The sequence below is a fragment of the Haemaphysalis longicornis genome, unplaced genomic scaffold, assembly GCF_048455015.1.
Source record: "Haemaphysalis longicornis isolate Haplotype H1 unplaced genomic scaffold, Haemaphysalis longicornis Haplotype H1 scaffold_1, whole genome shotgun sequence".
Taxonomy (NCBI): domain Eukaryota; kingdom Metazoa; phylum Arthropoda; class Arachnida; order Ixodida; family Ixodidae; genus Haemaphysalis; species Haemaphysalis longicornis.
In genome coordinates this window covers 257,775,514-257,847,341 of record NW_027526203.1, presented here as the reverse complement: position 1 = coordinate 257,847,341, position 71,828 = coordinate 257,775,514, and the positions used below count along the sequence as shown (strand labels likewise).

Genomic DNA, 71,828 nt, shown 5'->3' with positions numbered 1-71,828 from the left:
CTCCACAGTTAGGACACTTTGGGGAGAATCTCCCCAAGTGGGAAATTGGAAGAAGAAAAAAGCGTCGTTGGCGTGATGCTCGCGATGCTGGTTCGTTGAGCCTCGTGCAGTACTGTCCTGGCGACCACAGCGGAACAGCGGTCAGCACAGCCGCAGTTCCATCCGAGATGTCGTCGTCGGGCAGGGAAACGACGAACCCTACGTGGGAGCTCAGCTTGTACGAGCTCAACCGGACGCCTCAGGAGCTGATCACGGACAGCACCGAGATCGCCGTGTCGCCGAGCAGCCTGGAGGAACACTTCCGCTGTGGCATCTGCCTGGACCTCACCGAGAACACCATGGCGTCCATGAACTGCCTTCACCGGTTCTGCCAGGAGTGCATCGTCACCGCCCTGCGCCGCGGGAACAAGCAGTGCCCGATCTGCCGCACGAAGCTGGCGACGAAGCGGTCGCTGCGGCAGGACCCGAACTTCGACTCGCTCATCGAGAAGTTGTACCTCAGCGGCGGCGAGAACGAGGCCCACCAGGAGCAGCTGGTATCCAATGCCAACCGCCAGCCCTCCCAGGTCCTGGCACACAGCGTCGAGGAGGGCATGAGCCCGCAGGCCCTGAACCGAGGCCAGCACGTGCGGAAGAACGGTGGCGGCGAGGACGACGGGGGCAGCGGGCCGACCGCCTCGTCGTCCACTGCGGCCACGGCGTGCGTCCCCATGGTCGGCACTTCTTCGGCCGGAGGAGGACCCGCGGCCGTACACGGAGGGGGGGCCAGGGCCCCGAGCACACCTGGGGCCTTGTCGGCCCCGACAGCCAACAGCACGGCGGAGCGCGGCCACGCCCCCACGGCTGGTGGTAGGGGGCCCTTGGTCCCCCATGGCGGCAACCCACCCCCGCGGCCGACTGCGACGCCACGCAGCTGCAGCGACGCCGCCACGCAGAGCAGCAGCAGCTCGAGCAGCGTGGGCTCCTCGTCGCCTCCGCGCAAGCGCCCCAAGACCTTCGAGAATTCGCCTGTAGCCACGGAGTCCACGGGGGGCGAGACGGAGCAGACAGAAGGAACCGCGAACCGGGAAATCGAGCTGGTGTTGAAGCCGCAGCCGCAGATGATGCGGGAGGACTCGAGCGCCCAGGAGCGCTACATCAAAATCACGGCCAAGGCCAAGGTTGCCCACCTGTACAAGTATCTGGCCATGCGGCTGGCGCTGGAAAAGCTGGAGCGGGACGCGTCGGTGCCCCACAGAGTGGCCCCTTTCAGCCTCTCCATCGCCATCACGCCCGGCCAGTTCGCCCCGCTGCCGGGCAGCATGACCCTGGATAAGGTCAACAAGAAGTTCTGGAAGTTCAAGAAGCCCCTCGAGCTATACTACTGGCACCACCTCAGGCGCAACTAAAATTAAAATAGAAGGAGGAGGGGCTTCGTCTTCTCACTTTTGTCTTCCTTGTATTTTCAGCGAGGGCCATTGTGACAGCAACTCCCCCTCCTGTCACCACCTCCGTACAAGTAGTACTAGGGTACTTCCAAATGCAAGTAATACTGATCCCCAACGTTTGGCTTTTCGCGCTACATGTGTTCTCTTCGCGCTTCGTTGGGAACGTTGGTAGGAAATTAAAGAAAAGCATATAAAACTTTTATCTGTGCCCTTTTTAACGAACCTCAAGAATTGAATGCCAGTACAAAGGCGAGGTTACAAATACAAATCACACTGAACGTTTCCCCGCCGCGACAGCGAGATTTGTGCAGGAGTTTGTGGCCCGCCAATAACCCACAACCAGGTCCGTTTGTCATTCGCCTTCATACGGTGGAACGCCAGTGAATTTCTTTTTCACTATTCCTGCTGTGAAGGAGGTGAAAGAAATAGAATAAATTCTGGATATCGAGCCTCATAAATCGCTGTGCTCCAACAGTGCGCTCCAAAAGTTGTCCGCTTAACGTACTATGTATATATCCACCGAGCTGTGCGTGACAGTTCTCTAGAAAATGATGGCTGACGACGTTGCGACGTTACTGTAGCTGTAGAAGCCAGCTGGCTCTTGAGAAGCCAGCACACTCTTGGTGGCAGTAAGTAGCTTTAAGATTGCCGCGCTACTTGTTTTTCTTTGGGTGAGGATAACGCCCTTTATCTCGGTTAATACATCTTAATATCTCTCATTCCACCCTAAATACCCTACGACGCACCTTTCGCCATAGACCGACCCATCGCGAAGCCATGGTCTCCGCGATCGGCTGCCGTTGGCGCGCCGGCGGCAGCCGATCACAGAGGCCATGGCGGAGCTTACTGGTTTGCTTTGCCTCCTCATAGATGGCGCTGGAAATTTTCCAGGACTATAATGGTAACTTATGGTAACCTAGTAACCTTATGGTTGGCCTGACTGAGAAGCTCTCTCTCGAGATAGCTAACCTGCGAGGAGAATGTGAAGGTGATGTTACGTGGTGTGCTCGCAACAGTCGTAGCTGCATTGGCTATGCACTGATATCGTCCTCACTGGCAGCACACATCAGACAGGTCCACATCGACGAAGGCGGCCACTTCAGCCTGGGGAGTGACCACAATCGCATCAAGCTGTCACTCTCATCGCCCCACCAAAAACATGAGCGACAGCCTCGAAAACCTGCAAAGCGCTATCTGCCGGCACCTGCATACAAAACAGTTGCCAGCGAATTCGAGTGCAGCCCCATCCACGCAAGGAAGGCAACGTACTCGGAGTTTGTCGATGAGCTCAAGAGAATCATGCGCAAGCATGAAGTTCGCACATGCTCTCGTGGAGGCCCTCAGCGAAAGCGGTGGTGGAACAGGGAAATCAAAGAGGCCCTTGAAAAGCGGCGTGCGGCGAACCGGGCACACAGGCATGCAGTGAAAAATCTCACAGCCAGTGAATGCCTCCTAGCCTGGGAAGAGTATCTGCGCTGCAAACGAGCAGTGCAACAGCTGGTCCAATGCAAAATCGCAGAAAACGACCAAAGGCAACTGGAGGAGATCACTACAGCAGGCCGCAGCAGCACCCGGAAGTTTTGGACCTATGTTTCCTCACTAGACCGCAAATCGCCACTGCCAAAGCTCCGAGATGAAATGACGGGTGACACAGTGCTTGATATACGTCGGCACCTCACATAGCATCTTGAGGGAATCTTTGAACATACACCCAACCAAGGTGACGTCCAGCACAAAGCCAGCCCGGTAGGAGAGCCGCCAAGTGAACAGGACTCGTACATGGCTGACTGCCAATGGGAAGTGACACCGCTGGCTCTCAAACGTGATCTTGCTCGCATTGGGGCTCACACGGCAAGCGGACTCGATGGCATCCCTGCGGAACTGGTCAAGTGTCTGGGGGAAGTGGCGCAAGCACACCTTGCAGCAATCCTCACCGGCATAATCCACGGCGACCCCATCCCAGAGGCATGGTTACTGGGAAAAGTGTCATTAATACCAAAGAAAGGCGGTGACAGCAGCCTTCTCAGGGATCACAGGCCACTCACAGTCACCAGCGTACTGTATAGGCTTTTTGCCCAAGTGCTTAAGGCCTGGATGAGCGCGTGGGCGGAGCAAAGTGGTCACCTGACGGAGCTGCAAAATGGATTTAGACGGGGTCATCGGGTGGAGGACAACCTGTTTGTACTCTCCCAGTGCATAGACATTGCACGGAAAGAATCCCGCGGCCTGGTGACATGCTTTCTCGACGTCACTAAGGCATATGAAAATGTCCCACACGGCCGTATGCTGCAGCACATGAGCGAGCTGGTTATGCCATCCAAATGGATTGACCTTCTGCAGCGCTTATACACCAGCAACAAGGCAGTGGCATGCTTCGGAGAGGTCCACACGGAGCCAGTGGCAATACACCGGGGACTGAAGCAGGGGTGCCCGCTCTCCCCGCTGCTATACATGCTGTATGTAGCGGGGCTAGAGAAAGCCCTTATTGCGTCGGGACTTGGTTTCACGCTGCCCTATTCTGAAGATGGACTCCAGCAAATGTGGACACTACTGGGGCTGGTCTTCGCCGATGACCTTGTCCTGCTCGCTGGAAGTGTGGCTGAGCTACAGGGACTTGTCACCGCCTCGGCTGAGCATCTGTCAACACTGGGACTGGCCTTCAACACGCGCAAGTCAGCGGTCCTGTGCTTCTCCGACCCAGAAGACAAAGCTCGCATTGTGCTGCTGCCTGACGGTGAAGAGGTTCCATCGATGCACAGCTATTGTTACCTTGGCATCACTTTCAACACCACTGGCGACAAGTATGCTACACACGAGGCTTTACTGAAAGAGAAGTCGAGACGCGCCAGCTGTATCCTGCGCAGACGGTGCTTATGGGGGTGCAACCGATACCTGTTGGTCCGTGACCTGAGGAAGTCGCTGCACGTCCCATGTCTCACCTTCGCGAACGCTGTGGTGTGTGTGTCGGCGCCAACACGGGGGTGGCTCGAGCGTGGTCAGCGAGAGGTGGGCCGCCTTGCCTTGGGCTGCCATGGCCGAGTGGCTGTGGAGGCCATACAGGGTGACTTGGGATGGTCAACGTTTGAGGCTTGCGAGGCCACCAGCAAGATTGCATTCGAAGAGCGACTCCGAGTCATGAACGACGAACGCTGGGCGCGGCGATTGTTCCGCTACATGGCATTCAAGGGTGTACGCACACAGTGGTGCAACCGCCTCTACAACCTCCGTCGAAAATTCGGCTTCACTACCAACCCGATCGAGGTGGGCCCGCCGCACAAGATCACGGAGAAGGTGCGCTCCAGGGTGAAAGAAGAGGAACGCGCTCACTGGCAGACCGCAATGCACCAAAAGTCTACCCTGGAACTATACCGCAACCACAGGCAAGATATAGGCCGGATGCGTGTCTACGACAACAGCAGCGGCAGCACACTCCTCTTCGAGGCCCGTGCGGGGGCACTGCGCACGCTGCTGTACTGCCGGCACTACGACAGCACACCAGAGGTTCAAGCAGCAAAGTGCAGGGCATGCGGCGACCACGAGAAAAGCATGGAGCACCTGGTGCTGCACTGCCACAAGCTGCGCCCACCCGCCAGAGTCAACGCCACTATACAACAGGCGCTAGGGTTCGAGGACGGCGTCGACAATGCCATGGACGTACACACGACGAAAGAGCGACTGCAACTCTGGCAGCGATCGGTTCGGCTGGGTGCGGCTGTGGTGACGGTGCAGTGAACGCACGAGTGAACTGCAGTGAATGGTGACAGTGCAGTGGACGTACATACGCATGCAGTGTACCATATGCACAAGACTGCAGGAAAACTGCTCCCTTTAGTTTTCTCGCTGGTGGGAACGGTGCAATGACTTTAGGCATTCAGCCGTTCTTTTTTTCTTTTTATGTGTATTTTGTTAACTTTTTCACCTGGCTTGGACATTTTGGTGTCCGCCCGATACAAAGGGTTTCTGGCCACAATTATCATCATCATCATCACGGGTATAAAAACTCTATCAGAGAGTCGACAAATACAGCTTCGCTGTAACACGCGTGTGGTTTTTCCAGTGATTGAACACGTCTTTTGCGGTGTATGTTTGAAAAGGCGCAAAAAAGATGGGAGCCAGCCCTGTTTGTTTACCCCTCAAGCTTCGTACGTGCCTTTTTTCGCCTTTTCAAACTTAAACATAAACCAACTCTTAGAAGAAGTAGGAGTTGGGTGTGTTTCTAAAGGTTCATGCTGGGAGAAAAAAAAAACGCGAAAAATACTTGGACAAGGAAGAAGACAGAACAGAACCGTCCACTCTATCAACCAGACACTGACTTAGCTTTGTTGGAAAAGGGTTGATGGAGTGTGCGCAGTCGCTTCCTTCTATATTTGCACACGTGTGGTGTGATATATGCAGTGGTTTCTTGGTTACCCGCGATCTTGCCGCGTGGTAGATTCAATGTAAACTATGTGATGACGGTGGCTTTGTTTGTATTTATAATGTATGTGTGTTCACGATTAAACTTTTCAGTTGCTAGTAGCGCTCCGTCCTGTCTTCTTCCTTGTCCAAGTATTGTTCGCGCTTGTGCCAACATAAACCAACTCGCCCAGCTCTGTTTTTTTTTTTACGTTCTAACATATATTAACTGGCCAAACTACCCGACGAACAATTACCACGCATAACTAACACACGGAAATAGGCTCCAGCATGGCGGATAAATGACATAACATGTTATTTCTGGCGCTGTGCGACGAAGACGTGCAGCCGAAACGGACGAGCTAAGACAATGCCGCTTGGCGATCCCTTTGCACAAACATTTGTGTCAAACACTTTATGGGTGCCCGCCTGATCTTTTTACGCAAAACGAGGACGGGCTAAACTGCGAAAGGGGGGGGGGGGGGGGAGATTAATGCTAACTCATTATTGGCGCATTTATTGCCATTTCAAATTTTGTGAATTGTCGTGTGCCTTGTGCACCAGTGATAGCCGTGTTAACCATGTACGCGCAAGAAGTAAGCGCCACTATGCTTCCCCATGGAAAAGGACCTTTTGACGGAAGGTTATCTCACAAAACGATGGATGGAGGGGAGGTACAAGCTCCATTGAAAATATCTTCCCACTCCACACCGGTATCCCCCCCCCCCCCCCCCGTTAAACCAAGAATCCGTGTACACGGGAGTTTGTTCGGAACTTAATACACCAGGGGGCCTAAGTAACGCGAATAAGCATATAAAAGTTGTATAAGCAAGTCCGCAAAAGGGGGCACCGGGGTTTTAGTTAAACAGGTGCCAGGGTGCAAATGAATGCTTGTTTCGAAATGCCTAAATACTATACGGATTGTTTGTTCCTCCATGTTAAATTTTATAGTCTGTCCCCACCTGCTCCTATAACCCATGTGTGCGCGGATCCAGACAGACCTGAATCGAGGGCGCTTATGGTCACTAGATCCAATGGGTCATTAGATCCAACGAGTCAGGAGATCCACTAGGTCACGTGATGCCCGAGTCAGAAGATCCAATCAGTCAAGAGATCCAACCGAGTCACTAGATCGAACGCGTCAATTGATCCAACGAGTCAAGAAATCCATCCGAGTCCCTAGATCCAACGCGTCACTAGATCCAACGAGCCATTACATCCAAAGGGAGGAACCGCGCGTGCTTATATTTCTCGGGATTGGGTGGTCGTTGCGTTCATAGGCTTGTTGTTTACTAGCATTCACGAATAACCGGTTGATGAACTACTAGCACTCTCTAAATGTCTAAGTGTGAAATCAAGAACGAATTGACTGCAAGATTTTTTTCACCATTGAAGTGGTACTTATTTTGTACAGGCCCCAATTAGGTCTCAACCGAGAATTATGCATACATTTCGCAATTAAAAAATAAACATTGGGCATAACTAAGTCGTCACAAACTCGCAATTTCAATAATTCGTTTCAGTCGCTAGCGCTGCTATTCAAAGAACATTTACAGAAAAGGTAATTAAATAAAAGAGGATTGATCAACGATCCTTAATAAATAACTACAATTTAAATCGTTTAAAAATATGCGGATTCATAATTGTGCGTAAATATTACAATAAGAGAACAGACGCCGTTTTTAGAAAAATAAATCTTTGAGATACTGCCCAAAGAGAAATCAATACAACGCGATTGAGGAACCCTTTTTATACACAAGTTCTGAACAAAATCGTTTCGAAGAAATTGAGTGCTACGTTAAACCTCATAATCAATCCATCACATCACAAAGGAAGAAGAATAAACTTCACGGTAACCAAGATTTCTACTGACGAGGCCCATGACGGTAAGGGGACTTCTCAGGAAAGAAGTCCCTGGGCAGATGGCCGCCGCAGCCCGGATCGAACCGCGCCCATGGGCTCAGGCAGCACGACGCTTTAGCTGTCGGGCCATCGCGGAGCTTTTGGATATAATCATGAACGTTTTTCAGCAGGGCATTGCCTTAATGTCAGCAGCATAGTGCTTTGTACAAAACAAGCAGTAGGGTCACTTTGCTTACCTTTGGGTTTTGTGGGCGGACTCCATTTTTGTTTTCTGAATTTTTATGTTTTTGGATAGGAATTGCTCTATAAATGTTCGGTCAGACTTCCTACAGTGAATAGCCGGCACCGTGCCGATGCCGAAACAGCACGCTGAAAAACAGCTAGCGACTAAAGACCACGAAATAAGGGCACATTTAGTGACAAAACATAACGCCGTAAGAGGAGAGCAATGAAATACCGCGGCGGTAGTGGTGGTTTTGTCGTTGAGTGTTCGTTACCGTGTAATCATATCTGCGTGCGATCTGAACTACGGCTTAAATAACAAGAAATAATTTCAGCCTCCTGCATAGCACGCAGCCTTCTTTCAGTTATGAACATCGCGGAATCAGCACTGTTACGATTGAGCCCACCGCTGGGCTTCGTTTCAATACTCCTCGGCTGTGCGGCGAAGCCTCCACTACGTGCGCCTTTCAAACAAGCCCCACCGTGTCGGTGACTTATGTTTTCACGTCTCGACAAGCCCGGGTCAGACGCTTCGCTTTCGGCGCGTTTCAAACTTCGGCGGTTGCCGGAGAGGCGTGCCGAGACTTGCCCAAGGACACGTAAGCCCGCAGCAGAGTCCTCCTCTCTCCCCTCTCTCGGACTCAGCGTGCGCCGCTACTACCGGCCGCTCACGAATTCTGGAAAGAGTGTTGTGTGTGTCTGTTACGTTCGTGGCGTGTGCACAATCTAGAGGGAACGCTTGTTTTTACCGTTGGCGCTTTTGGGTATAAATAGACCACGCCCAAGCGCAGTAGTTCCATTCCTGTTTGAGCAGTGAATCAATGCTGTCACTCTGCTCGAGTCCTGTACTGTTACCTCGCCCGTAGGGGCGTTGTTCTTTGGCTTCGGCTCACTTCTCGCTATGAAGTAAACAGTTACGTTGGCCTACGGCTTCTGGACTTCTTCAGGGCTGCAACAGCGGCTGGCCGCTCGCTTCACACCACGCTACCAAACGTATGTCGGAGGCGACGGAGCTCAGCTCGGGTCGGCCTTCACGTACGCAACAGCACAAACCCAATAAAAAAAATACACTCCCGCCTTCTCCTTTAGTCATGTTTTCTCCGCTTGGCCAGTAGAACCTAAATAATAGTTTCAACTTTGGTTCGCAAAGCCAAGTCGGATGCATGTGATTTTATTAGATTTATATCCTGCCTTCAGGCTTTCTGTCCCACCTATAGAAAGGCGGCTTTTTGTAAACTATAGTTTGGAACGACCGCGTGACTTCCGTATCATCAACTTTTCTGCAAAGGCGCTCCATTGTGCAATGAAATTTCGCACATCATCGTGTGTACGCAATAGGTGTCCAGTAAAAAGTGCAAGGGCTCATGGGTACATTGTTTTCTCCCGCGGAGGCCACCACTTCCGGTTCGAGAGCTCTTCTGGCCTCCCGTACGCCGACGGCTTCCACGCGTGTGTGCTTCTTGTTTTTCCACCAAGGAAAAAAAAAAACGCTTATGCATCATGCCCATAGCCCTTCGACGAAACCTGCGTTATGACGCGAAAACAAGTTTTGGTGATGGTCTCAATTGAAGTATATAGAAGCGGAAAAAAATACCGGTTCGGCTCGGGTTCACGGGTTGCTTAATCGCGTCCTGGATCAGTTCCGATTCGACTAAATCACCTACCAAACCGGTTCGCGAATCGGTTTGCAAGCTTCGAACCGGTTCGCAAACCGGTTCGGTAAGTGTAAAAAAATACATATATATGAAAAATATTGCAAGTTTGATTCATTCGAACGACGGCATTGTCCTAATAGAATTATTGAAAATTTGAATGTGCCAACTTCAAACAATTAGGCTAGATAATAGGGAAAACAGATAAAAGTAGTTGCGGTTCACCAGCTACTTTCTCCAAGCTCCTACATAGTCACAAAGACGTATTTATGCGATTGGCGGCGGCTGACCAAAAAGCAGCCGCTACGAATAAGAAATGAGCGATTTACTGGTGCCTGCAGCGCTGTTTGAGCTTGCATGCTGACATGGAGTTAACAAACTGAACTTTGTTTTCCCCAATTACTTCACTGATGACGTTCGGTAGCGTGAAATTTGAGAAAGTTTTTTCAACATTTATTTATTTTTTGGCGAACACAGCGTCTTGCGAGGCCGGAATAGAGTTGAGCGAGTTACCAAAGGTTAGTTCTTTCCAACAAAAGAACGATGTATTTTGCCTTCGCGGCGCCTTTGTCGTCTCAAACACAGCGTGTAAGGAGATGCAGCAGAGGAATAGCGCCGACCACGCGCTTAGGCGTCTTCGGTATCGAGCAACTTTTGTAATAAAATGCTACCTGCATCCATAGATATCTAGCCATCACTTCTACAGAATTTCTGCAGAAATTCTAGGAGGTATCTACTCACGCGTAGACATATTCCAGCCGACGTGCACCGAGCCCCTGTAAAATGGGCTTCATTTGTACTAGCAAGCACAAATGCATTGCTGGAAAGACATGTCACCAGGGGAAATATGAGTGGTCTTACAGCGAAGTTGTACGGTGTACCCAGCCTGCTATGATATTGTAAATCAAGGTAGCAGTATGTACAAATAAATAAATAAATAAATAAATAAATAAATAAAAATAAATAAATAAATAAATAAATAAATAAATAAATAAATCCGTGTACATGCCTATGTATATCTATAAGTTATAAAATGCAACAAGTGAGCACTTTTAGGGAGTTGATCGCCGATGCACGGTACAGCCACCTTCGGCCTGCTTGCCCCTGCACACTTGATTAAACTGGGTAATCCAAAGAAACCCTTTCCGTGCCAACAAAATATAACGGGTTTTAATCAACGTAAAAGTAAACTATTTCAGAAGACAGATATGTAGAATGCATTCTGCTTTCCTTATTTTACCGCTCATTTTGCATTTACGTAAAATCCTTCTATATTTTGAATGAGACCTGTTCCTGCAGAAGCTCGTAGTCGCTGTTTCGTATTGCCTGTGGGCTGCGAGAGTGTGATGTTTCGTTAGCGCATCCTTTTCCTGTACGCACGACCAGCAGAAACATAACATTTGAGTGTTTCTGTGTATCCCTTTCCTAATGTGGTGACCACAAATCGGCCGTTCATAAGGTTATGATTTATCCTTAGGGGGGGGGGGGGGGGGGGGGGGGGAGGCGTAGAGTGCGGGGGCTATTACGAATCCGAAATTGATAGTACGGGTTGGAGAAAGGCCCCAAACTGCTTTGAGAGCGAAGTATCCACAACGGTAGTTGTACCGTTTCGTCTCGAGATCATAGCTTGAGGCCATAAACAGCTTTGTTACTATTAACAAAAGAATTAATAAAAAATCCGGGCGCACCTTACCTCTTCCTGTAGGGTGGGAACACAAAAGAACGCCGCTGAGTTGTCCTAGTTTGGGGCTGCGAGTTAATAATGTTTTCGAGTTCTGCGATTAAAATGTTCCACTGCCGCGAAGAGAGGCCTGGCCCACTGGTGACTGTTGCGCTTCTAGGTGCTGGCAGCACGACGCGTGCTGAACCACATCGCCAAACCACCGCCGCACTGTGCGCCTTCTACGTGGCTCTGCGCTTGCCCAGGCGTTGCCTATACTCGGTGACAACTTAAGAACGGCACCGATGATTGATGATTGATGATTCCTATTGGTTTCCCCTTTGAAGCGGGAAACCAATAGGAATTGGTTTCCCGCTGTGCCTTATCACCGTAGCCGGATGTTTCTCCGCGCGGCGCAAGTAGGGCGTTACTGGGAATATTTTGAACATGGCGTGAGCCGTTCCCGAGATTTTTTGGACTTAATATGCTTATAAACGACTCCAGTGACGACAAACAAACTGCGTGAGACAAGGCAGACGATATCACGCATTCATAGCAAACCCCTTTCAAAACGCGCGCGCACTGACGTCACGGGTCCGGCGCTTTGGCGGAGTGATACACTACATGAGGTGGTGCCGTTCTTGAGTTGTAACCGAGTATAGCAGCGCGGTTTCTTCTATTGTGTTTTATTGGTGCGAAGCACGAGCTATATGCAACGGTTCGCAGTCAAGTGGGTTTTGGAGCCGTCTCGATGCGGCCGACGCCGTTTTTTTTTTTTTTTCGCTCAATGGGCAATTTATTGCCTTCGCATTAAAAATAAATTCAGTAGCTTGGCCGTACAAATAAAGCCGTAGCTTGTGTGCGGAAAGGCAGAAAAAACAAGCAGGCATTGCTCGAAATGCATGAAGTCATTTTTTACAAAGAATGCGCTTAATGCCTTACGTTTTGCAAGTCCTAAAGGGTTCCGCAGTGGCGAATAATACGACATCTATAAATGACGACAAGTTTACGTCAGCGACTTAAATGCGTGATGGGGAGTTCCATCAATCGAGCGAGACGAAGAGTGGGGCAGGGAGTTCAACAAATAGGGCGCGCTTGGCCGAAGATTGCAATTTCGATAAAGAAGGTAATATTGGCGAGAGTCCATGAAAGACTCTCAGTTCAAGGTTTTTTATTTTGTCCATCCTCAACGCCTCCGCAGGCATGTGCTTCCGAAGATGTTCAGCGCTCCCTCTCGGGAGTGGTCCTTCGCGCACGCGTGGCTAATTGGAAGGACAGAATTGTAACTACAGTCAAACTCCGGTACAACGAACTCCGCCACAACGAAATTCCCGCTTCAACGAAGGTTTTTCGATTCCCCACCCGCATCCCATGGGCCCCAATGTATTAAAACTCCCTCCACAACAAACCACTTTTTTTATTGTTCTCCCGGTTCAACGAAATTTTCCCGGGACACAAGTCACTCGATCTGCAACGGACTGAACCACTCTAACTAATTTTGATAAGTTCTAACAATGTAAATTATATAGTAGCAACATTTTCTCCGAACATCCGGACATCGAGAAGCTGCCGCTTCTCGATGTCCGGATTACCGGCGCCGACGGCGCTCAAAAGCGGCGGCGGCGGCGGCGGCGGCGGCGGCGGAGGAGGAGGAAACCGCTTCTCGCCTTTTCTCGCGCTCCTTGGCGCCCATGACGATGATGTCGCCATGCAGCTCCTCGCAGACTGTGAGCAGCGCATTCTCCCGTTGCTCGTGCGAAAGCGCAAACAGACAAAAATCAGCGATTTTTTCAAGTTTTGGAAATAAAATGCTCCCAGAGTGTCGTGCATATCCTGTGCATATCCGTGACCGCAAAGTAAAATATAAACTCCGCGCTGTGATTTCACGACGCCTGCTTTTGCGCGGATCTCCACGAGTACGACGCGCATATTACAACGCTGGTCTAAGCGCCGCGAACGCGTTGTGACCGCAAATTACGATATAAACTCCGTGCTAAAAAAGGGTGCTATTTTTGGCGGAGCGAGCTCCAAGCAAGTTGGCAACATTGGGGCGAAAAGGTATGTGGGAGATTTCACGACGCCAGTTAGACGCCTGCCCTATTTTCTTTATTTACTGATTTTTCCGCGACAACGAAATTTTCGGTACAACGAAATTTTTCGCGATCCCCGTGAATTTCGTTGTAGCGGAGTTTGACTGTATATATAACGACAACGTATTTCAGGAACTACTTCGGTATGTATGCGAAAATTACAGGAGATGCTTACAGTTTTCTAAGAATGTGGAGGCTAAAGCCTAGTTTATCTCCTGTTTAACTTTTAGTTGAACTTTCATGTTGATCTCATCGGGCGGCTGACGCAACTTCATCCACAGCCGCTTCCTCCCGACAGCGTTTGCGAAGGGCGTCATCTCCCCGTGGCGCACTTTATCCCTGCCTGCGACGGGAGAGGTTTTTCGCACTTGACCCATAGAGATGACTTGATCTCATCCTCACTGCTCTCTGCGCATGCGCCCCGTTTGTATAGCAACGGAGGCGCGTCGTCTGCTTTGAGGCTGCACGATTATCGCGATCCGCGGCCCCGAAGTGAAACTGGAGGGCGCGGCACGCCGCTCGGCGAAATGCGTCGTCATCAACGAGAAGCTGTGCCGCCGCGTGTCCGACCGCGATTTAAACATTCGAACGTGCAGCGCCTGGCATTTGGCGCCTGTTGATCAGCCTATATAGACGAACAGTTGATCTGACGATTCGTTGCGACTTTCGATATGCGCAGGCTGTACAGCTAGGGTAGTCGGCGCTAGCATGAGCATTCATGGTGGTGGTCGCTTGATATCATTGACCTCCTTGGTACCATTTATGCCGTTGATACCACTGACGCCCTTGTAGCGCGCGCTTCAGAAACCGACTCAACTATGGAAGAACGCTATTGTTTATAATAATGATGTATTTAAACGTATTCTTGTATTTGATGTGCTTCCTGCTTTGTCGGAAACGATGCTAGTCTTCTGTCGCTTTTTTCTGTCTCACTTCCCCAGTTTTCATTCCGGTGAAGCCGATTTACTGGCAGTCTGGCGCCACTCCGGGGCTCCTCCTCGCCACCGCCGACCCCTGTTTCACAACGGTTATAAGTATAACAATGCTTATTCCACTCGCCACCACCGATGCCTCTTTCACAATTTGCGCAGTCGGCTGACCGCGGCCATAGCGCCGTCATCGGATGATTGCGAAGAATCAACAGCAGCGCGAATGGGTGTATTATTATCATTATAATTCTTTATTCGGAAGGAGAGACTCAAGGTTGAAAGCAACTTGCTCCGTTGTAACACCGGCGTGAGCACATAATTCTTCTTAGCTTGAAAGTGATTCCGAGCGACATTGTCGCGTCAGCGGCCCTCGTTGACCAGCTGGCCATAGTTCGTCTGGCGGAAGAATAATAACAGATCTAGTTTGGTCGCATATAGGGTGTATTCACAGGACTTTGGGCCGCGCGGTGGCGCTACCTGCGCGGCGGCGACGACGCCATATTTGAGGTTGCACTCCGCCGCGCGGGCAGCGCGCATGGAGGCAGCGCGTTTCCCGACGCGAAACGTGGTTTGCAGCGTGATGGAAGAGAAGGCGGCGAGGCGGTGGGCTGCGGGGGCCGAGCGCAAGCGCCGCAAGCGGGCCGACAACCGTGCATTCGCACTTTCACATTCTCCCCCTCGGGGAAATGCGGGGGAAATTTTTTTCTTTGTGATTCGCGGATTTGCGAATGCCTCGTCGTAACGAGTAGCTAGCATTGTTCTCGCTTCGAAAATCCGGTCTGATGGAGGCGAAAAGCAAAAACGCCCGTGTGTACGAGATTTCGGCGCACGTTAAAGATCCCCAGGTGGTCCAAATTAATCCGGAGCCCTCCACTACGGTGCGCCTCATCGCATGCGTTGCGTCGGCGCGTTAAACCCCACAATCAATCAATCAAAATCCGGTCTGAACTGTTCTACAACCGCAGATCCGAAGCAGGCCGCACGACAAAATCAACGCGCCGTGTTTTTTTGTTTTTCCTTTCGCTGTTTCGAAGCGACGGCTAGGGCAGTGCTTGAAGGCTGTCTGTCTTCATTCGACGAATTCCCAAAGAAGTTATCGATAATATGGCTAATCACTACCGAATCTGTTGGAGCCCGTTTCATTCAGGTGGGCCCCGGGACGATGGGTGTCGGAGCTTTCACCTCGCACCTCGTCACATGTTTGAAACATTCGCATGCTTAAAATGTTCACAAATTAAGGTAGCCGGCGTACTTTATGGATGTGACGAACCATACTGGGCTCCCAGCCTTAACATGGGCTACTTGGAGTGTTGAGGTAAACACACACGTACATGCAATATCGCTTCCCAGGTAATTGCGGGCATCCAAATTGATCCAGTTCTTCTTCGTCGCCTTCCACTGTTCTCTAATGACCAAGCGTGCGTTACGTGATCAGGCACTAAAGCTTGACGCTGGGTACACAGTCTGACTACTTGGCAGCGTAGAGACTAAAACGTTAATGTATGCAGGGACAAACTAGAGCAGCCTTTGTCGCTTGTCTCTGCGCTGATTTCGACGTAGCCAAAGCGTGTTCCATAATCTTGTTCTGCTTGTAATTTCCGCTTCGTCTTTACCGAAAGAAAAAAGACTTGAAAATCATCGGTTGGATCTTTGTCGTCGCCACCATACCTAATTTTATCACGTACTTACCCCGCGATGGTTTCCAATTGTTCCGCTTCATTAGGAGCTCAAATGGACGACCTTTGTGCTTTCAACGCACAGAAAACTGTCGCCAGAGAACCTCGCCGTCTCTCATATTCCCCAAGAAGCGCGCAACATGCCTGGGTGGCACAATAAAACCAGCTCCTCATCTCAGACGCCACCACCACATCAAATATCCTCGCAGCCTTGGGTGAAGAAATTTTCTGAACTCGCGCCACGGTCGCTTCAAGCAACGGGGGAAATAAGGAAATCGGCGCACGGGGATGACACCGATCGAGATAGCGCGAAATCGCCAAAACGGACAGGGTTATGCACGCCGCTGTCCGCGTTTGTCAAACCATCGGACAGTTTGCATTCGTCGCGCGAAATCATACCGTCTTCAAGCACTGCCCTGGCCTTCGCTTCGAAACAACAACAAAAAAAAAAAAAAAAAAGAAAACGGCGCGCTCAGGCGCGCTTGCTTTCGTCATTCGGCCTGCTTCGGGTCTGCGGTTGTAGGAAACGTGAACAGCGCATCCGTAATTTCGCAGCGAAAACAATGCTGGCTACTCGTTACGACCAGGCATTCTCAAACACACGAATCACGCAGAGAAAAAAAATCGATTTTGTAGAATTCAAATTTGGCGCCCTTCGAAGACCGCCTCATAGTCTCTACAGTGGCAGAAAGAGGGCGCCAGGAGTGCGCTAGAAGTAGGAGTTCCTGTATAAACATCCCCCTCGCGAGGGGCACGATCAAATGCAGAGCATTTCCGGGATGACACGACGTTAAGTAGTTTGCGTTACGTTAATGTTGTTGCACTTGTGGCAACTGCTGACGAGAGAGCGCTCGTCAGCAGTAATTTGAATGAGTCAACGATATAAGGCGCGTTCGGAGCGTCCCATTCTGTGTCGGCTTTGTGGCGCAGTGGGTAGAGCACCATGTACATTGCGTTCCGCCCGCAAAGTCGAGGGATCGAAACCTGGCGCCAGGGGGAGGGGTGCGGAGAACGACGGTGCGGACTACGACGGGACAACGCGGGTGACATCGTGAGTTACTGAAATGCTCTGCATTTAAAAACACCGTCCACACGAACGTTCTTGCCAGCACCACGCCGCAAACAACGTTTGCGGAACATGAACCCCGAACACAACAGAGAACGGCGACTGGCAAGAGCCAAGGCCCTGGTGGACCTGCACGCCAACGACAGCGGTGCCGCGTACGTGGACGCGGCGAAGCACCAAGACCAGAAAGAAGCCTACACGGCGGTGGTGATAGAGGCGACGACGGGCAACACGAAGACGGCGGCGAGCATCCGCGTTGGGAAGCCGCACCAGGCGGAGGAGGTGGTCGTGGCCCTGGCCATCGCCGATTCCGGCTGCACGACGGTGCTGCGCGACTCCAGGACGGCGGTGCGGAACTTTGCCAAGAACAGTGTGTGCAGTGAGGCCGCGCGCATCTTGCGCAAGGCCGAAGCCAACGTCAGCAGTGGTGGTGTGGTGATCAAGTGGTTCCCGGCCCACATGTGTAAAACCGTGGCGGGCCAGGGAGGGAACGCGAACCACAACGAGGCGGCCAACGCCATCGCGCGAGGACTTGCCAGCCGCGCGACGACGACTAGCCAGGTCGACTCCGACGACGTGGTCGCGGGCAACGACGACGACGGTACCAAGGATACCATGACCAGTTACAACGACGTTGTGAGGTGGTACAGACTTAATAGAAGGACGATGCCGCCCCCTCACCATCACTCGGGAAGAGGCAGTGCTATACAGACAGTTGCAGACGGACTCCATGATAACCCCGGTGCTCGAGCGAAACACATATGCCCAATGGTGTACGAAAGTGACGTGTGTAGACTGTGCGCGAAGGAGCGAGCCACGCTGGCTCACATACTGTGGGACTGCAGCGTTAACGCGAGAAAGGCAGCCAGGACGACGACGATCCCGCCGCAGCTAGAAGCAGCGACGTGGACATACGACTACAACATTCAACTCCAGGCCGTCCAGAAGGTCTCGGCGGCCCTACAGAAGCAGCGACCGAGCGACGGCGAGGGTGAGGAGGGCGGTGGCCCTTCCGCGCCCGTGAGGCGGAACTAGCGAGCAAACCTCGGGGGTCGGCCGGGACGACATTCAGGCCGCGTCGCGGCGAAGACAAACCCTCCAAGGTGAGGGACGTCTAAACCGATCTGCAGGCGATCTAAATAAAACTGCTCCCTCCCTCTCTCTCTCTCTCTAATCGATGCCCAGCCCTAAAAAGCGCAAGCTAGCGCCGATTAGCCCAGCCACAGCCAGCGCATATCGAAATTTGACAGATAAGCTGTTCGTCAAAGGCTGAGCTAAATGCCCCGAATTCCTCGCGCTTACGTTCGCATTTGAGTAGCATTTCGGCTGGCGTACCCGCAAATTTTCCCGCCATTTTTTCGCGGGGCTACCATGGTTGCCAGACCAGGACTGCCCTCTTTTGATTAGCTCGCATCATCCGTAAAGGCCGCGGATCTGTCAGCCCGCTCTGGTAACAAACCCCTGCGCGCTCGCCGCGCGGGCTCGGGCCCGAGCCCGGGTTTTTTTTTCGCTTCGTCCCCACAGGAGGTACTACAAACGTATGGGGCCCGTAAAGGCCGCGGATCTGTCAGCCCGCTCTGGTTACAAACCCCTGCTCGCTCGCGCCGTGGGCTTTGTCCCCATGGTTGCCAGACCAGGACTGCCCTACCCTTTACGGTAGGGCAGTCATAATTTCCCACTTCTTTGACCCGCATTTGTTTATCGCGATCGTATACACGGCGACGACGCTTCTCGCTGCCGACGGCGTGTTTCGTCGTGCGGAAAGCGACACCACCGGGCCCTCCCGTTTGAATTTGGCGCCGCGGTGTCCTGGAAGCAAACGACGCGCCTCTGTTGCTATTGGCCGTGAGCGCGAACACAGGCGGCGCTGCGAAGCGCGCCTCCGTGACGTCAGCTTAGGGATTCTCGCATTTGTCGTCTGCTTCACTCAGGATCACTCTCCCTGCTGTTTCTTTGCGCTCGGTCAACGTCTCATGCTTGTCCGCACCAAAATTGGCGTGTGGGTAACTTTTTATCATAATAATAGGCTTAAAATCGCATACACCAGCTCATGGTGTCAATTAAAGTATAGTTTTGGATACCGCTACGGGAGAAAGATTGCCGGCGCCACCCCATTACTTGCGAAGCCGGTCCTGTGCGGAGCACGAAGAGTCGGAGCTAGGCGTCAGCTTCTCAAGTAAGCATTCGAACAAAAGGAACAGTCAGCTGCTAATAAACGACAACAGCGAAAATGGAAGACCAAAACAAATTCTAGGCCTTCAGGGCTGTCGGCTTTGGCAGAAGGCATCACGATTCCCGGTAATCATATGTAAGGTAAAATAGTTTTTGCAACCTTGCCAAACGCTCGAACGCGTTTTGTCACATCACTTTACGTTGTCAAGGCATGAAAGTTTGCCGACATGCACTATAGACTGCAAAAACTGTAGGTTGAGTTCCATAACCCAGTGTGTATATACGCTCGTGCTGATTCTATACCAGGCATCTAAGGAGCATAGAGGTTTATTGAGCAAAACGAGTCACGTCTTCGTAAAATTTATAGTAACACATATATGTTTGTTAAGACCTGGAGGGATATTTCGAAACATTTTGCACAGCCATATCTTCCCGATATTCGGATATGCGTTATAGGACAACTGCACTCAAGAGGAGGAGGAGTAAGGGGAGGGGGGAAAACTTTGTTTAACAATTAAATCGATCTGGTTAGTGGGCGGGGTCCTCAGTCCAAGACAAGAGAGTAAAAGTAATTTTCTTCAAATCATGGAACGCCATCCCGAGTAGAATAGGATTTGTTCTTTGCGCCTGGAAGGGTTGAAAAGCAATAAAGAGCTACTTGGAATTCTTCTTCGGTTTCGAGTCTTGTAATATATGCAGGTACACTATTGATTACGTTAGTTAGCGAGTATATCATGCCTTGAACACCGTAATCATGTCATCATTGTTCGAGTTGAGAGTCAGTTCGTTATGATAACGATATAATTACGATAGAAATTCGGAGCACAAAAGCCACCTTCGAGTACCGTGGACCACGTTGTTTAGGGCGCGATCGCGGTGGCGTAGCACAAACCTTCTCATTGTATTTGCATGTGAATAAACAAAGCACGCTTCGGATATGCACCTTCTTGCACGCAGCCGTAATGAAAGCCAATTTGTGAAGAAGGGAATGTATGCCATACGAAATGAAGGAAATATCCACACGACATTTGTGAGGCTCCCAAACATCCAGAAACCTCCTAATAAGAAGTTGGTGACGTCGCAGAAACATTCGTGCGTTGGGCAGAAAAAAAAAGGAAGAAACATTATTCCGATACAAGACAACAAGAAAGAAACAGAAGAAAGCCGCTGTATTTCCTGCTGTGCGATGAGCGTGTAGAGGCCGCTGCTTGGTACGTAGTATTAGACTGTTGAGTCTTCATAGGAGCATCTCAAAAATACTGCAGGGAAGCCTACGCATTTTGAATACTTATCGAGAAGCTCTGATCGCTGATCCTCGCGAATAAGCAAGAAAGGACGAGTTACACACGATCTTCTGACCGATACTCTGAAGAAAGTTGTTCTCTATCTCCTCGTGTGTTGCAAACTTGTGGGGGATACAGCTTCAAATTATTCAGATGCGTCAGAAGCTGGCATAATAGCTGAGTCGCTAGAAATACGCTTTTTAACGCACTAAAGCACCGAAGCGGGCGATTTCTAGCCCACGCACTGTTGCCCCTCACAAGCGGAGTGTAGCAGACGACAGCGGCGCGCATCCCTAAGCCGACGTCAGAGCCAGGGGGCGCCACTCAAAGATCTCACCGCCAATAGCGACGGGGCATGCGCAGAGAGCAGTGGGGTGAGATCAAGTGCGAGAAACCGCGCCCGCCTGCGACTACAGCTGGTCTGGAATGAAGTTCTGAGCCCCATAGAGTTTCAGCTAGTGAGAAACTCTATGCTGAGCCCTCGCGGCGCGTCGAGAAAGTTATACAGGCGCCACCGCACTGGCATTTCCCTCCTCCTTCCCACTGCCCTTCACATTCCTACTGCGCCTCCATTGGCCTTTCCCTTAACTCTCAGACGGTGCTCCGTCGCCCTTCCTAATATAAGAACAATCCTTCGCCACTGCTGCTCCCCTTTCCGGGCGTGCGCTTCGATTTTCTGTGCCTCACAACTCAATGTTGGGCCGTCGTTGGAAACTATTGGAGCCCGCTCATAGGTAAACTTTCAGATTGCAACACACAGATGTGGGTTACTCGCGCTCTTGAAGTTTCTAGCATTATTTCCTTCCTTGTTTCGTGATAATAACGCTGCAAATGCAGATCTTAAAAATAAGTCCACATAATTGTATCTTTAGGTGTTCGTGTTACCAACGTTGCTTAAAATTTGGTTATTGAACACAGTTCTAAGCCCTGCATTAAAAGAAAACTGATAGGGCTCTCTTTGCTGCTTTAGGCTCATCTTTGCGTTCTCTTATTTTTATTCCCTCTATGTCCTTTTATTTCCTCATCCGCCCGTCATCCCCTCGCTCGACCCGCCACACCAGCTGGCGTTCCGGTGTCCACTCCCGAGTGTTAAAAATACGCCTGATGGTAGCCTTTGATTTCAAGTTTCAATACGATAAATTCCCTTATTCATTCTTTTTATTTAAAGGGAACCTGCAACACATCCTTCAACTTTTTTTGAAATCTTAAATGCTTGCAGAATGTAGTCACCCAACACACCCACATTTAGATTAGGGGGTCGGAAAGTACCCCTGCCAAAAACATCAGATAACTTGAAAACTCGCTCAAAAGATTTTTTACTCTTTCCCGGTCTTGACGTTCTTCGACGGCTCGAATTACATCATTAAGGCCACATAGCGGCTGTTGGCCTGTTTTCATTCAGTTGCAGCAATGAACGCTTTTCGATAGAAACTTTAAAAATAAAGCCACAAGAACAAAGCAGAAACGGAAGGCGTATCTGGCTCTGACGAGCAAATCACGCAGTGCTGCTCCGTGCTGGCGATAAATATAGCTTTCGCAGTGCTTCCAGACGCGAAGGAAAGAGTGAAAGCGTTTCTCAAAAGTGTTGCAGGGTTTCTTTAACTCCGTACAACACTTCGTACTAGTTAGCTCAGAATGCAGACTTGCCAGCCCGCCGAGGTTCTGCAGAGTTCGATGGGACAGCTTCACCTGCGAGGTGATTACCGCGATGCTGGATAAGGTCACGGTTAATACGAAGCAAAAATTAGCAGCCGCACGTTGGTCGATCAGCTTCGAATTGCACGCACTGCGCGCCTGCACTGCCCATTGCGCACCCGTATACTCTCGATTTCCTGTGTAAGCACGTATAGTGCAGGGCGCCAATTGAACAGGGTCCATCGTTCAAAAAGAGCAAACCCGTAAAATAAACGTCCAGTAGTAGACACCGAAAGACATTGGTGTAGTGCCTCGGCAAGCGTCATCTAGCCCAGCAAAAGCCACCCTGGCAGGCGTGAATCACCAAAATCTTGCACTGAACTCAATTTTCTTTGAACAAGTCTAGTTATATGTGTGCACGCACCTCAAGTCATGTTTAGTTTTCGATTTTTTGTCCACATACACTGGCGCAGCACCGCATGACTTAGGGGCGGTAATATACTTAAATTGGCCCTTCAGTTTTCGGTTCCTATTGTGTAGATCTGGATTTTAATGAAGTTCAATCGCGCCCGTAGAAGCGAAAGCAGGAACAACTTAATTTATTGAGGTAAATTGTGACAAAAGCAATGATTGCATAGCTGAAAAAGGCAACAATAGCAGTAACTACAACCAGAAACAGGCATGTAATTAGCTGCTGAATGAACCGCAATTCATGCTGCAAGCAACTTGAAAAAGAAGCAGGTCAAGCCGACAACTTAATGCGACAGGTTAGTAAAGGTTAGTAAAGTATCTGCACGTGCTGCAAAGGCAAACAATCAATTCAAAATTGCGTGGACACTACGCTTCACAAGCAAATAACATAGTTGGTATTAGGAGGATGTTTTTATTTCTTTCTCTTGTAACAATTTGAAACACAAGGTATATGAAAATTCAAGGCCATGATTTTTTACACACAGGAAGTTCGAAATGGCGCTGTTGCATGGTTATCTTGCAGTGGTACGGACCCAGTGACGACCATTTGAAAGACACGCTAGAACGAAAGAAAAAGAAATTCCTATCGATTGGCGTAAGTCACGAGCAGTCGCAGTCGTTCACGAGCAGTCGCAGTCCCAAGGGCATCTGTCTTGGGTGCTGGAAGGCAGACAGAATTCGTCCACTTTGCATGCAACAGTAACGTCGTGTCCATCGTGCCCATTCGTATATCAGAAATTGCGACCCGAAACGTAGAATATGAGGGAGAACCTAGGGGCAATTTTAAAGGGCAAGTAAACTACAACTGAGAGGAAGACAAGTTTTGGAGACTTCACAAATCCACGACATGCACACTGGCCTTAAAAAGGACGCGGACTATAACGAAGTTTAAAAACCGGAGCTACTGGTCTACTTTGGGCATTGCCTGACTCGCAGCACCCGTGGAAAAGAAAAAAACTAAACGCCTGAATTACAACATGAAGTACAAAATTATGCCGGATGACAAAAAGTAACATGAAAAACAAACTACAAGTTAAAGCAACAACGCTCATATCCAAGTTGTATTATTACTTGTATTATGAGGTTCCGCTAGTATTTATGGCTGTCTATTGCACTTATGGTTTGGCTGGAATTTTAGTTTTAATTTATCCTAAATTCACAGATCTGTTAGTTTAACTTTATTAATCTTACTTGTCCTAGTCTTTTTAGTACACAAGCTAAATTCTTCACAACGAGTTAGTAGCAAAGAGGCAAGTCAAAGCCCAAAAGATATGCGAAAGCATAACAAATGATAAATAAAAAAAAAAGACAAGTCAAAAGCTTAGACTAAGTAAAATCCTGAAATGTAAACTGACACGAAATTAATTAAATTCGAGAGAACCTAAAACTAAAATACCAGGTAAATGCCAAAATGCTACTAAGAGCCTGAAATACCAGTGGAAGCCCAAAATACAAGTTAAGGCCAAAAAGAGAAGTTGAAAAGTAAGCACAAGTACAGACCCAACAGACAAGATGAAATGGAAAATACACGTCCAAGGTGAAACTGAAGAGAGTAGTGCCAAGATGAAAGAAAAGCTTGAACATATCCCACAAGTGTTGAACAAAAGTGAAGACACAACATCGTCGGTCATCGCTAAGCCAACACCAACGACGCACAGCTGAGCGGGGTCTCCCTTTTGGGCACACTTCCACAGGCCATGACGAGAGACGCGTTGAGCTTGTAGGAAAGGCATGGCTTCCCTTTCATGCTGTAGCCTAGGCACAGTGGGGCAGTCGCCTTCCGAACACGACAGACGTATGGGCGACTTTCCCCTGGCAGTCGCAACCCACCACCAATCGTCCTCACACACAGCACTGCGGTTCCCCTGGCCCTTGCTCAGCGTGCGGACGTGAACGGCCACGATGAAACCTTCAAGAGAAGATGTGGTCGCGCCCCACTGACAGGGCTTGACAGCCACGGGCGGCTGCACATATTCATTGGGAAGCGCACGAGGGAAATAAGTGGCGATGGGCTGGGTTGCTGACGGGGTTGGCTGTATGACTTCTCGGGCAACGGGCACGCAGTGTTGCGGGCGTCTGGGAGGCGCACGTCTATGTGACTGCGCAAAAATGATGAAATACTGTACTTTTTTTCATTTCTTAGCAAGGCGCACAAACGCCGTCCTCTCAAATAATTCTGCGGAATTCAGCACACTCGTATGGTTGTCAGAATGAATGTTGGAAGCGAACAAATGACATTTTTAGTCAATGAGAGATTGGTTCTGGGCTAGCTGGTACATTACTTCTTGAAAAAACACTGCGCTAAATTGAAATTAACGAAGACGAAGGACGGCGGAACACAAGATGCACACTTATGAAAGTTGATAGTTGCGCTTTCATAATTGTGCATCTTGTGTTCCGCCATCCTTTGCCTTCATTAATTTCAATTTACCGCAGCGTTATTACAAGAAGACATTTTTAGGCACTACCCAAGTGCATTTACATTCAAACGGAATGCAAAGGAAATAATAAATTTCTTCAAATTATTTCACAGCAACTAATCAAAATATAACCAGCGGCATCCATGTACAGTGCATAAATTAACTAAAATGGTCGTTTTGATAGCAATTCACATGCAACCATTGGTGAATTTAATCAATGAATGGAAAGCTTATCTAAAGACCATAGTTTTGGAGTTGAGAATCGCTTTGCATACCATGCACTGAGCAGTTGCAAACGGTAGGACTTCATCAGATAAGAAGCTACGAATTTTGTTTTCATGCACAGCATAGTTGTGATCAAAAGCCGCCCCTCCTGACACTCAAGGTGAGTGCAAGGACCAATCACGGACGCCCAACCCACGAGCTGCGTTTGATCTCCAATGCACCAACGTGATTGTTTTTTTAAACCTTACGCTCATGTGGTTCCGGAAAAAAAAAAAAAAAAAAAAAAAACGAAATCACAGAACGTGCATGGCTGTCAAGGGTAGCTTGCGTTTTATTTATTCTCTGTCTATGTCGTCCACTCCACATGTACCAAGGATGTATGAATAGTAAGTTCAGTGTTACGTGTTATGATATTCGCTTGCGGGCCAATCACTGATACAAAGGCACATCCGACAGTTTATTGTTTTACCTCCGGCAGAACGAGCGCACCACCGTTTTCGAACAAACAAAAACAGCTAAAGTGATTCTTTTACAGTACTGGCGACATTCAGTTATCGGGTAGTAACAGAAAGTTTAATCTTACCGTTTGTTCCGTGGGTTCTGCATGTCCCGTTTGCATTTGGATCCAACTGGGAAAGTCCGGATTCGTTCCGGTACGGTGCACGGCCCAGTTCTTCTGAGGTGCGTTCAGCCCTCGCCGTGCCCACCCATTCGTTCTGCACTCTGGTCCTGGTACACACGAAACATGCAGAACCCGCAGAACACACGGTAAGCTAAAGCTCTCTAATAACAGCACATCGGTTAACAGGCTTTCGCAAATGATGGCGGCAGATCCCGAACTTCCCATCTCTAATAGCTGCTGTTATCTAGGGCAGCGACAAGCCGAAATGCACTCTCTGACCACTAGCGCTTATTATTCTGTGTGAAGGTCTGTTGAAGGACAAGGTGCTGTTTACAAAAAGAGCTCCGGCGTCAGCTAGATGCCCCAGCATCAACGCTGATGGTTTCCACGCTTCCCTCGGCTGTTTGCCTGCCACCACGCCCGTTGAAACATTATTATTGCGAGGACAAAAAAGTGGTCGCGGATATTAGTAGAAGAGCACGATGCGGAACAATTGCGACTATTGGACTATTGCGACTATTGGATGTGGTGCAAATATAGTTTCCTAAAAAAGGTGTTGTAGTCCGGACAACGCCTGTCGCATCAATATGTGCAAGATAATCAGAAACTTTTGAATATTCCGATCGAAATGAATGCCGAATGATGTTTTACTATATATCATCTAATTGAAAAAACAGCGAATACTTGCTATTCGAATATTCAAGGCAGGAGAAGCGTGACAAGCAAAATGCGTTAGCCTTGACCTTACCGCGGCATGTATACGTGAAAAGGGAGCAACAAACCTCAGTGCTCATCCCCTGGGCTGTGAACGGCTTATTAGCCCTGTGCCAACCTTTGGGACAGAACAAAAGCGAAGTCTAAACCCTGCGCCAATCACAATAACAACCACAGCAAGCTAAAAAGAGCAGCCCTGTGTTCCCAACAAGGGACGTGGGACCAGCGAGCTGCTCTAAGAATGCTTTGAATTGAAATGCTGGAGTGGTTAGGAAAAGATTTTCTCAGCGCTGTTCTGTATGTGGCCACAACACTGCACGGCTCAGACCACCCGCCAGGTAATATGCAAACTTCGTGCGAGTCCACCAGGGCTCTAGTTATGCAGAATGTACTGGTACATTCATGTGTTACAAGGTTACAGCGTGTATGCTGTTCTCTAAAAGTCTTCTTTAAACACTCGCCCACTTCCAGATCATCGCTACCGCGTTACCTTATCTCAGTGCACGTTAGGCGGGTAATAAGATGTCCCTCAGCCCCTTCCCCCTCCACCTTAAGTCTTCGATGAGCCTTCGGCTCTTTCGTCCTTTTTGATGCGCCTTAGTCAACAAGGGCGCCTGGTCTTCAATATTATCTCACACAGCCGGCGTTGGTATGGCTCTGCACTAATTGGTCGGTGGAAATTAACGTCTAGTTAAACAAGTCGCTCCGAGAATCACTTAGTTTTACGTAAAAAGTGATTGTAACCAAGTCTCAACTGCAGCCACAAACACATCTCAGCGCCGAATCCTGTTTGATATGGAGGACGCAATTCATTTGCTTGAGTCCACTCAATATCCTGCTGGAATTTCATTTCCCAAAATTGGCGTACTGACATGTGTGCTCGCCAAGTCGTCTATTATTAAGGTGCGCGATATGTCTGGTGTTTATGCAAAAACATTTGCTTATCCCAAATAGCGCTACAGTTGAACCCCTTTATAAGAGACACGTACCGGGGAGCAATTTCTGTCTCTTATATGAGATGTCTCTCATAAGCAGGGAACCATGTTTTCACTTACTAATCAGATCCTAGTTCAATGTTGGCATCGTATGACTAAAATAAGCTCAAAAGAACGCTACAGCATGTTTCAAAAGATTCATTCTAATTTATGTTTGGCCCCGAAAATTTATGAAACAGTTCTGAATCTTTATTTGCTTCATGACTGTATTTACACTGTTTTTTACAACCAATTCTACAAGCTGTTTTCCCTTTCCTTGTTTGTGGAAGATTAATCGTAGATGTTGAGTTCACAAGCCTGATGAATAGTCAGAGCACAGCTTCTTCCGCTGTGTGCTCAGGCTATTCATTACGCTTGCAAGACCCAACATCTGTGATGCTTCTTGATTGGGAGCTACACGAGTGGGAGAGCCTGCATGTGCGATCGCGCTCCATCCAATGGATGGCAGTGGGCTTCAATCACTTCTGTAAGTTGCATTTCCATTGGCAGGGCTTCTCATCGTCATTTCATAGTTGACTGAACCACTTTGTGTTTGCTGAAGTTATAATAAATAGCGACTGCAGGCGTCTGTCGTCCACCTGTGTTTCCAGTATGTAAGCAAATGTAATTAGTGACTGGTGGCACTGCATCTGAAGTTAAAATGTCTGTTACAAGCAAGATTATCGATTAAAGTTCAAGAATGACTTGTCCCTTATAACCAATCTTCTACATCCGATGTCTGTTATAAAAGAGGTAAATTTAATGGGAAAGATGGGGCAGCCAACCATGTGGGTGAATAGTGTCTCTTATACCCATTTGTCTCTTATAACGAGGTTCAACTGTACAGCCAAATAAAGTTCTTGTCATTGGAGGGGCTCCTGAATGATTAAATGAATGCGTTCGTTGCAAAATTACGTCTGGCTTGGTATTTGTTTACTTAAGCAAGCGTTGGCTGTAGTCTTGCTTATATGTAGTTTCAGGCCTCAAAAATAATCTGTGCAGCAATATAAAAACCGTCGTAGCCATCTATATGCACCTCTTTAGTGCCAATGGGAACGGTGAGTGCCTAATTACTCACACGTGCTGGTAAGTTATGGCAGGTTAAGTTAGCAGCGGGAGTCAACCTTCACTGTAGGTTAGCCTTGCTCACCTGGGAAGCGTCTTGTCTTTGTCGGCTGGTTTTGTACAACCATGCAAAAGCCCTTACAGCCCATTCACTCCTGTGGTACCCATGGACAAGTCGCACTACCCACAAAGGCTCTGGACTAATTTGCTAGCTTCACTATTGGTGTGAAAAAGAGACATTTTTCTCAGTTTTGCAATTCATGGCTAGGGGCTTAAAAAAAATCATTTTGCTAAACTAAGGGCTATTTCAATGATGCTCATTTTCTTTAAATCCAAAGGTAAATATTTTGTAGCTTTTTTTCTCCCCAGTGCTGCCAATGGTTTGATTGGTGGTGGTCTTAAATTTTTTGTGAGTGCCTTCAGAATGTACCAAACTATGAAGCATTCGTTAACTCTCGGCTCTTCTTTGTACGGACATGTTCATGATTACATTTTGGATGACCTAAGGAGAGCATAGCTACTTTGAGGGAAAGATGCGAGTCACATAGCAGCCAGGTTATGCCGACCTGACGACTCACAATTGTGAAGGAGGGCTCGAAAACTATCGAGAAAGTGCTCCTGCGCTAAAATAGCATTTTAGGTCCGTTGAATGTCGCTGGTCAGGGGTAAAAAGTGGACTGGCTGTATATGTGTTGGGGGGGGGGATGGTTAATACCGGATCACCGACGCTCACGCACAGTGCTAACAAAATTGCCCCACATGCCAGTGTTCATCCACAGTTCCCAGTATTCAGGAAAGTTTTCCTACTGTGGCATAGCCCCACAGGCCAGCAATAGATTACTGCAGGCAGTTCTTCCTTTACCCTCGAACGCGCCCGCCGCTGCGACCTATCGGAGATTTCAAATCGTCTTCACCAAAATCCAGCCATTTAGAGGAATACTATAAAAATATCCACCGAACTCAGTGTAAGATGCTCGGGCAGAATAAGAATGCAAAGAACTGCTAATAAAATGAACTCGAAACGTGGAAAACTGGTAAGGCAGGGCAGGTGCAGCCACCAGGGAAATTATGTTTCCAGCCGACAGCTGGGCACGAAGATGGAGCTTCGCTGTAGAGGAAACATCCCTGTCGAGTTGGCCACCCAGGCAAGGTCAGTTCTCACGGACAACTCAGGCCAATACAACGAACAGCGGACATAATAGACAAGGCCGTTTTCCCAAATCTCATTTCAATAAAAGTCCCCCGAAGGCCGGCCGCTTCCGACTCATTTGCCGTAAGCATTGAACGTGGTTAATAATGGTGAGCTGAACACCTTCAAAAGGAATATAACGAAGTGTACGTTGCCAAAATCTTTCAAATTAAAGCAGTACGTGAGGCAGTGGACAGGAGATGTAGTCAAGGCTGAAGAAAGCCCATTTTAGCATGTGTCGTCTCGCTCTCGCCGTATGCTTTTTTCCCCTTTAACGACCAAGGTGCACTATGACACATAGTTTGCTTCGCTGTACATAGGATGCGGGAGTGTTTGAGAACAGAACGCCGGATTCAGGCACAAAAGAATATCACCAGCAAAATCTGTTCACCAAACTTTGCGAAAAATCTCTCTTGTGGTTTATTTCCATAACTACTCAATGAATCTGCTATGGACAGCACTAAACAATTCGATTCGAATGAATCCGCTATGGACAGTACTAAGCGATTCGGTTCGCCTTCAGGAAGGGCTGCATGCACGAATCAGGTGCTGCTTAGACATGTTGGCCATTGAGTGAATAATGGCAGCCTTCAGCGAGTCTTTTGTATTATGCGTGGGGCGCTTTTTTGGCGGCCTCTCTCTCTCAACGACTCCTCAGATATAGTAGTCGAGGGGATTTAAATCTGGAGAACTAAGAGGCCACAAGTATGGAGTGACGTGTTCGTAGAGGCTGTCAGCAAGCCACTGTTTGGTCAGAACACCGCATGAGCTACGGAAAGGCGGCAATGGGCGTTGCAGCAGTCACAAAACTCAGGGCTCAGAGCGAAATCAATTACTTTCTAAGCTGCAAAGCAATGCCTACTTTCTTGGAGAATGCTATAATGAACTAATTAGGAAGTAATAAATTTATTCGACAATGATTGCACTCTGGCTGGTTTGGAAAGGAAGGGTAAATGGATGAAGGTTAAATAACATGCAATTCACCAGTTGGTTAGTTAGCTTTCTGTATACTTGTGCATAGCTCTTTAATTTTTATATATGTGATGCAGCACGCAGGTTTCATTGAAATTTTTAAAGCATAGCTTTCTATGACTAACTGATGGCGTTTGCCAACGCACTACTGCAAAGCCAACTTTTACACAATGGGTTCCACAAAATGGCAATGATAATGATAAGCAATGGCCCATCAAGCCCCTCAAGAAGAAAATGCTTCCTCTGGCTGGAATCGAACCTGGGTCTCTCACGTTATGAAGTCAACGTCTATCTGATGGCGTCATTCTGACACGATCGAAGCCGCTTCACATTTTAACCATATTATGTGCATGTCATTTCTGTGACTAGATTTTATGAGTGTAACCATGAGTAAAGATTTTGTTTCATTTTGGTTTATCAGTTGGAAATTTTTGTTTCAGGCTGTTTAGCCTGTGTTCATGTGAGACCAAAACAAATGCAAAAAATTGATTATAATTTAAACTTCAGCTGAATGTGCAGAGTCGATGCAATTCGTTTTCATTAACTGTATGTACCCACAAATGAAACGCAGCACTTGAATAACCTGTCAGCTATAACGAAAGTTTTTGACCTTCCATTAATAGGCATGTCCTGTACAAAACTCCTCATTTACTGCCAGGTATTAAAACTGCACCTCTACAAAACCCTAATTCTTTCTAAAATTGAATATGCCTCATCTGCACTGAATCCACATTTCGCTAAACATTTATGCATTTTTCATAAAATATCGCTCCCTTTTTAAGGTTCCCACATACACATCATCAAGCACTGATCATCCGCGCTAAAAGTTGGTGTGCCAAGCTGCCAAACTAACCTCTATCTTAATTCGCTTGTTCCGAAGACCAGCTTGCAGTGGAATCACCTTCCAGCCTCTTTCGTCTTCATCAGTGGTGCTGCACACTTTGTCCACAGTCCATGATCATCTTTTGCAACTGTCTTCTCTGTAAAGCCTCGCAGCCCTGAGAGTAAATAAACGAAATGAAAGAAAATAAGACAGTGGTTAAATGATAAGCATGATTTATTCTTGCTGATAAGTTACTAATGGCTCCATAGTGAATACTTTGTTGCCGTTGGGAAGCAATAATTATGATGAATTGAGCATTCCACAGCTCAAGTGAGAGGGTGTAAGGAAATGAGATGTTCCTAGTGTAGCCATTTCGTGGCCGCTGATGAAACCACGATTTGATGGAAAAAGTCAAGACATCCAAGGTACAGACAGAGAAAACATATTAGAAAAGCCTTCTGTTGCACTCTTCAACTGGCAACTCCCTGACACGACATCTCAATTATGGAACTGTACCCTGAACATCTCCCAACCTAGGCAACACTCAGCAGGCTGTTCGGATGGTGACAGGAAAGGAGAAAAAAAGAAAGAAATAAAGAAAGAAAAAGCTGTGACAGGGGTGCCTTATCAGGTGTTTAGGTATGCTACTCTTGTGCAGTGAACATGTTTTTACTTCCTTCACTCAACCACTCCACAGAATGGTAACTAGAAAAGATCTATCTGAAAGTAATTTATAAGGAAGGCACTAATTGTTGTAATAGGTGATAACACTTTATAGTTGCTTGGTGCTGTGGTCTGGTGCACTGCTGATAGTAGTTTTCTCACTTCGATAACATTACATTGATTAGTCACAGATCTAAATTCCATTGTTTTGCTTTAGCTTCAAGAATGTTTCATAAAAAATGACTAACTTTTTTGGCTTAGGCAACCATAGCAAAAAGGTTTCATTTGTTTCGTACCCTTCGAAAATCGCCCCTATTGTCAAAGCTTGTTTTTTTTTTTTTGGGGGGGGGGGGGGGAGAGGGGGAAGCTTTCCGAGAATTGCTTTTTCTTGCCTCAAGGTGTAAACCAATGACAACGTCAATGACTCGGTGAATGATTTCAATGAGGAATCTATCAAAATAGCCCACTGAGCAAAAAAGCCGGTGTTGGAATTGGAAGCCGGCTCTTTGAACTACCACTGACTGCACCGTATTCCGTAGTGCGTGCTATGGAATGAAACACAAAGAAAAACACTGTGGGCGCATGCACAGAGCCATGCGGAAAAATGTAAAGTGCGTCTGGTCCAACCAGTTCAATTTCGGCAGGCAGGCTAAGCTTTGCATAGAACAAAACACCCAGCAGCACTCCGTGGCATTCAACTGAACATTAACGCATTTGCATTCATGGCTCATAAGATTTGCATTGGTGCCCTCAGAGATTTTTCCCCCCTGTCTGTTTACAAAAAAAATTAATAGACACTGTGGCAGTTACACATAGGATTATGTCCTCATCTACAGCTTTTGGCATACCTCATATCGTATTACTGCCCCTATTGCGACAATGATCCTGTCAGCAGCACAAAGGCCTCTTCTATGTACTTCCAGCTAGTAGTCCTATTCTGCATAAAAAGGGTACATTCTTCACTCCACTAGATTTCTAATGCCACATTATTGAGTTTCCTACCCATTGCCCACCTTACCACCACATCATGTGGCCCAACCCAACTTTTTTTCTCTTAATTTAAGCTAGAACACCTTCAGCATCAGCTAGTTTCACATTCCATGGCGCCTGCTTCCTTCTCTTGTTACCTTTCTCATTGCTCTTTGAGCCAATCTGACCTTGATTCTTAGACTCTTTTTTTGCAAGAAACCAAATTTCTGCCTCAAGAGTTAGCACCGGAAGTATGCAATGGTTGCGCACTCTTCTTTTTGAGTTACAGACAGCCTGCTGCACATTACTTGAAAGTGCTCCAGAAAGCACAGCATCCCACACAAATTCTATACCTGATTTGCTTTCCTGTGGCTTGGTTTCAATCACAGCCAATGAATTGCATTGTACTGGCATGAACAAGACAGGTTAGTACAATTTAGAAATGCTCCAGTGAGGATGAGGCCATGCAGAGCCCTCATGGTGCAATTCTTTTTCTTTAGACATAAAGCAGCCTTCCCTCAATTTCTGAAAGCTCACGAGTCAGCATGTTAAACCTTTCAGCCGTGAATGCTTTTGAGACTACTACATTGTCCATTTTTGCCTAAATGCATAAGGCACTAAATGAGCAATCCCCCAAACCCCGAAGAAAAAAGCAGCCCATACAACAGGTCAAAACATTGTCGCAGACATTTGTGGGGCACTCGGGACATCAGCAGCTCCTCCCTCTACATAAGACCCAAGCGAGGCTGGCAAGGTCGTACCCCATAATCAGGTCCGTAGGGGGCATTCCTCAATTTCAGCGCGTGCATCCTGCAGACGAAATGAGAAACACTTGTGAGGCTGTGACCAAGAGTACAGCGACACCTGAGAGGCACAGGCCTCCATCCTCCATCCTCCAGCGGTGTCTCTGGGGACCCCACCAGGGCACCCTTCTTGCCTTCCTCCGAGAGACGGGTGCCCATCTCTACCTGTAAATAGGTTATTTTTATGCCAATAGGCATTCTACCGCAAATAAATAAATAATAATAAAAAAATCTCCTGGCTGCGTGGAAGGGGCTTTAATCTTCAATGCAAATTCAGAACTCAACACACTGAAATTACACCAGGGGCTCAAGGCAGGTTTTACTAAAGGCCTCCATTGGAAAAACTGTTGGTACAGCAGTTTTGAGCAGGCAATGTCAGGTAATGCTGGCAGTCTCAGCCAGCAGGAAATTGCAAGTTTTACTTGGCAGTTTCACGTGAAAGCTCAAATAACCTATATATTTAACATATAATGCAAGCAAGTTTTACTTGGCAGTTTCACGTGAAAGCTCAAACAACCTATATATTTAACATATAATGCAAGCATCACATAATCTGCCAGCCGGTGCTGGGCAGTTTTGTGCTGTGTAATTGTTTCTGCAGACATTTACTGCTTGTTGCGACACTGTTCAGGTTGAACCTTCCACTCACCATGGTTAACTGGCTTTTGAGTTCTTGTTTACACGGTTATGTTCTGCTTACTATGTGTTTTGTGTACTGATCACGAAATTCCGTGTTCCAAAATGTTTATCAAACTACATGCACGTTTGTCCATCATGCGCTAATTCAATGTTGCCTGGACAAGATGTCAGCATACCACCAAATCTCCAACATTCTCCCATCAAATCTCACTAGTGACCTTCTATCCGAAGGTCAAAATTCACTGTGCACTGTTGTTTCATTTACTCGTAGCAAGCAGCCAGATCAACATTGCTTCAATGGCACAAACTAAAACAGCAGCGTTTGGAGCTAGAGATTGAAAATTCATTTCAGATATTGCACGTAGTTAAACTGATTTTCATAACAGCGACTGGCCATGTTCACAGGTTAAAAAGACTATGCAACAATTTCAGGTGGCCTTTTGCAGGCGTATATACTTGATAGTGCGCTCATGCACTCACACATTCTACGGATGAATACAGAAACAAATGTACGCGATCACAACGCATTATAATTTACCGTATGAAACTAACTTGTTAGCTTAATCCTCGGTTATGTATGTTTCATTAGTACAGCTTGGAGACGTTGTTATTTGCGAGGACTTGGTTTAATCTTTTCCTCATGCAATGATTGCTCTCGCTCGTGTGATTACAAGCAAGGACGTGCACATGCCGTGCACAGTAACGATGGATCGGGAGAGAAAGATATGTTGGATTAAAAAAAAAAAAAAGCATGCCAAAGAGAAAGATGGAGTGGCACAATGAAACAGTGGTCGTTAGTGTGCCTCTGGTAATCGCCATTCTATTGGAAGATCATTCTTTTACCGCTGAACAGCGGCTGTGTATAGTGTTGTTACGAAAAGTCCCGAACACCTGTTATTAAGAAATGATAATACCTACTAGTAAGACCGCACCTGCTGCGTATCTTCGGCGAACTTTGGCATTCCTTTCCTTCCAACCCAGCGTTGAAACGAACTCGTACACGCCGCGTTCCCGAGATCGGTTGGCCTGGGTAGCAATAGGGAATATCCAAGTGCTATCCATTTTATACAGGGATGGCGTGGAACAAGGATGGGGACAGCGGAGATCCCCAGTACGGACGTATGGGTACGGAAACTGCGGTGCACGCGCTTCGCTTTCCCTGCCGCACACAGGCGCACAGTCACATATGGCTGCGACTGGCGCGTATCGTCCCAAACGACAATTAATAATTGCAAAAAGTTCACTAATACCCATCCGGATGGCATGCTTAATGATTCGTTGACACGATCGCACAGCTCCAGAGACGAGGACAGAAGCAAGCTTGACACGGGAACGCCGGTGACTTTTCGCTCTTGTCTTTTCCCCTTTTCTTCAGCCAGTCCCAGTAGAACGTCACGGGTTGAGAGCCGCGTAGCATGCGTGTAGCATCCACCGCGCTGGACAACGTGTACTTCGTAGTCTCCCGCCATGCTTGTACGCACCTCATCACTCGAATTCTGCTACATTGGTTCATAATAACAATACTAAAATAAAACAACGTTTTGCCTTTCGTTATTTTCGTGTGGGGTGTTGCCAATCTTTCGAGTGCACCATGGTGGCCCAACTTTCGGTAATTCATTTAAGAAATAGTTTGAAGTAATATACTAGCATTCACTTTTTTCAAATTATAACTTGTTACAAGCACGTTTTCTGGCTACAACAATGCAATAAAATGTTTATATATGAATTTAATTACTTGGTTGCCAGTGTTTAACAACTTAAAAACAATGTTGCCAAACTTTTGTTACTTTACAAAATTTCTATTTGCGTGTTAAGATGTTGCTTTATTTTTTTTTAGTAATCCGCAAAATTTAAGTGCTTATTCTTTGTTTTCAAATTCTGGGGTTTTAGATAGAAGTAGATCTTTGTTGCCAGATGTTCGCGTCGCTGCACGTTCGACGTCTACGTTCAGCTTTGTGAGTGGACTTGCTGAGATAATTAAATTCTGTGTGTGTTCGAAAGCCCTATGCTCCTACCGTGAATGTGATAACTAACTCCGCGATGTGTCAAGTTCCTCGCCGACATAGAATCGCTTTTGCGCCACCCAGGACGTCCATACCTAGAAAGGCACGTGACTCAGTGGCAAAGTCTGGCAAAGTGGGCCCCTAAAAAGTGCCACGGATCAACATAGCAAAACTTAAAGGAAAAAAAAAAATGCGGCACAAAAAATAGCTTCTTAGTCCTCAGAACACATCTGCAATGACTAACTACCTCATGGTTCGAATAGACAAAAGGACAAACGGAGCATTATGTTGCTGAGTTGAAGATGGCACTGGTTCAAAACAACACACATTTCCAGCTTTTTATTTTGGCAGCATACTACAATCCACAGAGGAACGGAAACAATACCCGCGAAAGCTATGATCGGCCAAGAACTTTTCCACACGTTGTACCTACTTAAACCTCCGATGGAAAATGAAATACAAAGAAAACCGACAGTGGAGTGGGTGAGGCACGATTCTTCTCGAAGGGAGACGTACAGCGCAGTATGCTCATCCACCGATTACGAAAAAAAAAAAAAGACTAAATTCCAGGCGAGCTTCCACGTCGCATCGGCCCGCTATCCTGGCTCGTCAAATGTTCCACCGGAAAGGTATTACGGGTCATATATGGATCACACACGCAGAACCACAATCCAGGCAGAACACCCTCGCAACAACCAATAAAGTGGGGACTTGCGGACGACCCTTCCGTTTCAAAAGAGGTACCGGTATAATCCTAAGATGCGCCCTATATATAGGGCGCATCTTGGGATTATACCGGTACCTCAAATTATACCGGTGTGACGGATGGACGAGCTATATATAGCTCGTCCATCCGTCGCACAGCTCGACGGCTGCGAGCTCCAGAGGTCAGACGCCGACCTGATCGTTACGAAGAGTTCGTCTATGGAGGGAGGAATGACACATCGGTGATGCCACTGCAACCGCATCAATCACGAAGCAAGGCCACACACAGGGGCGGGTTATCCATGGTTCAAACGGCCGGTTGAAATTAACCGGGCCCCCGCGGCTCAGGGGCCCCTTCAAGGGCTGGAAAAAATGGGAGACTTCATGGTTTGGTTCGAAAAAGTTTAAGCCTCCTGCTGATCTCCCCTGATTGAAACCAAGATCATCTGTTTCAACAATAAATGCTTCGAAAATGCTTTTCTATGCATGATGTGCATAATCCGGAAGTCAGTTCACATTCTTCAGTCTGAGGCAAAAACGTTGCCCTCGTTGCCCTCGCCCAAAACCATGCATCGCGTAGAGCGACAGAGCTTATCCAGCTCATGGACACGGGGAGCAGCCGGAATGGGATTTGTTAAAGGGTCAATATTTAATATCTTATCAACAAACTGTCCCAGCAAAAGTCAGAAAAGCGCTTGTAGAAACGTGCATACCATTCTACTCTAATAAAAAGAAAGCATGAAAATAAGCATACATATTCCATTTCAAAGTTGAATTTCTGCGAAACACATAACCCATTTTTTAGTAAAAAACTGTAATGAAGTAGAAAATCTTTTGTAAAAACGTAAATTTATTCCGTAATTAATAGCGGCTTGTGCAATATGAGTGCGTGAGTGAAACAACTTTATTGACGATCCGGGGTAAAGGGGGGAAGAGGGGTAGGGGAATTAAAGCGAGACACTAGCGTGCTCGGACGTCCCGGAGCAGCAACCTACTCGTGTCAAACCCGCGGGGGCGCCGCTTTCGGCCGCTGGCGTTCCAGGATGCTAAGCACGTGCTGGACCACGTCTCTTTGGTTGCCTAGCTCTCGGCTGATGATCTTGCTGCTGATGGCAGTTGGCATTGCTTCTTCTTGGTTACCCGGCGGTGGCGCACAGTCCCAGAGGAGGTGTCTCTGGGTGGCTCGCGCCTTCTTGCAGTGTTGGCATATATCCGTGGTGAACGTGCTTTGCCCAGACGGGGGTCCATATGGCTTGTACTTGCAACTGCCGTAGTGTGGTTGCTTCGCGCCGCGTTGTAGGTCTCGGTGAGGCGGTAGGTAGGGGCGTCTGCTCATGTGTGTGTGTGTGTGTGTGTGTGTGTGGAGGCGAGAAACGGAAATGCCCGTGTGTTCGGGATTTCGGTGCACGTTAATTAGATCCCCAGGTGGTCAAAATTAATCCGGAGCCCTCTACTGCGGCGCGCCTCATCGCCTGTGTAGCGTCGGCGCGTGAAACCTCATAATCAGTCAAATCAGATATTTTAGGGCGATTTTAACACATCATTAAACTTAAAGAGCAAAACACAGCTGCTGAGCACCGATAAAGCCGCGCAGCTTTCACCCTCAACTGTGCGTTGTCACGTGTGGCCAACTATCGGGCTATTTTCGTGAGTCTTTTACAAATGCCACTCGGGTGCATTTTTGTCCATGTGCATGCCGCATATATCCAGGAAACTGACCGCACAGCGCCTGCTAATTAACCCAACGCGCGCGTGAAACGGACGGCGCAGCATTTCGACGTCGTGAGGCACGAATGAGAACTTGGGTTTCATTGCCGTGTGTTATTTCGCAATCATTATTTGCTGAATAAATAAATAAACTGGAATTTCAACAAGAAAATAGCTTTTTATGCCATCGTCAAATGGTATCTACTCCGACTTGGCTTCCTTTACGTTCCGTAGCCGCTCACTTCACCATGACATCATACCGAAATTTAACGCGGCCTCTTTACAATGGAGATGTGTTCTTTTGGGAAACGTGTACCATATGGAAAGACAAAGTGGTCGGGTATACGCCGTGGTTTTCATTCGACGTGTTGGCCGTATCTTTAAAGGGACACTGAAGTGAATTTGTCAAGCTCCCGTTTTTGCTTGCACTGTGTAGACTGGCTCAAATTAACACACTATTCATTGTTTATCCGGTTGACAAATCGGTAATTATTTTACAAAGCGCGAAAGAAGAAAAACTACTATGCGCGGTTTGCGGCGGCCGCACCAACTAAAGGCTGTGACGTCAGGAGGGGGGGCACCGTGATTGGACGATGCCCAAGGTTAGCAATCAAAAGTTTCGGTTTCGGTTTCGGTTCTGTAAAACAACATGCTTGACATCTGATGGCGTTGTTGGATGAGCATTCTCGATTTCTCAATTATCGCCGTACCGCGCTTCTGCCAAGTTGTCGGCTGTCAAACAAACCTCCCAGGTCGGCTTGGAATCGTAGAAATCACTAGACGAGGCCTACGCAGTGGATGAACGCCCTCCGCGTCACCGCAGACTCTCAAATGCCATGCGCTTTTCCCGCATATTCGGGGCTTGCCTTACTCATGTCTGTTCGTAAAAAGCTAGTTCACACCAGGCCAAGGGTGCGCTGATTCAGGCCTGGGCCCACTGCCCGCAAGCAGTCGGTGCTTGTGGCAACAGCACGCCAACGAGAACTCGCTGGCGCGTCATTGTCAGTATGCGCGCGTTCTGCGATCTCGCTCGTGGAGCAGTGAACGTTACGGCCCAAAAATGGTGAACTCAGTTCAGAAAACATCGGCCGCACACGAAAAAATCAACTTATACACCCTCGGGGATTCGAACCTGCGACTTTCGAAACAAATTCCAGCGGCTCAGACCGCTAGGCCACGAGCCGGCGCTGGCCGGTTTGGATATATAAGGTTTATAATGTATGACCAGTTTACACTTTTATTTATTTCAAGCATTTTAAGTACTTTATGTGACTATTTGTTGTATATCACTCCTGCAGTAAGTGTCCCCCAAACTTCCACAATATCTCACGTCTAGCAATTGCATTTCTTTGACGGAAAAGCGTTCGCAGATGTGCGGTCGTGCTGCTGACCGCTGTGCTTGTTTACCCAGCGCAAAAAGTGCTTCCTGCTCCCTAGTTTTGCGCTGTACGGTAAAAGTTCCAGGTGATTTTATTTTCTTAGTACCTATATTGACTTCGCTGACTCTTCTCCCGCCTTCAATTGCCCTTAGAATTTCCTACTAGCGTAAAGTCAGCGAAGCGTCGCATGTGCTCTTGTGTGGAGCGACCCGGACTCTGAGTTTGACACAGTGTACAAACTAACAAAGTAAGGAAAGGCACATTCTGTCATTCACAAAGGTGTTGTGGCCAGTGGCGTAAATCCAGAAAAATCACAAGGGGGGACACACATCTTGCCAAGGCGGCCATTTTGTTTTGTGCTTTATTTTCATTTATATACAAATTACTATCGTGATTTGAATTAAAATAAGAAAAACGAGCATGCTAACGAGCCCGGTAACCGCAAGCAATTTCAAAACAAATTGGCGGAAATCATTTTAATTTATTTCGGCGAACCACAGCGGAAACAGGTTTTACCTGCTTTCAGTGATTCCGCTTGCACCTTGTGCACGTCGCCGATTGTGGAAAACGAACCTTCTTTTTATTTAGCGGGAACGGGATGGTTATTTCAGCTCGTGCAGTACTTATTAGTGACAAAAACAACAGTTGTTTTAGCTTTCAAAGGTAAATGAAAGATGAATCTCAAGGGGGGGACACTTGCAAGGGGTGTCCCCCCCAGCCCGAACACAAGGGGGGTCAGGACCCCCCTGACCCCCCCATGATTTACGCCACTGGTTGTGGCTTAGTTTCAATTGAGCGAGCGAATAGCGACGACCCGTCGGCGGCCGGCGGACGAAACGCTGGGCCGACTGACTCGATCGGTAGGTCGGCTGGTCGGCGAACCGTGCAGTAGCGCAGCCATTTTCCAGCTCATCTCCTGCTGACGTCACACGAAAACGCCACAGAAAATGGGCGAGCGTAAAGAGAGGAGGACAGCATTTTCGAATTGATTTTTCTACTAAATAAATTCGCGTAAACGCGGGCAGAGTGGTCGAAACAATGCCTACGGACTCCGAACTACAATTTGCGCTAGTAATCCCGCAATGTTTACAAATCACTTCAGTGTCCCTTTAAGAAGTTCGCGCACATTTCTTTCATAACTGCCTGAAAACAGCATCCAGAAATGACTTCCCAACTTTCCGTTCCTATTTTTAAAACATTGCGCGCCTTCCTTTGGTAGTAAACGGTTGCATTATAAAAGGGTAATCGTGCATCGACAAGGAAAATTTCCAGTTCCATTTTGTTAAGTTTTCACAAGCGACTCGCACTGTTAACTTTCTCTCTTAAAGGAGTACTGACACCAAATTTTTGCTTCATGTTTTTATTCGTTAGGTATAATAGGTGTAATATTTGGTAAATGTTGCCGTGAATGGGTATTCTAGCGATTGCGCGATTACAATGGCGACCTTCGGAAGCCTATTTATGGCCCCTTTAAAGCATGCATGACCGGGTTGTTTTATGTTGCCGCCTGTATATCCTTAAACAAAAATAATCTAGATAGAAGGCTCAAACATTGCCTTGTTGCTGGATCCTCATAATTGCTCGAAAAAATTAATTTGCTGCAGAAATTTTATATGCAAGCTATATAAATTTCTGTGCATCATATGGGTGTGCGAGCCGTATACATGTCGCCAGCTAATTACAATCGTGTGTTTTCCCTTCATATATACATTGCCGCAGTAATTACGGTTGATTTATGAAATGGATTCAAGCCCAAAGTTCATGTACTTTAAATTGCCCCCTTCTTGTGACATTTAGTCACTGTTATAGCCCCTCTGATCAGCGAACGTTCCAACTAGTCCACACCTTGCACCTTTGTTTGAAATAGACAACATGAAGTGGGCTGTTTTATATTTCAACTTCCCCATAGACATTCCACCTACCTCGAGCGCCAAAGTCAGAGCACCATGATATTGTAACATATATGAAACAATAAAACAAAACAAAGACCTAACCCTGGTGTGACACCCATTTTCCAGGAGATACTGCCTGTACGAAAGCTCATTGGCCTATTTCAAGGATCTTTTCTCATTATACAAACGAACCTTCCAAGTAACCTGAAAATTTTTGCTTTTGTTCCTTCCAATAGCATTGTACACACTATCTTCAGATTTTTCCTGGTGTAATTTTTATTCGTAAGAGGTTCCAATGCATCGAACACCTGTCGCGTTCTGCTTGGCGCGAAACGAAATACAGGGCGCCAGGCGTTCTCGGAAAAAGGCGGGGTGCTGGGAATCAGGCACGCTGTCTCGCGCATTCCTTTCTTCCTGCATGCCTTATTTTTTGTTTTCGTCGACGCTCCGTCCCTTCTGTGTGTCGCGAAGGAAGTTTCAGCAGCTGAGCGCGAAGTTGGGGATGGCCGAAAAAAAAAAAGACCAAAAGAAAAGGCTTTCGTCCTTGGCCAGCGTCCTACCCTCCTCTCACACGCGCACACGTGCGCGCCCCTCGCAGAGGGGTCCTCCCCTCCTGCTCCTTTGCGCCTGGCAGCCGGCGATGGGTTGGGAAGAGTGGACGAAATGCGCGCGCTTTTTTCAGAAAGGAGCAGCCATCCTGACAATCAAACGGAATGGAGAAGGAACCATGTCATACGAAATATTGTTGTGTGGCCGCATGTTACGGCGAATATTTGCGGGCCGGAAAGTTCATAGCAACCGACCAGTGAAGGTAAGCGCTCGATTTTCTGAGCTCGCCTCGTTCTTTCGAATGCAGTTTACTTCGTAAAAGAGCGGGAACAAGATTGCCCTCCCGTTTCTAACTTCTAATCATATCCTTGCTTTTGTGAATGAGTACGGTTGTAAAAGGGGAACACGTATTCCCTTAAATTTTATGGAAAGAGTATAATGAGAAATCAGGTGGGCGCTCAGTAGTAGATTTTTTGTTATGATGCTGAAATCGAGTGTATATATGTTCTGCAAGAACCTTGATATGTACGATTGGCTTTTAATTTACTTCTCGCCGCAGCTGCTAACGAACGCGAAAAATACAACTAATAAATATAACTTTGTTATGTTTAATTTCACGCGAGTTTCGGCGGCATGCTGTAACAGAACACAATTTAGCGTTGCAGTTAAGCCATATGTTATCAGCTGCTTATGCGAACCATCTTACGATGTAAAACAACGCCTGACGTCTTTGTAGTATTCCCATATTTTCCATGTGAAAGGCTGGTCTACGTCGGATGCTTATAACAATAAAGAAAATAAATGACAAATAAAAATAAATAAACAAAATGATCAAAAATAAATAAAAATAAGAAAATAAAACAGCTCAAGCCAGTTTTTAGCTCATTTTTCGAGAGCAAAAGGTAAAATTAGGCAACCAAGAAAATACACGGTTGTAATTTCATCTAGTTGTACATGTAATGTTTCCCTTCTTTACAATTGCTTGTTTACTAATTTTTGTTCGTTGCGTTTTTATGTTTATGGGCATTGAGGTAATTATAGTCCTCTTTCAATGATTGCCGACGTACCACGTCGTCATCAGTTGGTCGGCTTCTCTTGTTAAAGGGACCCTGCAACACTTACCATCGACTACTCGGAATGTATTTTGAGGTAAAGTCTATTGTCGCAGCAATCTCCCCCCGCAAGAATTACGAAAATCCGTTCACTTTCACCGAAACTACGCGCGATGAAAAATCGCGCATAAATGTTCCCTCTCAACTCAACCGCGAACAACGCGACTAGAGTTCCTGTATATAGCTCCCGCAGGGAGCTAAGAGTTGCGCGACCGACCGCCATCTTTGTTATCCGTATTGCTGCGGGAAAGCCGCCCGTCGCGAGTGAAGGAGCCTCGCCGCCACGCTTCCGACGGCGGCCGACGCGCGGTGGGGGCGCTTCGGCCGGCGGCGCCTTACGGCGGCTACAGTGGCTAGAAGCGCCCGCGTCGGCGGCTGCGGCGCAGCCGTAGTGGGGGCTTCTCTGCGCGGCATGGATAACCGGAGTGTCGCAATCACGGCGGCGCGTGGAAAAGGGTCGCGCAACTCTTAGCTCCCTGCGGGAGCTATATACAGGAACTCTAAACGCGACGAAAGCTGCGCGCTCTCTACCGGAGAGGGGGGCGGCGCGCGGCGTTCTGTTCGGCGGCCTTCGATATGTCGCAGGCCGGGGAATTTTGTCCTTTTCCCTGCAACGTGGACGGGTCTATTTCCGGTCTGGTGCCACAAAAAAGCAGGCATGGCGGCCTGCTCGCAAGCAAGCGCTCGGGCTGGTAGGGCGTTTTTGAAGCAATAAACGTTTGTTGTCGAGTGGGCTTGTTGAAAATGGAATATTTAGTTCGTCACTCAAAGTCCGCGCGCACTCAAAACAAAAGAAACACCAAAAGCATGCGGACAGGTTCAGACATAGAAGAGGTTGATCGGTGGCGGATCGTCACAGGAAATGCCAGAATTTAGCCGCGAAGTAGACCAGCGACAGCCAATAGGACAGCCAGGACAGCCATGGCCCGATTGACGTCGCAAAGGCCATGCCAGGGGTGCATAATGAGGAGAATTGAAGAGAGCGCGGTTGGTTTTTCCGCGTCTTTCACGGCGATTTGCGCGCTTACCGCTTCACGTGCACGTGTAATATTTGGCTCGGGTGTTCCTGGCAGTGTAATCTAAACGTCGAGCAGGTTTACTTGCACTGCACGAAGAGTGTTGCAGGGTCCCTATAATTGAAAATTCTCTGGCAGGCTGTCTGAAGACTTCACTTAATTACTCAATGGCCTGGAAAGAAAGCTGTAAGGTATTTTATATAATTCAGTATTTTGTCTTTTTCTGTTTTCCAGGGATGCTTGAGAAACCAACTCAAGCGATGTGCGTCATAAAGTTGGCACGGGCATTAGAAAAAGTTAAACAAGCAAGACAAAGTGAAAAGTGAAGAGGCCTGTTTTGCTATAATATTCCTTCCTAAAGGTAAGGTTTTCTCTATTAGCTAAAATTTGCTTCACTTCAGTTTTCTGAACCACATCTATACACTCTGTTTTGTTTCAGAAATACCTTATGATTTAACAGCACCACAACATTGACACACAAATAAGCTCATCTGGCAGCAAGCGTCATCCAAACTGCAGGTGAGCTTCTGAGCACCCTGTGTGTTAGAGCAATGCCCTTTTGTTTGTTTTCCAGGAATGGCAGTCAAACCTCATTTGAAGTGCCAGTACAAGAAAATTGATGATGCCATATTGTATGCCAAAAGTCCTGGTGTTCTGAGAGGTGAGACATTGTCTATGCTGTAAATACTTTGCAACTTCTCCTAAACTACAGCTTTTTTTCATTTCGCAGAAGCGTGGCAGTAACAACCCCATGTTACTGGGTTCATGGCCGTCAAGTATGTCATCAAACTGACTTGTCAAGGCAGAAGAACAAGCAAGCCCAGGAGGAGAAAAACGAAGACAACGGCTGAAACAGCGTACTTGCGAAATTCAATTGCTTTAACACAATACGTATTCGGATCGATTGTTGATGGTAAAATAAAACGCACATGTTCTTTCATCTTAAAGAGTGTCAGTGTTGTTATTTACGCTAGCTGGCATGTTCCTTGCTTTAAAATTCCGCCATTTCTTAGTTTGTTATTTTGCCGGACTGCCTTAATTGTGTGTGTTGGTCAGTGTAGGGATCAAATGTATGAACATGCAGTCTAAAATGCCAGTTTATACCTTTCAGGAGTTTACGCTGACGAGGTTTGAAGTGCTCGCTTATCGTGCAGTCAACAATCGTCTATCTAGGAAAAAGTTAACTTATAATATTTTCATCTAGTTATTGTTGCATGTATATTAGATACATGTAACTGTAAGTTACCTGTACATTGCTGCAATATTATCGCTTCGTAAGAGAAACATTGCTTGAACGTCATATCAACAGTGCGCGGATGCGGCCCTCGTGGGGAAAAAAACGTATCTGTAAAGTCGCGGTAACGTTGTAGGAAGGATCGCTTGAACATGATAGCGACGTTTTCTAAATGTTACCCGCACGTTGGAAAAATATAGCTGGAAAGGTACCGCAAAATTGTAGGAATGTTATTGCAACTTCATAAAAACATTGCTTGAACGTTGCAGCAACGTTCTTTGTATGCTAACTGCATGTTAAAAGTGTGGATCTAAAGTTGCTGCAAGATTGTAGCAATGTTATCACAACGTCCGAATGGTACAGGGATATGCTTAAATGTGGTATGCACGTTGCGAAAATGTAGCTGAAAAATAAAATGGCTGCAATGTCATCAGAAAACGTCTCATAACGTTGTTCAAATGTGTCCCGCACGTGGCTGAAAGGTTGCTCCAAGAGTGTAGCAACGTTGACGAACGTCAGAAACAACGTTATCCAAACATCAAAACAACACCCTTAAAAAGTTGCCCCCATGTTGGAGCAATGATAATATCATGTTGACGCAATGTTTCTGGGAAACATTGCACTAACGTTAAAAAAAGCGGACATTAGCCACGTTTTGGCAACGTTAAGGGGAAACGTTGTGGAAATGTTCGGGCAACATTCTGTGCTACCAGGGTTCTGTACCACTGCAGAACGTCGCCGTAGGTTGTGATGGAATACTCTTCGTCTTCGGCATCGGGTCGTTGCGGCTCCGAGGAATGCTTTGACGGAGACCCGCGGCTAGTTAGCGCGTGTGCCTCCGTATCTGCCTCCTCGTTGCGGTTCGGGCCCGCGTCCAGCTCCCCGGCGTGCGCAGGGAACCACTTGACGGTAACGTTGGTTTCCGGTCTTGCTAGCGTTGAGCATACTCTTGCAGTGGTTCCATGGACGTTGTTTGTAGCAAAGTTGACTATTGCTGGCTTCGAGTCGCTGAGGACCGTGCGGCAATCCGGGATCGCTAGTGCCAGTGCGATTGCAAACTCCTCGGCTTGCGTGGACGACTTGCACCGTATGCTTCCCGACGTTGTGAGTACTCCGGTGTCTGCTGCGATGACTGCTGCTGCGTACGTGTTTGGCCGGTGGGGATACTTCGCTACGTCCACGTAGTACGCGTGCGGATCGTTGGCGTGACCCTTTGTGAGGGCCGTGGCTCTCGCCTTTCTCCTTTCTTGGTGTACTTGCGGATGCATGTGCTTCGGTAAGGGTGGGACCCTCAGTCTTTGGAGAACGTCCCGGGGTAGCTGCTTTGCTACCTCCGGGGTCGTCGCTGGCGCGTTGATTCCGATGCGTTGTAGTATCGTTCTTCCCGTCCTGGTCTGGGACGGGCAGTGATACTGCGCCGTTCGCTGGGCTTCTGCGATTTCTTCCAGCGTGTTGTGAACGCCCAACGCGAGCATGCGTTCCGTGTTGGTGTGGGGGTATAGGCCCAGGGCCGTCTTGTACGCCTTTCTGATCATCGCGTAAATCTTGATCTTCTCCTCCGCTTTCCAATTGTGGAACGACGCTACGTAAGAGATGTGCTGACTGCAAACGACTGAGTGAGTCGTAGTAGACTGTCTTCTATCATGCCCTGGTACCGCGTGGCCACCTTCTTGAGTAGGCGGGTGGCCAGCGAGAGCTTTGCGTGGAGCTTCTGTACCGTCACGTTGTTGCGGTTCAGGTCCTGGAGGTGCAGCCCCAAAACTCTGAGCGTCTGCACGTGCGGTATCGGCGTTCCGTCTTGGGTTACCACGTTGATGTGCTGCGTTGTCGGGCGTCGCGCACTTTGCGGTGAGATCACTAGCAGTTCCGACTTGGTTGGTGAACATTTGAGTCCGGTGGGTCGTAGGTGTTCTACGGCGACGACGGCTTCTTGGAGGGCTGCCTCGATCTGGCTGTCGCTTCCTCCCGTTGACCACAGCGTGATGTCGTCCGCGTAGATCGTGTACTTGATGTTTCTAACGCGTTCCAATCGTCGTGCAACGCCTATCATGACGAGGTTGAACAACAGAGGGGAGATCACCGAGCCCTGCGGGGTTCCCGTGCTCCCCAGCTGCTTGAGCGGTAGTTGTAGTTCTCCTGCCACAAGCCGCGTGGTGCGGTCGGTCAGGAAATCTTTGATGTAAGCGAACGTCCTCTCCCCCATGTTGAGGTGGGACACCTGCCGAAGGACGGCCGAGTGGTGTACGTTGTCGAATGCTCCCTGGAGATCCAGTCCGAGCACCGCTCTGTTATCCAACGTGGGAAACTGTCTGTCCACGATTTCGTTCTTGAGTAACAGCATGGCGTCCTGGGTACACAGTTTGGTCCGGAACCCCAGCATTGTATCTGGATATATGTTAGAGTCTTCCAAATAACGTTGCCATCTGTTAAGTAGGACATGTTCTAGCACCTTGCCCACGCACGACGTTAGAGAGATGGGTCTCAGGTTGTCTATGCTGGGTGGTTTGCCCGGTTTGGGGATCAGGACCGTTTTCGCGGTCTTCCATTGTTGCGGTAGCTTGCCCGTCCGCCAGCACTGGTTGTAGTACTTGGTGAGGGCTTCGATTGCCGTGTCGTGCAAGTTCCTCAATGCCTTGTTGTTAACGTGGTCCGGTCCAGACGCCGATTTACAGTTAATTGTTTGTAGAACCGCTCGCACTTCCCATTCTTCGATGTCGGCATCCAGTCTCTCGTTGGTTGCATCTTCGTAGCTGGGGAGTGGGTCCGTTGGCGTTACGGGGAGATACCTGGCGTCCAGGCGTCGTTGCACCTCGGCCTCTCCCATTTCTTTGACGGCTTTGTGAATGGTATTGTTCAGCGTGTAATGCTGAGCTCCCTTGGTTGTCTGATCGTTGAGCAAGTGGCGTAGCAGGCGCCACGTCTTGCTTTTGTGTAGTTGACCGTCGGCTTCTTGACACACCACGTGCCACTGCTGTCTGCAGAGGACTGCGCTGTGATGCTCGATGTCTCTGTTGAGTTGTGCTATACGTTTGCGTAGCTTTCTGTTGTGGCGTTGACGTTTCCAGCGCCGTTTCAGCGAGTTGCGGGCTTCCATGAGGTGGGCTAGTCTGCTGTCCAGCATCGTAGCCTCCGGCTCCGCTTCTACCGTCTGAGTGGCGTGTTTGGTCGTGGCGTTTAACATGTTGGTCCATGCTTCTATGTCTTCGATGGTTTCCGTAACGTTGTCTTCTAATTTCTTTCTGTACTCGTGCCAGTCGACGATTTGCTGTTGCTGTGGTCTTTGCGTGCTCTCTGCGATGGGTATTGTCATTTCGAGTATGCAGTGACCACTTCCCAACGTCTCCCCGGTGTTCCGCCACGTGACGCCACGCAGTGCCGAGGCCGTGCTTTTGAAGGCGAGGTCCGGGTTTGTGTCTCGCTGCGACGACGTTCCGTTTCTCGTTGTTGCATTGGGATCGTTTAGCAGTAGGTAACCTGCGTCCATTGTTTCGTCATAGAGGCTGTGGCCCTTCGCCGTCGTGTATGGATACCCCCATGCCGTATGTTGAGCGTTGAAGTCGCCGCCCAGTAGGGTTACGTTGGAGCCCGCGAGCTGTAGCGCTTTGTGCACAAGAGTGCGGAACTTTTGCTGGAAGTGCTTCGGATTGCTGTACACGTTGATTATAAAAGTGCTTTCACGGCGCTTGCGCTTCCCGGTGGCGATTTCGACCGTGGTGTGCTCGATGGCACCGTTGGGTAGCAGCTCGTGATCTATTGAGGTTAGATTCTTCTTTACCAAGGTGCAGACCCCCTGCCCTGCTCCTTTCCCAACTGTTCGTGCGCTGGGGGGCTTCGCAAAGGATCTGTACACCAGTAACGTCGGTGGGGTTTCACTGTGCGTTTCTTGTAGTATTATAACGTCGGGTCTCTTGGTGCTTTGCTGTATGTACTGTTGTAACGATGCTTTTCTCCCCTGTATGCCGTTGGGATTCCATTGCCATATGAGGAGATGATGCTGTTGTGTCCGTGCTCTGTTCCTGTGGGTAGCGGTGCCTGTTGCCGTTGTCCCGTCCATTATTGCGGTTGGGTGAAGACCTGTTGTGGGATTAGTCCTGACGCCGTAAGCGCGTGTATTAGTGCATCCAACGTGGTCTGTATTCCTTGTATGGTAGATTGCATGCCATGTACGGTTGTCACCAACGTGTCGAGGCGTGCGTTGGTAGCATCGGGGCGATCGTTAGTAGCCTTGATGGCTTGGCTCAGGGTGTCGTAGTTGGCTTTCATAGTCTGTTCTAGTCGATCTTGACGTTCTTCTAGGCTGTCCAGCCTAGCGTTGACTCTTCGTTCACGTGCGTATTCGAGCGCTCGCTTCTTAAGTGCCGGTTCGCTTGTCCTAGCAACGTCGATCGTTTCGGGTTCTGCGCTGTTAGCTTCCGTAGTAACTGGGGCTTGTACCTCCATGGCTGAGTTTGCGTTGTTTTCCGTTGGCGTTGGGGGTCTTGGTTGAATCTGCGGCGGCGACGGCAGCGGTGGCGAAGTCGCCTGTTGCTGCTGCTGCTGCGCGTTGATGAGTTGGTTCAACTTGGCGTTCATCTCTTGCATTTGAACTCTCTGTTCGGCGATGCATCACTTGAGCTGGTCGTTTTCGTTGCGTAGTGACTGCACGGTGTTGTCCTTCGCTTGAGCTACTTGGTTGAGCGTATTGCGGTTCGCCGCTTGCGGGTTGATTGCCTGGGCCCAACTTATCACGTTGCCCGGTCGCTGCTGGTTGCGGTTGTAATTCATGTTCTCGCTCAGCGCTTGCCGTCGGTGCTTCTGCCGCGGCTCGCCGAGCGTCCCCTGCTTTTGTCCCGCTAACTCGAGCGGCTGCGTCTTCTCTTTGATAGATGTGCTTCGTTTTGTTGTTGCTGTTGTTGCGGTGGCAGCTGCGGGAAGTCTTGCGACGAAAACGTTGACCCCGCGTTTCTGCGCGCCCATCTGCGCTGAGTAACTACGAAGGGCACCTTGTACTTGTTCGTACAGCCTTCCGCGCCCGTGGCGTGGGCTCCGTTGCACAGCTTGCAACGTGGCTTGCACCGCGCCTCGTGGTCTGCCGCCGGGTTAGGCGCGCCACACGCAAAGCAAATCTTGGTTTCCGGTGTGGGGCATACGTCGGCTCGATGGCCGATTTTGCCGCATGTCCTGCACACGTTGTGGTGTTGTCTGTATAATCCACACTTTACTATAATGGAGCCGTACTTGATGTAGTTGGGAACCTTTGTTCCTGCGAACAAAATGACGATCGAGGTAGTGTTTCCAATCCTGTGCGCCTCGAGGGCCTGCGGGTTTGCTTGGTTAACGATATTCTCGTACAGATCTTCGGCAGTGTTCTCTACTGCGATGCCACGGATCACTCCTTTCACTGTGCCGTGATGCGCGGTGCAGTAGGCATGCGTTTCGTAGTTACGGCCCCCAATGTACAGGGAGCGTACGCTTGCGTAGTAACGTGCTCGTTCTTCATCGGGCGTGCTGATCACGATGATGTTCTGGCTGGGGTTAGTACAGATCGTATCTGCTTTCGCTGCGGTCTTGGGAACGTTGGCTGCCGTTATGACTGCGGACATTACGATGTCGGCTTCGAGTCTCGCTAGGCATAGCCCTCCTCTCGGTCGTATTACAATCTTCTGCTCTTCCTGCGGCAAATTCAGCGGCATGCGGGACGCTTTGGTGATTCTCGCTATCATGCGTTTTGCTTGAGCTTCGCTGAATTGCGAAGTTGGCTTGCTGCTTTGGGTAACTTCGTTAAGCTGGGGCTTATTAAGTCGTTGGCTTACTTGTTCTCCGGAGATTTTCCATCCCACGATGTCGTTTGGGTGTAAGTAGTTGCCTCGCACCGCGACGGCGATGCGGCCGGTGCTGCGCAGCACCTCTTGGTCGTTGATCGTGTCGGTGGTCGTAGTGTCGTTGCCGCCAGCACAAAAGTCCATGTCTTCCGTAGCAAGGGCCATGAAACGGTTGTGGGAAACGGCGTTGAGCTGCGATGAGGCCGAGGCCATCTTCGGCGATGAGGAGACGAGCGTCGAGGCGTCGAGCGGGGCTGGACGGCCGGCGCAGCTGCGCGCCGCGGCCGTACTCGTGCTAAGCCTAGGCGTGGTCCGCTAGGCCTAGCGTCGCACAAGTGAAGAAAACATCGAACATTGACGAAACGCCCGGTTGACCGGGCCAAAAATGGTATCAATCGAGTCCAGGGATGTTCACGGACACTGTAGTGATGATTTCCAATCGGTTGGAAGCAATTAAGGCGGCACAATTAGCGAAAACTGCGGAGTCCATGCGGAGCACGTCTGCTCAGCTCCGCGACTGGAGCGCCCTCCATATGAACGGGTTTACTGCTCTCTCTCTTATAAAAGTGGATATTGCCTGAAAAAATGTAACTGTATTACCTGTTTAAAAGTGAACGACCTATGCATAAATCAAAATATGAATGATTGTTTATTCGACAGTTGTAAAACATTTCTGTGAAAGTTTGGCATCCATCTCATTTTCTATCTAGGCGCCACCGTTTCTAAAAGATTTAGCTCCCCGCAGGATATTAGCATTTGAATTAAAAACCATTTAACTTGTTTGTCGTGCTCAGTCGGCATATACGTACATGACTGTTTGTATCGAAACGCTGCCTTAGGAGAAGTTAAATTTGTGTTGCTTGACGAAATCACAAATTGCCAGGAGATTGGTGCCGTTACTGCATGGTACATTGCACTAGCGCAAGGACGGACTATAAGAAGACAAAAAACCACAGAACGAACGCTAGCGTTCGTCCCGTGGTTTTTCTTTTTATCTTGTGTTTCGTCCTTGCGCTAATGCAATGCACACAGTATCATCAAACCAACTATCTCAATTTTTCGTCCTGAATTGGTGCAGGGGCGTATCCAGGGTGGCATCAGGGGAGAGGGTATCTACAGTTGCATGACAGAAAGCGGCAGTGCGCGGAGCGGGAGACAAAAATTGCCCACTCAAGAAACCTATACAAATACCGTATTTACCCAATTCTAACGCGCCCCCGATTCTAACGCGCACCCAATTTTCCTGGAAAAAAAAAACGAAAAAACTTGCACCTTCGATTGTAACGCGCACGTGACTTTGTGACCCAGACAAACGAATGCGAGAGAAACGGGCAATTTTTTCCCAAAGTAATCTCACTCATCTCACTCCTCGTCGCCCTCCGCTGACCACAACATCTCTTCCTCGGTGCCGTCAAGTGCGTTCGCGGTGCCACACTTCTGAACGAACGTTCAACCATGATCGATGGGATCGTGGCCCACGCCTCGCACGCCCATCCCGAGAGCTTCTCCAGAGGTGCACGCTTCAGCCGACCGCTCGTTTTGAACGCGTGGGAGCCGCTGCTGCCATTGCTGTTATCAAGCGCGCAAGTGGAACGATTTGACGATTTGTGTGAACGCCGGTAGAAAAGCCTAGGCGCCTAAGCTTCCTGCGTCCGAAAAATCGTTGATAAAAGCTTTGGCGCCATCTTAAGATGGCGATGGGTGGGCCGAAATTTCCACTGTTTCCGCAGTTTCGGTTTCGTATCCGATTCTAACGCGCATGCGATTTTTCGGCCTATTTTTTCGGAAAAAAAGTGCGCGTTAGAATCGGGTAAATACGGTACACAATTTGTTTCGCCTGGGTACCTCAAGCATGCTTGTTGTAAAGGCGTAGAACCTTGCGGCAATAATGGTTTTGAGAATGCGCTGAGCTATTTTTGTGCTGAAAAAACTAGGGAAAAGAAGTGCGCAGTGTGCACGGGCGACTGGTCAGTTACAGTCACAGTGACTTAATATGTTGGCAGACAAATCCCAGCACATCGGTCGGATTTCTGAAGTTAACTTCTACTCAGAGCTGAAAGTACAACCATCCGACACACATTGAATAAGGAAGGATCGATTCACTGTATATATTCTATGTATCGGAAAGAACTGTCACGCAGAAAGCAAAAGAGAGTCAGTATACATTATTTTTTATAGAGTTTATTTTGCCACATGGCACATATGATGGAGTATAAGGTTATGATGACGAAAGTTGAATAAATGAACATGAAATATTCCCTTCACGGATGATGTCTAGGAGGGAACGATGATGAGGCCCATGCAGGGGCGTAGCCAGAAATTTTGCTCGGGGGGGAGGGGGGCGGGGGGGAGAGGGGGGGCAGCTGAGCTTGCACCTCGACCTCCTCCATATGATTTTTAAAGGGATTAAAAATATTTATAATGGATACGTAACTATTAAGTGATAATACAGATAACTATTAACTGAAACTGTTGAATGAAATTTACAACTATTAACTGAGACTACATAACCATTAACTGTAAAAAACAAGGAAAATAAAATATTGCACAAAAATTTATTCGCATGTTCCGAGAATTGCGGCAGAATTGCTATCCCACTTCGCAATTTTCTGTTTTGTCTACATAGTAAAAAATAGCACTTAAAGAAATATGAAAATCTACGACAAATATAAACATATATGACTAACAAACATGGAAGTAAAGAACTCATTCATTTAAAACTATATACGAAGCGAAAATTATATACGTCGAAAACAGGAAACAAACAACTTGTAGGTGGACAATTTATTTTATTGTCGCTTTGTCATCCAAGAATCTTCCTGCTCATGACAGGCTGTAGACGTTCGAGTAACGCCCCGGGGGTTGAAAAGAAGGTCCCCTTCTCCCCGTGTAGTCAGAGTGGCGTTGGCTACCACCCTCAAGCGTCAGATACAGTTGTAGTAAATATAAATACCCCAGAAAGTGAAGGATAACACAGTCTCCCAGATATCCGAATTGGTAAGGCATTCGAGATCAAATCGAAAGGTGTGGGTTAGGTACCCACTCTGGGCGCGTGTTTTTCTTTCTTTCCTTGTTACGTAAATTTAAAAAAACGTTAACTTCACTACCCGTAGTAAAAAAGCCTATTCATTCTTTTATGCCTACTTAGGCGTTAAAGACTGCCGACATATCTTTCTGTATATACTATAAATATATATATATATATATATATATATATATATATATATATATATATATATATATATATATATATATATATATATATATATATATATATATATATATATATATATATATATATATATAAATATATATTGCTTTCATTTGCTTTCCGAGGTCTTCTTGGCTGCCAATCCTTATTTCTGTGTTATTTCTACGAGTCCCTCATTTCCTATTCTAATTCGCTACATGCATAGCGAGGGCCTCTGTTCTGGCAGTCTTGGTGCCATAGGCAGCTTAAGAGGGTTCAACGCTGGTTGACCACTCTCGACATGTCGTAGACACTCGAGTCACGGCGCGGGGATTAAAAAGAAGGTCCCCTTCACCCCGAGAAGTCAGCGTGGCGCTGGCTACCACCCCCAAGCACAGGAACAAAATTACATTGACATAAATACCCCAGAAAGCGGGGGAGAAAATCGCCCCGCCGGTAGCGTAGTGGTTATCGCACCAGACCGGTATTCTGGAGGTCGTGGGTTCGGATCCCACCTGACGGGCATTTTTTCTTCGCTTTCTTTCTTTCTTTCCAAATTCTTGATCTATTTCAATGGCCTACCACAACCTCCCCTTTGCTTTCCGAGGTCTTCTTGACTGCCAATCCTTATTTCTGTGTTATTTCTACGAGTCCATCATTTCCTATTCTGATTCGCTACGTGCATAGTGAGGGCCTCTGTTCTGGCAGTCTTGGTGCCATAGGGAGCTTAAGAGGGTTCAACGCTGGTTGACCACTCTCGACATGTCGTAGACACTCGAGTCACGGCGCGGGGATTAAAAAGAAGGTCCCCTTCACCCCGAGAAGTCAGAGTGGCGCTGGCTACCACCCCCAAGCACAGGAACAAAATTACATTGACATAAATACCCCAGAAAGCGGGGGAGAAAATCGCCCCGCCGGTAGCGTAGTGGTTATCGCACCAGACCGGTATTCTGGAGGTCGTGGGTTCGGATCCCACCTGGCGGGCATTTTTTCTTCACTTTCTTTCTTTCTTTCCAAATTCTTAATCTGTTTCAATGATCTACCACATCCTCCCCTTTGCTTTCCGAGGTTTTCTCGACTGCCAACCCTTATTTCTGTGTTATTTTCAACGAGCCCCTCATTTCCTATTCTGATTCGCTACATGCATAGCGAGGGCCTCTGTTCTGGCAGTCTTGTTGCCAAAGGGAGCTTAAGAGGGTTCAAAGCTGGTCGACCACTCTGGACATGTCGTAGACACTCGAGTCACGACCCGGGGGTTAAAAAGAAGGTCCCCTTCACCCCGATTAGTCCGAATGGCGCTGGCTACCACCCCCAAGCATAGGAAACAAACATACCTAACATAAATACCCCAGAAAGTGAATGGGAAAATCGCCCCGCCGGTAGCGTAGTGGTTATCGCACCAGACCGGTATTCTGGAGGTCGTGGGTTCGGATCCCACCTGGCGGGCATTTTTTCTTCACTTTCTTTCTTTCTTTCCAAATTCTTAATCTGTTTCAATGATCTACCACATCCTCCCCTTTGCTTTCCGAGGTTTTCTCGACTGCCAACCCTTATTTCTGTGTTATTTTCAACGAGCCCCTCATTTCCTATTCTGATTCGCTATATATATATATATATATATATATATATATATATATATATATATATATATATATATATATATATATATATATATATATATATATATATATATATATATATTTATAGTAATCTCTCGTTAACTCGAAGTAGTAAAAACCAGGAAAAATTTCGAGATAAGCTGTATTTCGAGTTAAGCAAAACGCCGAAAATGTTTGCCCAGGTCACTGTACAAGAAAACCAGTGCTGCCAGGAAAAGCTCCACTGCACGAGCTAGAGAGCTACCGTAGTAAAGGCACAAGAATTCGCGGGAAAAAAATTCCTTGATTAACGCGGCTTTTCTCTCCAACGTCAGAGATTTGCACTGCTTTGGGCGGGACATCTTGGTCGACATTCGGAAGTGTCCGTTGCACAGACCACTCACTACTCAGCAAAACTGAACTCAAGATGCGTCGCACGCAGATCGCGGGGAAAACAAAGAATACCAGCTCGCATATGCAAGGGCTAGGTCAACGTTGATAAGGCTAGGTTGCGTTATAGTGCCTAGAAAGTATATTCTAGGCACTATAGTTGCGTACTGACGGGCGCACGCTGCACACGCCGCCCCACCGCGCATAAGTCGCGCGCAGGTGCGCACACGTGATCACTCCCACAGTTGCTTGACAAGGCGGATAGGAAACGGCTGCGTCCGCGGTAATTTCAAATTCGCCCTTCACGACCGCATTCGGCATTATAGTAAGAGCTAAGCGTTCGCACGGAGCCCTCATTTCCTGTTGGGAGTGGACTTTGCCTTCTGCCCTCCCGGTCAAGATTTTGAGATATCCGCTGTCCCCTCCGAAAAACGTTTCGAGATAAGAGGGGGCAAATACATAGCACCTATGGGAGGTTAATGCAAGGCGAAAAAAAGTTTCGGCTTAACCGAGATTTCGAGTTCGAGTTAACGAGGGTTATATATATATATATATATATATATATATATATATATATATATATATATATATATATATATATATATATATATATATATATATATATATATTGTATATATATATGTTTCGCTACATGCATAGCGAGGGCCTCTGTTCTGGCAGTCTTGGTGCCAAAGGTAGCTTAAAGGAGCCATGAAGAGAAAACAAAAGTTTGTTTTATTCGAAAGATTAGGTGTTTAATAGTACCCCAAGCGCTTTCCCAGAAGCAAATGATGCTTTATTCACTGAGAAATGAGGCAATTTAAGCCAAAATTTTAAATCTCCCGCTAAAATTGCACATTTGGTGACGTGAACAATGGCGTCATACGAGCCGGTCCATGAAACAGATACTTAGTATGTCGACTCCATATAGCACCCACACGCGGGCAACTCGTGCCAAAACCGAGACGGCGGCCATTTTAAAAAATACTAGTAAAACCTAGTGCACCCGCAGCCCTAGTCATGGAATCGCCTGATCCGGAGAACAAAACTCTCGCCGAGGAGCTAGGGCTTGCATTTAACAACCTCACACCACTTGAACGCTCAATGCTTCCAAGTGCACGAGCGGCAGGAGTTGTTGGATACGCGGTGGACGGGAAAGCGACCATCCGCGATAGCCACAACAGACGAACGCCCTGCCGTCGGCACCGCTGCCTCGTCAGCCCCGTCGCGACGGGCGAATACAGACTGGTACGTATGTGCCGTATTTTTATTACGGTTAATAATAGTTCAATTTCAGTGGCAGTATCGCTTATGCCAGTTGGCCGGTGTCGTGTATGGAAAGCCGTTCGCACGAGCTCTCTGCTCCGACCAGAAAGATACGAGCGTCAATGCGCGCTGTGTACGGCATTTTTTCCCCCCAAGGTCAGAGCGCTTACGGCGATTTGACGAAGTCGGCGACGAGCGCCAGCATGTCCCAGGAGTGAGCTAACGTAAGCGTCCCTGCCGTAATCACTTCGTCGGAAATTAAGCGAGCACACTCGTACTTCCTTTAGCTCCCTTTCTTCTCCGTTTGCAAAGTTCACAAAACGTAGCCACTTGCTTCGCCGCGGTTCGTCGTTTGGCAGCACATGAAAGGAGATCTCTTCACCGGCGGGGATGTCGCACTCCCTCGACGATTTGCCCGTACTACATGGGCATTTCAAAACGTAGCAACGAAATTTCATTGTAATGTACTCGAACAAACTGAAGTTTTCAGTGGTTGTAAACTGGAAACGAGCTCCTAACAATAGCAGCAAGCCAACACCATTCCGAAACTGCGACGACTGTCACTATCTCGTCGCTGCTCGCTGTTCCTTGCTCCCCTCGTTTCTATTTTTACCTTTGCTGGTTGGCGATATGACGGCAAACCTCCTGTGAAGGGATTACGATACCAAGCAAGGTCGCGGCTGTGCGTGCTGGGACGGTTCGTTGGCCCCGAAGAGCCTCGAACCCGAATATTCGTCTGCGCGACGGTGGCGACGGCGAGATGTCGAGTTCGGCTGGCGGTAGTTTCGTACGCATTGGCGCACACGCTTGCGTGTTTATTCGGAACTTAAACCGTTTACTCCACCGTTCTTAGTGTCATAAAAGGAATGTGCAGTATGTTTAACGGGCATATAGCTCGCTATGCAAACTGTAAGCCCTGCCTAACATGCGTTTGCTTTTGCCGGCCTCCGCCAATCGCAGAGCATTCTCGAGTGACATCATAGGTTCTGTTGCGGAAAATGAGCTGGTGGGTCGCATGGTCATTTCCTTTTTTCCTAATTATGTAGCTTATTTGAGCGAAGTTTGCGTTATAAGTGGTGTCGTTATGGTTCTAACGAGGCAACCTTTCGAATGAACCAAACTTGTGTTTTCTCTTCATGGCTCCTTTAAGAGGGTTCAACGCTGGTCGACCACTTTCGACATGTCGTAGACACTCGAGTCACGGCCCGGGGGTTAAAAAGAAGGTCCCCTTCACCCCGAGTAGTCCGAGTGGCGCTGGCTACCACCCCCAAGTGAGGAAAACAACAACAAAAAAAACCTTAACAGAAATACCCAAGAAAGTGGTGGGGAAATAGCCCCGCCGGCAGCGTAGCGGTTATCGCACCAGACCGGTATTCTGAAGGTCGTGGGTTCGGATGCCACCCGGCGGGCATTTTTTCACCAATTTCTTTCTGAGTCAAAAAACTCTTCATCTGTTTCTATGACCTAACGCATTCCCCCCTTTGCTTTCCGAGGTTTTCTTGACTGCCAAACCTTATTCTGTCTTAATTCACTGAGCCCCTCTTTTTCCCATTTCTGATTCGCTACATGCATAGCGAGGGCCTCTGTTCTGGCAGTCTTGGTGCCAAAGGTAGCTTAAGAGGGTTCAACGCTGGTCGACCACTCTCGACATGTCGTAGACACTCGAGTCACGGCCCGGGGGTTAAAAAGAAGGTCCCCTTCACCCCGAGTAGTCCGAGTGGCGCTGGCTACCACCCCCAAGTGAGGAAAACAACAACAAAAAAATACCTTAACATAAATATCCAAGAAAGTGGCAGGGAAATAGCCCCGCCGGTAGCGTAGTGGTTATCGCACCAGACCGGTATTGTGGAGGTCGTGGGTTCGGATCTCACCCGGCGGGCATTTTTTTCACCAATTTCTTTCTGACTCAAAAGATTCTTCATCTGTTTCTATGACCTAACGCATCCCCCCCTTTGCTTTCCGAGGTTTTCTTGACTGCCAAACCTTATTCTGTCTTAATTCGCTGAGCCCCTCATTTTCCCATTTCTTATTCGCTATATATATATATATACACACACCATAGAGATAATATACTGACTCTAGAGGGAAGGCGCGCCGCTGAGCCAATGCATTCGAACCGTACGACACACAGTGGCAGACATGATACAAGGATTTGAATGTTGCCAGCTGAGCTTTTGCTTACTTAAAACGGCGAAAGCGATGGGTTGTAATCTGGCAACGTGCTAATGTGGCGTTTCCGCGTCCGGTTCGCGAAGCATGCCGGGATTAATCGTAACATGGCGGACCGCTGGCCAGGCGGATTTTGTGTAGGCGGCGTCGACAGCATTGCGTAGTTTATCTCCTGTTGGTAGGTAACCGACGTGTTTTCGGTTTAGCGTACGTGTGACTTATATGTACTGAAACTATTTGAGCAAGATGTGGCAACGCTCACACAACACTTCCGCGCAAGCTCGAATGCGACTGATTGCATGCGCGAGGACGCCAAGGAGTCAGCTGATCCGTACTGGGCGCACAGAAAAATGAATCTCCGTATGATCTCCGTGCATTTTTGCGCTGTGCCGCTTTATTTGCCATTCTGTGACATTTTGCGAGTCGCTCAAGGCTTTTCAAACGAAGTGAAGTGAACTGTGGCTTTAGCTCAATCTGAAACCTTTATTGACACACTCACACACACACAAAAAAAGTTATCGCATCGGCCAACGCTGATATTGCCGGTGAGTCGCGGCGCTTTGAAGCACAGGAACGAAAGAGCGCAGTCGATCGCAGGTTAACGGAGTGGAAGAATGCATGCCAAGGCAGTATGCGAAATACAGTCTGCGGCGTGTCCCGTTTTCCTTTCTGTCTGTATTCGTCAAGTTCTAGCTGCTTTCCACCACTTCAAAGGGAAAGCTTGCGGGACTAAATGCGCAGTATTGAATGGGCAGTAATTTACCGCACAGAGCGCGCGAGGAGAGAACACTGACTTGTTGATTTATTGTGACTGATTAAAAAAGAAACCGCGTTTCGTTACCTATTTTTTCGTTCTACCTTCACGAAAGATTGCGCGAAAGTTCGAAGCACGGAGAGCTGTAAGAAGTTCCATGAATAAAACAACTGGAACCGAAGGATTATAAAAGCTCCTTTTATTTCTCCTCCAACGGGAACGATCGCTGGCTGCCACTCCGTAGCCTGCAGTGAACTTGCGGTAGTCAAGGTCAGATCGGAATCGCTGTTCCGGCCAACGTTTTTTTCTAATAACGTTGGTTCCGGCGTCAGTTCAGGGGCAATAGATAGGGTGCCTAACATGGAGGGGTGCCTAACGCGGAGAAAGAATGACAGCCTCGCAAGCGCCCGGGGAGGCACTTGCTCAGCGCGGGCATCCGAGTTGTATAACTTGTATACGTTTTGCACGCACGCAGATCTGAGCCGGAGACTGCACACACACACTGCGCAAGTCAGGCGCAAGGGCCTCGCCACTTCCTAGCACTTAAAAAAAATCGGAACCAAAACTGAACTACGCACCTACTCTTTCTCCGCTAATTAGAGCTTAATTACACTAAAAGTTTTTTATAAAGCTAGTTTTAATTACTGAGGCAATTATTTGTAGCTATATTGCTTCAGTTCTTTATTTTAGTTAAATAATTACGGCATAACTTTTTAGAAGGCAGAATACAATTGATCTGGCAACCATGGGAATTGTATCATGTCAGCGCCCACGATTCGTACGGTCTCGGAGCTCGCTTTACCCCCCTGACCCACACACACCAAGTTTATTGGAGCGAACTTGTGCTCCCCTAACAACTTGTAGGCGCCGATGTGGTCGTGCGGCTGACCCTACATTTATTTACTGAGGAGGATTCGGTGGCAGCAGAAACCCCGCGAGTCGGGGAGCACCCGTGGAACGCGGCCGAGCAGCGCAGTAGCCTGGATGTTCTCTGGCGCCTGGCTCGTCCTGCGTGTCGAGGCCACGCGCTGCTGACGATGGCGGTAGCGGCCACTGATGATGATTGTGGGCGCTTGCTGTCGATGACGAAGGGCCGCTACAAACTCAAAGAATACACAGGCGGAGAAACAGCAGTCAACAAAGTGACGTGCGTAGACTGGTGTCGGCAATTCGAATGCCGCGGCATCTGCTCAGCGGGAATTTATCACTCGGCGCGAGGGTTTCTGGAATAGTCGAATTGTATCCAGGGGCCCTATTCTCGACTGCACAAATTGCCGGCAATTTGCCGGAAGACTTTTCTGAATGGCTTTCAATTTTGGTCACGTGCTTCCGGTTGACAAAGCGGTTGTGTGTGCTGTCTGTCGTCATCTTGACGTTTTCTGACGTTTACGGGCACCAGTTCTAAAGTTTGGCTTATTGCTCTTTACTGAAAGCGCATAATTCGTGGCCGGCAATGAAAAACCAGACTAAAAGCACTAGACATGACAACGTAGTCCTGTCTTTGCTGTTCAAGAACAATAATGCCTGTAATACACGCCCTCTCTGTGCTTGCCACTGAGTTACTGAGCCTTGCTGACCCATTTCTTTTGTCCTCTTCTCAGCAGCTGGTTGAGTTTTTGGTAACGAAAAACCCTGGCCACTGCACTGGCTTCAGTGTAGACGTTGAGGATTTGTTCTACAGCCTGCCGCATGCCCAGCTTATGCAATCCGTGAAAGAATGCATTACTGTGCTGAACGATGAGGTTGATTTTTCAGATCGCTGCGGAATTTCGGTTGAGGGATTTCTTGAGCTATTGGAATTTTACCTGCGCTCCACATTCGTTGAATGGGAAGGCAAAGTGCATATTCAAAGATCCGGAGTTTGTATTGGTTCAATAGTGGCGCCAGTTTTAAGCGACATTTTTTCTAAGTTATGTGGACAGGTCCCTTGAGCGTGCGCTTGAGGGTACAGTTCTAAAAGTATGTAGATATGTTGACGACTACATGGTCTTCTGCCGCAGAGCGAACATGATGCGGGACATGATTGATATTTTGAAGCAGTTTAAGCAGTGGGGGATATGGGGCTGAGTTTCACCACTGAAGCCCCTACTGATAACGCCATAAGGTTTTTAGATTTGGTTCTAATTTTCGGTTCGGACCACGTTTGCTGGGAGTTCAGCCCGAGGAGTGCAAAACCCCTTTTGAATTTCCCCTCCTGTCACTCGAAGACAGTCAAGAAAGGTTTAGCAGTGAATTGCCTCAGGTCTTCATTGAAAAAGTCGTGCCAGCACCGAATGCAGTCCAGCTTTTCTTGTCAGGGGACTCGCCTAAAGTAAGCAGGGTTTCCTGAAGAAGTGTTGGTTTCGGAAGCGCAATGAGTTGTAAAAGACATCAAATGCCCGCGTGGACTCACTGAGGAAGAGGGTGAATTAAGTGGCCCGTCGGGATGAGAAGATGGTGATTGTACCTTACACCCATCGCGTGGCTCACCGATTAAAGAAGGTCGCGGGGAGGTTTGATGTCAAGGTAGTGCTCTCGGCACCAAACAAATTGTCCTCTTGTGTGGGGCTATTGCAAGAAAAGTTAACCAAAAGAAAGAAACTCAAACAGACGGGTGCGGGATCAGGCATGGAAAACAATTCGTAAAATGCGCGAAAGGCGTTGTTTACCGAATCCTGTTTGATTGCGGTGGATCCTACGTAGGACAGACGGGCAGGTGCCTGAACATCCGTCTTCGAGAGCACTCGTCTTCCTTGAAGGGGACCACATGCTCCCATCTATCTGACCACTGTAGGAAGCATGGGTGTGTGCCTCTGCTGGAAAAAAACAGAAGTCCTGTTTAGGCACCCTAAGCAACGTACACGCGAGGTGGCAGAGGCTTACTTTATCTTTTTGTGCAATAAGAATGGAACTTGTGTAAGCGCCCCATCCGTCGCCCTCCTTAATGAGGAATTCGCCTATCTTGAAGATAGCGTTCACTGAAAAGGCAGTAAATGTCTTGGATTCGCAATGTTCGGTGCTGATGTTATCGATCTGTCAACATGAGCGCGGTTAATCGGGCAATTTGTCGCGGCGCATGTGATTGCTGATTTCTTCCCGATTGAATTACGTCAGTTTTGTATGTATGATGCGCCGCAAGGGTGCGCAGTGTCGAGATTTTTCGTTTTTGGTTTCAATAAACTCCGTTGTTAGTAAGCGCTCGTCCTGTGTAGTTCTTCTCTTTGTCCCGCGTTTTTATGCGCTTTTATTTAGCCTGTCTCCATACCAACTTGCCCACTTGTCGGTGCTCCTAAGATTCTTGTGCAGTCCCCCTTGGAAGAGCGGCGGTCTCTGCGTAGCGCGTCATGTAGTCTGTCGCTACGACAATCCCTTTGTTCTGTGATCGTGACGTAGGGAACGGGCCTAGAAGGTCCATTCCAATCTGTTGAAATGGCCTCGACGGGACGGCGATCGGTTGCAGTAGTCCGGCGGGTCTTGTCGGCGGCGTTTTAGATGCAAAGCATCTCTTAGTCGACGTCCGGCGTCCGCACCTATCCTCCTCTCCACACAACCTGTGATAACACCACTCTCTCCCCTCCTCCTCTCCCCTCCTCCTGTGCGCTAGCGCGCGCTGCTCCTCCTCTCCACACCACTTGTGCGCTACGCGCGCTGCTCCTCCTCTACCCTCTCCACACCAGCTGTCCAATCACGCGCATGCGCGCTGCTCCTCCTGTGCACTCCCTCTGCTCCGCAAATAAACCCGGTCCGCGCTCCACTCAGTTGCTTCTTCGGTACTGCGCCGTCCGATGACTGGAAATGGACGCCAACGATTCCGTCAGCGAACTGGCTGGCACACCTTCCACTAGCGCCAGCCAGCACGCTGTCAGAACCGCGAGCACCTCCGAAGACAGGGCTGCACAGAGGAGAGCTCGCGACGCCGAACGTTAACGGCAGCGTCGAGCAGCGGATTCCTCGCTTCGAGAACGAGAAGCCGCTTTGAAACGCCAGCGGCGAGTAGCTGGTCCGATTGCACGGCTTTGCATACCCTCAGGGTTCCCACGTGGGAAGATGGTGTAAGTTTTTCGTCGCTGGCAGTCACGGCAACTCCGAACGTAGTGGGTGACGTCGGATGTAAGGCGAGGCCAGAAGTACTTCGCCTTGATTTTTGCATTAGTGCGAGCTGTTCCGAGATGTCCGGAAGACAAGTCGTCATGGCACGCTTCCAAAATTTCGTCACGCAGGTCTGCGGGGATTACAAGTAGATAATTCGTTCTCGTTCCTGGGCTGAAATTCTTCTTCACGAGGACGGAGTTTTTGAGGCTGAATGCTGGTAAGTTCCGCTTGAACGACCGAGGCACGGCGACGTTGCGTCCTTCGAGGTAGTCGATCATGACGCGCAGGTCGGGGTCGGCACGCTGCTGGGCGGCTAGGTCGATCTCTGTCACGACTCCGAAGAACGCGCTGTCTTCTTTGGAGTCTTGTGGTGGTGGGTCGACGGCGCGGGACAGGCAGTCGGCGTCGGAGTGTTTCCTGCCGGATTTGTAGACTATTGTAACGTCGAACTTTTGCAGGCGCAAGCTCCACCGCCCAAGACGGCCAGAGGGGTCCTTCAAATTGGCGAGCCAACACAGCGCATGGTGGTCTGTCACAACCTTGAACGGTCTAGTACCATACACGTATGGGCGAAATTTTGAAATGGCCCAAATGATAGCCAGGCACTCTTTTTCGGCAGAGTAGTTTTTCTCCTCCGTCCACAGACAACGGCTTGCATAGGCGATTACCTTTTCGCAACCGCTTTGCTTTTGGACGAGGACGGCACCCAAACCAATATCGCTGGCGTCCGTGTGCATTTCCGTTTCGGCGTTTTCGTCGAAATGAGCGAGCACTGGCGGGTTTTGCAGGCGTTGTTGCAGCTCGCAGAATGCTTTTTCTTGGGCGTTTTCCCAGGCGAAAGGGGTGCTACCTTTTGTCAGGCGCGTGAGTGGCTCTGCAATGCGTGCGAAGCTTGCGACGAAGCGCCGGTAGTATGCGCATAGTCCGAGAAATCGTCGCACGGTATTTTTGTCTGTCGGTCTTGGGAAGTTCGCTGTGGCTGATGTTTTCGCCGGGTCAGGCAGGACTCCCGCGGCGTTGACGACGTGTCCTAAAAACTTGAGTTCCTCGTAAGCGAAGCGGCACTTTTCGGGCTTCAGCGTCAACCCCGACGAGCGAATAGCCTCGAGTACAAACTCCAACCTTGCAAGGTGTTCATCGAAAGTCTGGGCGAATACCACAACGTTGTCAAGGTATACGAGGCAGGTGTGCCACTTCAGGCCAGCTAGCACAGTGTTCATGACTCTGAAACGTTGCGGGTGCCGTGCACAGCGTACCTTGAACTCGTATAGACCGTCCGGGGTTATAAATGCAGTTTTCTCTCGGTCTCTCTCGTCCACTTCAATTTGCCAGTAGCCGGTCTTCAGATCCATCGATGAGAAGTACTTCGCGTGGAAGAGGTGGTCGAGGGCGTCGTGGATTCGTGGCAGGGGGTACACGTCCTTTTTGGTGATTTTGTTCAGTCTCCGGTAGTCAACGCAGAACTTTAAAGTGCCGTATTTTTTCTTCACGAGTACGACCGGCACAGCCCACGGACTTTTCGATGGCTGTATTATGTCGTCGCTGAGCATGTCGTCTACTTGAGTCTGGATGGCTTCGCGCTCGTGTGAAGAGACGCGGTACGGTGACTGTCGGGTAGGTCGGGCTCCATCTTGGTTATTATCCGGTGCTTCGCCAGAGGTGTCTGACGTAACTTTGAGTTCGACGAAAAACACTCGCTGTAGCGATGAAGCAAAGCCAATAACTGGTTCCTTTTTTCTTGCGGTAGCGCAGGATTCACACCGAAAGGATGCGGAAGCTTGAATGTATCTTCGGGTGCGCGTTCACAGTCAGCGACTGCGATCACGTCACTTGATTGTTGCGTTTCTTCGAGGAACGCAATTGCAGCGCCCTTGTTTAAATGCTGGTACTCCTCGGTGAAATTGGTGACCAAAACGTGGGATTTGCGTTGCTTAAACCACGCAACGCCTCTTGCGACAGACACACCGCGGTCGAGAAGCGACCTTTGGTCACGATACCGTCGATGTCAGGAGCAGCACCTTCACAGTAGACGGTGATCCTCAAGCTTGCGCGGGGTGGCAGGGTGACATGATCATCGGCGATCCTTACAGCTGCACGGTGTTCGGGGTTCGGTTCCGGCGTCATGGAGTGATCGGGAGGAAAATGTTATAGACTTGGCCTGTACTACTATTGCGCCGTTGTCCGTCAAGAGGTCCATTCCGAGAATTACGTCGCGGGAGCAGTTAGGCAAGATAACGAACGCGGCAGAGTACGTCGTGCTGTGTATGGTGACGCGGGAAGTACATGTTCCACTTGGCATCCCGAGGTGGCCTCCTGTTGTGCGTATGTGCGGACCGTCCCATCTGGTCATAACTTTCTTCAGCTTAGACGCAAATGGTCCGCTCATTACCGAGTAGTCGGCTCCCGTGTCTACATCAAAGCCGTCGATGGTCACCTTGACGTCGGATGCCGCCTTTCTCGAGTTCCGGGTGCGTCGGGGCGTCGCATCTCGGCTTGTGCGTGTTGACGGTCGGGCACTGTGCGTCGTCGTCGTCTTGTCAGCGGCACTCTCGGTCATGTCGGGTACGCGTCGCGCCGTGTAGCTGTCGTCGTGTTCGGTAGTCTCGTCAGGGTTAGGTCGGGTCGTCGGGATGAGGGCATGTCGTGAATCACTGTCTTCGGCGCGTCCTTGCGTCGTTGGAGGGTTTCCGGTTTTTCGCCGTAGAGCAACTTCACCTCCAGAAGTTTCTGCTTTTAGTTTCCCCCGCGTGGTCTGGGAGACCTTCCCCGGGCGAAGTCAGCATTGCTACGGCGGTTCGGTGATTGGTACGGGTAGGGCGACGGCGAGCGGTTGAAACGGACTGGGCCACGGCTTGTTTGAGAGAGATACTCGTCGATCTCACGTGGTCGTTGGCCAGGGAGAGGGCGAGGTGCGTCTACGGAGAATCCTCGCAAACCTAGCCTCTTGTAAGGGCAGTGGCGGTAGATGTGGTCGGCCTCTCCGGAGTAGTAACACAGCGGGCGATTATCGGGCGTTCGCCACACCTCGGTCTTCCTTGGCGCCTGGTTTCGGGTTACAGGGGGTCGGGCGGGCGGCATTGGGCGGTGGTACGGCGGGGCCTCTTGACGACGTGTTGGAACAGGGCGGGGTCGACGAACAGCCGCGGAGTAGGTTATAGCCTCTGGCTCGCGGGGTGCTTGGGACGGCATAGAAGTTCCCAAAGCCTGCTGTACTTCTTCCCGGATCACGTCAGTCAGGGAAGCGACTGGAGGTAGTATCGTCGTCGTCGGGAGAGAAAGAGAGAAATAATTATTTATAGGAGAGTTTAGCTCCAACCCAAACAGGAGCTGGCTACTCCAGGCATTGGAGTATACAAAAAGTACAATACTTGCCCTAAGGAACCACAAGGGGTTAGATTAAGTATATTGAGACAGCAGCGGATGAAAGATGTCCACTCAGTAACTACTTGCTCTGTGTAGTACACAAGCACACCCATATATATATATATATATATATATATATATATATATATATATATATATATATATATATATATATATATATATATATATATTGTAAGCTATGACTAAGGCAGACATTAGCAGCCGTATGTGGGCATTCTCCTCAGTGGCTATGTGCCAGATGCTATGTGCCACCAGCCTCGCTCGCCGCGCATATCGTCGTCCACGCTATCATCATCGGGATGTTCTGGAATCTCTGCGCTCGACCTGAGCTCGCTAGCCTGTCGCTCTCTGCGGGATTAGTTTAATAAACCGGTGCCCGACGACTCCTGGCCTGTGCCTCACAAGATATATATATATACATGATTCCTTACAGCAGTGGAATATAGTTTTAAAAAAACCAGGAGAACTATACGCATCTATATACAGACGACAACCACGACGCGACACAGATAGTTTCGCCAATATACATAACACCCTTGTGTGTTTCCACACCCATTTGAGATCGTTTCAGAGGAAAGTGCACGCATTTAATAGTGTTCACACATCTTCGTCATTTGAAAAAATTCCCTTAAGGCAAGGGAAAAGTTTCCGCAGCTCCTCCCTCACCACTGCACGGATGGTGTCGCGTAGTGAGTCGGAGTTAATAGCGCCGGCACCAATCGTCTCCGAAACCAGCGCATTGATTGGGCGGTCGTACTGCCTCGTTCGGATTTCGAGCGTCTTCTCCATCGCGGCGGCCTCAGACGCGAATTCGGACACGGTCTTGGAGGGGTTGCGAACAAGGCACGCGAAGAGCTCTTGCTTCACCCCTCGCATCAGAAATCGTTGTTTCTTTTCCTCCGTCATTTCTGGGTCCGCACGGCGAAAAAGTCGCTTCATCTCCTCGACGAAGATCATGGCCCCTTTGTTGGGGTGCTGCGTTCTAGTAGTAAAACTCGCTTTTGAAGTGAGCCCAGTTGGTCAAGGAGCTCTCGTGGTTCTCGAACCAAGTGCGAGCTGAATCTTCCAAGTAAAAGAAAACATGGCGGAACGTTTCTGCGTCGTCCCACCTGTTGAAGATCCGGACGCGCTCCAGTTTCTCCAACAATTCTTCTGGATCTTCTGCGGGGGCTCCTCGGAATGATGGCGGTTCCCGTGGCTGCTGCAGGACGATTGGTGATGTTGCTTCTTGCACCATGGTGGTGGTTGCAGCGGTCGTTCGTTTGGGTCTGTCTGGCAGGACACCAAACTCGGGCGGGAGGCCTTGAAGTCGGCGGCTGGCTCTAGTTGGACTGGCTTGGTGGCTTCCAGAGGTTGTTGGTAGCATAAAGGGTGCGTACCCAGCACCTCCACCAGATGTCACGTAGCCGAAGACGACGCAACTGTCTTGAAGAAAAAACAAGTTTATTGGAGCGAACTTGTGCTCCCCTAACAACTCAAAGAATACAGAGGCGGCGAAACAGCTGTCAACAAAGTGACGTGCGTAGACTGATGTCGGCGATTCGTGCTCAGCGGGAATTTATCACTCGGCGCGAGGGTTTCTGGAATAGTCGGATTGTATCCAGAACACTGTAGATCAACGAATATTATTCTAGGATGTTCACGTTAGCTCGGAACGCTATCCCTATTAAAGAGATAACACATGCGGCACAGAAAGAAAGAACGGAACACGCGTTTCCCTTGGCACACACAACACCGATAACACAGACCGGCGCAGCCGGGCGGCAAAAGCAAAACAGAAATAAACAAACCCAATGCATGGTTCGCGGCAATATATATATATATATATATATATATATATATATATATATATATATATATATATATTCCCCGTGTAGTCAGAGTGGCGCTGGCTACCACCCTCAAGCGTCAGATCCACTTCTAGTAAATATAAATAGCCCAGATAGTGAACGAGAACACAGTCGCCCAGATAGCCGAATTGGTAAGGCATTCGACATGTAATCGAAAGGCGTGGGTTCGGTCCCCACTCTGGGCGCGTGTTTTTCTTTCTTTCTTTCTTCTGTATATTAAAAAAAATGTTTACTTCATTAACCGTAGAGAAAAAGAAAAGAGCCTAACCACACCCCTATGCCTCCTTTGGCGTTGTAGACTGCTGCCCTATCTTTCTGTATATATATATATATATATATATATATATATATATATATATATATATATATATATATATATATGTCTATATTTAGAGAGTCGACGAGAACGCTTGAGGTCCGCTTCATTTGCGAGCGCCGGGCGAGGCCACAAAAGGACAGCAACCGTTCCAGCAGTGAGTGGAGATGATCACCCGTCAAGAAGGAAGATGAAATCAGATGATGAACGCGCAGCATGTCGATTGATTGATTGATTGTAGCGTTTAACGCGCCGACGCAACGCAGGCGATGAGGCGCGCCGTAGTGGAGGGCTCCGGATTAATTTTGACCCCCTGGGGATCTTTATCGTGCGCCGAAAGCTCGTACACACGGGCGTTTTTGCTTTTTCGCCTCCATCAGAAAAGCGGCCGCCGCGGCCGGGAATCGAACCCGCGACCTCGTGCTCAGCAGCGCAACGCCTTAGCCACTGAGCCACCGCGGCAGGTCGCAGCATGTCGAAACGACAACAAAACATAAAAGGGGTATTGGCCGCTCCCGTTGCTAAACGTCTCGTATGCCAATTTCACGCTTACACTATATTACTCCCCCTCTGCTGAAGCGGCCATCCTGGCCGTCACTGTCAGGTAGAGGAATCGCGGCGAATGAAAGGCTTCATACAAGAAACATGTACGATCTCAATTCCACGGCACCGACGGTCACTGACACCGGAAGTAGGCGTTACATGGAAACTGAAATTCCCTGGTGAGGTTTGCTCCAGGATCCTGTAAGGGCCGATGATTTGGGGCAAGAGTTTCTTGCGTAATCCAGGAATATGGAGGGGAGTGGCAAGCAGTACTTCTTCA

At 48.5% G+C, this 71,828-nt stretch overlaps 2 long non-coding RNA genes and 2 pseudogenes across 8 annotated transcripts; 2 read left to right on the top strand and 2 right to left on the bottom strand.

Annotated features, from left to right (window-relative positions):
* Positions 1–1,388, top strand: part of LOC144158700 (E3 ubiquitin-protein ligase RING2 pseudogene) — a 1,402-nt pseudogene extending 14 nt beyond the window's left edge.
* Positions 1,389–22,661: 21,273 nt separating this feature from the next.
* Positions 22,662–36,238, bottom strand: LOC144144756 (uncharacterized). 6 transcript variants are annotated; one of them, XR_013317336.1, is made up of 6 exons: positions 35,870–36,238; positions 35,538–35,645; positions 33,841–33,987; positions 31,576–31,720; positions 25,770–25,915; positions 22,662–24,640 (listed from the first exon to the last, which is right to left on the bottom strand). It is a non-coding gene; the product is annotated as an uncharacterized LOC144144756 (long non-coding RNA). The 6 variants fall into 6 exon arrangements; XR_013317334.1 differs by having other exon boundaries at positions 22,663–24,640; positions 33,939–33,987; positions 35,534–35,645; XR_013317333.1 differs by having other exon boundaries at positions 22,663–24,640; positions 33,939–33,987.
* A 6,452-nt stretch (positions 36,239–42,690) lies between these two features.
* Positions 42,691–46,061, top strand: LOC144144746 (uncharacterized). 2 transcript variants are annotated; one of them, XR_013317330.1, is made up of 5 exons: positions 42,861–43,116; positions 45,217–45,343; positions 45,422–45,501; positions 45,557–45,643; positions 45,713–46,061. It is a non-coding gene; the product is annotated as an uncharacterized LOC144144746 (long non-coding RNA). The 2 variants fall into 2 exon arrangements; XR_013317328.1 differs by having other exon boundaries at positions 42,691–43,116; positions 45,422–45,643.
* A 4,208-nt stretch (positions 46,062–50,269) lies between these two features.
* Positions 50,270–52,489, bottom strand: LOC144144735 (uncharacterized; annotated as a pseudogene).
* Positions 52,490–71,828: the final 19,339 nt, after the last annotated feature.